Below are 70,797 nucleotides of genomic sequence, written 5' to 3'. Positions count from 1 at the left end.
TGCAAATTCAGACTATTATTACTATTAACAATACCTACCTTGGAAGAATGGTGTGAGCTTTAAAAAAAAAATGCAAAAAGGGTCCTGAACTGTTCCCAGAACAAAATCCTCATTAATGTTAATGAGATAAGATTTACAAAACGCTTTCTTCTCCAGATGCTCAAAATTCTTGTGAAAAGAGTATCCATGGAAGGATTCTGAACATCTGTTTGCTTTGAGGAACCGTATTGAGGGGAAAAATAAGACATCAGCCCCATTTTTATGAATGACTTTTATAAATAACATGGGCAATTCCATCAAACCAATCCCTTTCACATCCTCTGAAACTACCTAGATTTTATTGTTAAATGTTTACAGTATTTACTAAAATGCTCATTTTGCAGATCAAATATGTGAGATCTAATTATAAGTGTTTATAAAGCAATTCCCGCATAATTTTAAAAGAATTTGAGATAGTTTACAGTATAAGCCCCTTTTACAATTCCAATTAATGATACAACAAGGCTGGATTTTAACATGGCATTAATGTTTTTAAAAGTGCATGCAGCCCTCTTATGCAATTAATACACATATAAAGCATTCATAACTAGCATTGTAGTGAGCTGCAGTGTGAAAAAGGATTTTCCTGCAAGACAGTAAACCAGATCTAGTCTTCTCTGTGCTTCTAAGTAACTGTGTGATTTCAGGCAAGCCTTAATGCTCTGATCTTAACCATCATTGTAAATCTAGGTATATGAAGGAGTTCTGTGATGCCAATTAGGCTCCAAAATACTATAAAAATAAAAATCACCAGTACACATTAGTTCAAGGATTTCAAGTTGCTGTATTCACTATTTTCTTGTCTTGAGACTTGTTATTTTTCATCTCTATGATATATACATACACAGAAGTGTGCATGTATAATTTTATGAAATAATTTGATCAGGAGTACAATTCCAGGGTACCCCGGTGCGCATATCTCTGGATTTCCTTTATTAAAAAGTCTTATTCTCCATTACTGGTTACATGACCTTAACCAAGCGATTTAGCCTTCCTGAGTCCGTAACGCAAATGGTCTGAATCCACCCTTCTGCACGTCTCTGCTCCATTCCAGACTTGCTGTTTCTCTAAGACCAGGGAACCAAAGATTGTGCATTTTGATCTTTGCCATAGTTGAACAAGGCCAGCACAAGCCATACTCATTTTTTGGTGAAGTAGAATTTCACTTTCCTTTTTTGGGGGGAGGGGCAATATTTTTCCCACCGATTGGTGTGCTTGTCCGGCTTTTCTTCTTCATCCCACCAACAGGGCAGATCACACTGATGACTTTTTACTGTTAAGCAGGCCATGCATACCGGGAATAAATCCCACTTAGTGGTGGTTTGTAACCTATTTTATGCATTGCTGGATTTGCTTTGCTAATGTTTTGTTGAGGGTTTTGTATCAAAATTCACGGGAGATGTGAATTTGTAGTTTCCTAATTGCTTTGTTCTCTCCTCGGTTTTGTTTCGAGGTAAGAAAATGAGTTCTATTTTCTGGAAGATGTTGTGTAAAACTGACGTTAGTTACTCTTTAAATGTTTCATAGAATTCTTCAGGGAGTCTTTCTGAGTCTGGAGATTTCTTTGTTGGGAGCTTTTATGAATTCAGTTTCTTCCACAAGTTATAGGACTGTTTGGGTTGTATATTTTTTACTCATTAAGTTTTGCTAGCTTGTGGTTTTTGAGGACTGGACCCATTTCTTCTAAGTTATTGAATTCATGATAGTAAAATTGTTCAAAGTATTTCTCTCTTACCCTTTTAATGGTTTCAAAGTCTGTCGTGACATCCTCTGTTTCATAACCGATATTGATGATTTGTGTTTTTTTCTGTTAGCCGTGCGAGAGGTTTAGCAATTTTTAAATTTTTTTTGAAGAACCAGTTGTTTGTTTCATTGATTATCTTTAATATATTTTCCTATTTTAAAGTCTGTAAATTTCTGTTCTTTTTTATTTTCTTTTTTCTGTTTGTTTGAGGTTTATTTTTCCTTTTCCCCCCAGTTACTTGAGGTAGGAGTTTAAATTATTGGTTTGAGAACTTTTCTCTTTTATAAGCAAAAATTTAAGACTATAAGCTTCTCTCTAAGCACTGCAATAACTCCACCTCACATAGTTAAATGTGCTAATTTTTGTTTTGATGAGTTCTATGTACTTTTTGTATCTTTTGATATTTTTCTTTGCCCCATGAGTTATTAACAACTGTGCTAATTTCTAAGTTGGAGATTTTCTGTTGTCGTTTTTTTTTCTTATTTATTTCTAGTTGGATTTCCATGGTAGTCAGAAAACATACTTTGTATGAGTCCAATTCTTTTAAATTTATTGGAATTTGTTTATGACTCAGGATTCGGATTTGTCTTAGTGAACGTTCCATAAGTGCTTGAACAGAACGTGTATTCTGCTGTTCTGAGTGGACGCTTGTCAGTCACATCTTGCTTGCTGACGGTTGTTTTTGTACTTCTAAGTCTTTGCTGATTCTCTTACAGTCCTATCCGTTGCTGAGAATGGGGGTTGCTGATTTTCTGTCTTTTAGTCTACCAGTTGCTGAGAATGCGCTGTTGGGGTCTCCAGCTGGAGCTGTGGACTCGCCTGTTCACCTTTCAGCTCCATCAGTCTTGGCTTCACTAGTTGATGCTCTGCTGTTTGGTGTGAGCACATTTAAGGTCGTCACTGTCTTGGTGGGATATATTTTTTAGTCATTATGCAATATCCCTTTTTGTTTCAATTTTTTCCTCTGCAGTCTACTTTATCTGATATTAATAGTAGCCACTCCTGATTTCTTTTTTAAACTAACCTTTTCTTTAGCCGTCTTTCTACTTGCGCCTCCCTAGGTCCTTGCATCTGATGCTTGTATGCACTGCATTTTTGTGTGTCTTGTGGACAGTGTATCTTGGATTATACTGTTGAGCCCACTCTGTCCACTTCTGACTTTTGATTGGCATTTAGATCACTTTCTCTTGAGGCAATTATTGTTATTATAGGCCTTTAGGCTGCCATTCTGTGGTTTCCTACTGTTTTCTTCTAGTTCTCATTCTTTTGTTTCCCTCTTCCTGTCTTCCTTTGAGTTACTTGAACCCTATTTTAGGATCCCATCTTGATTTACTTGCAGTGACTCTTTTTGACTTGAGAGTAGCTGCCATCTAGCTGTCATGAGCTTTTTCTGTGGGAAAAGCTTATTTCGGGCACTGCATGTGGCTGAGGCAAAAGCCTCAGCACCCACGGCGCAGGTCTCTTTGGGGTGGGGCACCCGTAACTGAGCGCAGGGCTTCTCTTCCCCTTCAGCGTGAGGAGCACCCATGGCGCAGGTCTCTTTGGGGTGGGGCACCCCTAACTGAGTGCAGGGCTTCTCTTCCCCTTCAGCGTGAGGAATCTTTGACAGAACTTGGTGTCTGCAGCAATGGAGCCTCTGGATGACAATAATCACCAAGGCTGATCTTCCAGAGCTGAGAATAGATTTCTCAGATTTATGATGGGAGGGAGATGTCAGAGGGGGGAGAGAGACTTTCCCACAGCTTGCAGGATGGGTGCTCCAAATTTAATCCTGTAAAGCTGTATTGGCCTCAGTTTGTACCCTGAGCCAATGAAAACTATTCCAGAAATGCCAATGCTATCTCTTCCTTCTCCAGAAATAGCATCTAACTGCAACCTTCCATGTAGTAACACTTGACATCCAGATTGTCTGCCTTAGATGGTAGAGAAGAGAGGAAACAACTTCTGCCAGCCTACACACCCCACACGAGGTGAGAGTACGTGGTCACCGCCCGGTAGCAAGCATTTTCCCTCAAGATGCTCAGAGCACTCACATAACCTCATTAGTCCTCGAGTTAAAGATCAAAGTCTCTATCTCTCCTGTATTAGTGAGACGATTAAAGAAGAACTGATGCTTGTTTGAAGTCACATGCTAAGCCAGTAGTCAACTAAGAGTTAAACTCCCTCCTTGGATATATGAGATAATTGGCTACACCAGCTGATGTCTGCAATGCTAATTATTTCTGATGCTTAATTTATAAACCAACCTGAGAACTCTGCCTTCTCAGAAAGCAGCAGGTAGTCAGATTCAGGGAGAACTGACTGCATCATGGTTTATTTAGCGTGCTACATGATAATGTGCAGGATGTACACTGATCAGAGTTCACCTCATCCCAAAGGTTTGGAGACTTTTGCTTAGGTTTCCTTGGATTTATACATTCATTATGTTCTTCACTCATTAAACAATCCCTGTCAAATGCCACGAGAGCCTCAGAATACTCTTGAGTAAAGGAGCTATAAAGGTGAAAGGTGAGGCAGGCAGCCAGGTAGCAAACAGTTAGAGACTTAAGGACGTAAGCTATCAAAAACGGAGCTATAAAAAGCTGAGAGAGAGAACAGGGAGATGAAGGAAACTTTGCAGACGTGGCTTCCCTTTATTCAGAAATGTGGCAGGCGGCCAGGAGGGCTGAAGCTATTCTAAGCAGAGTGTGTTCCAGATCGAAGGGACAGCAAGTGCAAAGACGGCGACTTGAGATGCGCATCCGTGAAAGGCGAGGAATTCGTGTGACTGGAGACCAGGAGGCAAGTGTGGATTTATGGAAGAACAGACCAAGGGGACAAGCTGAGCCCGGGCTGCTTCCCGAGCAGTGCACTGGGTGGAAAGATCACAGGCAGGGGAGTAACAACTAGTTTAATACCAATGCTGCCTTGTTTATGGGATTCCTTGCTTCCCCTCCTCCCAGCCACCCAAAGAGTTGTCCAAGGTGTCTAAGGCATTAGACAAAGAACGGATTTACAAAGTCATAAAAATACCAATGCAATGTCATCTAATAGTTTGTGTGTGTGTGCCTGGATTTAAAATCAGACAAGTGGGGCTTGAAGCCACTTTGCTCTGGTTATAGGATCTGGTGAAGCTTAAGAAATTGGCTGGGGACCAGGCCGTGCAGAGTAATTGTTTGCCAGCATCTGCTTCAAAGGTACCTGGAGGCCCTGTCTTCAGTGGTCAGGTTTTCCCCTGCTCCCTCGCCTCCCTCTTATCCTGGGAGTGTGTTCCCCACTGCACAGCACCGTGTTAGCAGTGCTGACATTCAGATCCAGGACCGGTTAATCGTGTCCAGTGATGGCGCTCGCATTCACACACTCTTCCTAAACTCCTCCCTAGGAGACAAGCTCTGGGGATCATCATCAGTCAAGATTGATGCCTTTTCTCTTTTCTTTCTTCTTTTTTATTCCTTTGTAATTCCTCCAGAGAAGATGATTTATTGAGTACAGTAGCCAAAAGTGGAAAACATCTACTACTGTGTCTATTAAAGCAAAACCAATGGACTTACCATTCCGTTTAGAAAGCTGTCTACACCTACGCTGCGTAACAGCTGTGTTGACAGTCCTGGGATAAATGAGGAAAACGTTAACAGAGATTTAAAATGTGTGACCAAGTGACTCAATTCTTAGATGCTCCACTCTCAGAGGAGGGCTTCTTGGAAAACTTGGATTTTTCTAGAGCTGAGAAGCAACAATTTCAGGTGGTCACAGATTTCCAGGTTTATTTAAGAATAGCCATTCGATGGACACACGCTACTTCGTACACATCTCACACCTAAGAATACATATAACACAGAGACACCATAAAATGTGTACACGCACCTTCCAAATTCAAAGGGCCATTGTAAGTATGACCTTCAGGCACCTCCCACTTGAGAAGGGCAGGTGGATCAACAGCATAGCCCTGTGACCACATGCAGGATAGGCTTTAGCATGCACGCTCAGACATGTCCCACTCCTTGTGGCCCATCAGGTTCCTCCATCCATGGAATTTTCCAGGCAAGAATTCTGGAGCGGTTGCCGCTTCTTACTCCAGGGGATCTTTCCAGCCCAGGGATCAAACCTACGTCCCTTTCGTCTCTGGCATTGGCAGGTGGATTCTTTACCACCTGCTCCACCAGGGAAGCCCTATGGTAGGCTAGGCACTCATATGACCAGTCCTCTCAGCAACCCTCTGAGGCAAGCACTGTCATCTTTACTCACAGATAAGGAAAGAAAGGCTCACTGAGGCTAAGTTATTGGCTCAAAGTCACACAGAAAGTGACTCCAAGTTTGATTTCAAGCCCATTCTCTACCACTTCAGCAAACCAGACCATCCTTTACAGATGACTGAATCAAAGGAAAATATGAAGAAGCCTGACTTCCACAAAGAAGTAGAATGATCTCTTCTACCTCCCATGGCCATCACTCATAAGTCAATCCATCCATTCGCAAATATGAATACGTAGAGTCTACTGCATGCCAGACACTTGAGAACCTTATCCCAGCCAGAACCAAACGTGCTGAGAAGCGACCTCAGACCTAGGATTTGCTTCATTTGCATTTCACATGCCAGGAAGCAGAGACAATTTCTCACGTCTGGTCATCAAACGAATAGGAAATTAGAGGTCTCTGCAAATGTCGCCTCAGCTGCTTCAACAGGGATGTCCCTTCTCACTCCTGAGTAGGTGTATTAGTGTCCTGGGGCTATCATCACAAATTATCGCAAATCAGGCAGCTTAACACACCAGAAATTTCTTTTCTCACAGTTCAGAAAGACATAGGCAGAGATGAAGGTGTCAGCAGAGCCGCACTCCCTCCAACGGGAAGGGCCTTTCTTGTCTGTCAGCTTCTGTCGGTTGAAGTTGACCCTGGCGTCCCTTGGTCCTTGGTTCCCCCGGCTCGTGGCAGCATCGCGTCTGCCTCCGGCTTCACGTGGCCTTCTTACCCACATGCATTTCTGCACGCCGACTCCCATTCTTACAAGGACACCAGTCATATATAGGGCTCACCCTGATCCAGGATGACGTCATCTTAACTATTACTTCTGCAAATATCTCATCTCTAAATAAGGTCATAGTCTGAGATTCTGGATGGACATGAATTTGGGACCTGGGGAACACTGGTAAACCCACTGCAGTAGGAAAAAAGCGGGGAAAACCTAGCTTGGCTTCTTTTCTACTCCCTTGCTACCAACATGGCCATCTATTGCTTCCCCAAATTTGCATCTTGATGCTCCTTTTTCTGACCCCTGTACCTCTTGACCTAAGAAAAATCTTTGTTAGGGAGTCCTTGGAATCACCTTGTTGCAGCATGAATCTAAGCCCTCTGGCAAGTAATCTTCCTTCAGACCTGGACACCCATGAAAGTGGACCCAGTGCTCCAAGACTCTAACTTAGCTGTGGAGAGTATAAACCAGCAGACAAGGTGAGGTCTGGACTAGACTAGCATCAATTGTCAACTCTATCATCAACTAATGAGGTTGTAGGGAAGTCATTTGGGTTCCATAAATGTCAGTTTCCTCATCTGTGAAAGGGGGAATGTATAACTCCCAGGGTTACTGAAAGGAATAAATTAGGTAATAGAATGTTACTAAATAGTAGCTTTTAGTAGCAGCAGTAAAGAGAAAGAAGCACAAGACCCATGGGAAGGCCACAGTGAGTCTGCTACTTCTTTCACTGGGAGGAGTGAATCTGGTGTGAAAGGAAATCAGAATTCCCTCCCAAGTTCAGATGTCTCCAGAAGGAGTAGGGTCTTCTGCCCACTGAACCAGAGAGACTTATTTTACCTTAAGTAAGTGGAATTGGGGAGAGAGATCTGAAGAGCTCAAAATGTTTAACTCTATACTCGGGGCCTCTCTGGGGGCTCAGCGGTAAAGACTCCACCTGCAATGCAGGAGCTGCAGGACCTGGGTTCAAAGATCCCCCTGGAGGGGGAAGTGGCAGCCCACTTCAGTATTCCTGCCTGGAGAATCCCACGGGCGGCAAAGAACAGGACACAACCGACGTTTCTTAGCACATGCATGCTTGGCAGAGAACCATGAATACTGCTTCCCTGGCACTTCATGGGGATTTTGCTTCCAACTTTAGGCCCACTCATGTTGCTGCAAATGGCATATATATATATAGAACACAGGGGTACATTATCATTTTAAATTATATAATATTTATAATATAAATTTATGAGTTTATACATATGATATTTATAAACCTGTGTATATGCCTAGGAGTAGGATTACTGTGATCTGTCAATTCTTGACACATCAGGGGCCTCAAGTGAGACTCTTAAAACCAGATTCTTGAATAAATCCCAGGTTTTGAGAAATCAGCATTTCTACAAGAGGTGAAAGGAACCATGCGAGGAAAAGACTTTCTAGGGGCAGAGATCTGTCCCAGCAAGTCAGGCAGGAGAAATTTGATGGGGTGGTGGGTGGCATGGTTGGATCACAGAGAGATTTCTCTCTTAGTTGGAGTCTGAAATTTGGGCAAATGAGTAGGTAGAAAACAAGATCTGAAAGATAAGCCAGGGTCCTTTTTTGGAGGTCTGAGAAACTGGCACTTCTATCTGTTGAGAACACAAACCATAATCCTTTTCTGAGCCAAGTAGAAGAATCACTGGGACTCGTTTTAATGTCAATGCTATTGAGCTACCAAGGCTACGAGGAAATAGGCACACTTCTACCACCTTACAGAGCCACTTGAGCATAGGAAAGTGACCACGCGCCTCCGTGGGAGGATCTGCTTGTCCACACCTTGGGAAGACCTAGATGCCGACAAGGACTTCACTGTCCTTAAGCCGGACTTCCGATGTGTGCACTTTGCCTCTCTCCTCTCTCATATCCCATGCCTTTACTTCACCTTCCTTTATTTATTTGTATTTGTAATGACTCACAGACACAGATTGCCAAGTACCCAGGGAGCCTGACACTCCTGGAGTGTTTTCAAGCTCCAGAGAAGCGAGCAAGTCGCAGAGACCCACCCACAGCGTCCTCAGGGCAGCCTGCGGTGTGTGTGCACAGGGCCGTGAAACCACTCACTGCCTTTCTAGGAATGACGCCAAAGAAACCTCCTGAGCACCCACAGTGGTCTGTGCAAGGTGTTGTTCATAGAAGCAGTATTTACAGAAGAGATGGTTAGATAAATTACGGCCCGTCTTGTGATGAAACGATGAGCATGCTCTAAGATGCCATTTGTTTGTTGTTGTTGTTTTTTTTTTTTAAGGAACTTGAATAATTTAGGGGCAAAAGGGACTTCCCTGGTTGTCCATGGTTAGGGTTCCATGCTTCCACTATAGGAGGCATGGTTGCATCCCTGGTTAGGGAACTAAGATCTCACGTGCTGTGATGTGGCAAAAAAAAAAAAAAAAATACAAAAAACTGTGGGAAATTTGTTTCTGTTGAAATAATAAGTGAAAATCATATATATATACATATATATATATATAACTATATATAAACAATATGGGAAATAAAATATTATATTTATTTATATATATAAAACTTTATATAAATGATGACCCCCAGATTTGTTAACTATGTATATAAACATGTGCATCTATAAAAGACCAGAAGAAGATATATTTAGATGCTAACATGTGTTTATCCAAGTTGTAGGAATTTAGAGTTTTCATCTTCCCCTTTACACTTATCTATACTTTCAAGGGCTCCTACAGTTAAACTCGTATTAATTCCATAACCAGTCACAAAAGGTGTTATTTAAAAAGAAGACTAAAGTACTCTACTTAACAGCTGTTTCTTGAATACTTAATACATGCCTGGCTTGGTCTGTTCTCAGTGAAGAAATAGAGAAAGAGAAAGGGGAAGAAAAGGAAAAGAAAGCCTGATGCTCTTCAGAAACGGGAAAAAAGACGTTCTCTCATGCCCTCCACTGTGCAGGAGGGTCACAGAATGGGCCGGAGAGAGACGCGCCTCCTGTGGCAGAAGCTGAGCTCAGATGCTCGAAGCCGGGAAGCATTTCAAAGTGAGGGGCCCTTCTGGTCTGCAGGGTCCTGGCAGGCACTCACCAGCCGGGAGGCTGGCCTCTGGTCTCAGGCTCAGCCCTGCTCCTGCATCTGGGTGTCAGGGAGCCTTTTCCTAATCCTCCAAGACCCCTCTCTCCCTTCCAGTCCCCACTGAAGGAGACACTGAGAGGCTCTCTCGCTGTCTCCAGCTGTGAGATTCTCCTGGATAACAGAGGCTTGCCTCCTTCCTTGACGCAGGATGCCTTTCTCCCAGATCCAGCTGTCAAGTCCAGATGTCCCACAGCCTGGTTTACGGTCCAGGTCCAGGTCCGGACGTCGTGGAAGCAAAGAGGCCAAAGTTCAGGAAAGGTGGGTTTGCTTTCTTCTTCTTGCTCAGCTATAAACGATGCTGTTCTGAATAACAAACCAGGGATAATTACTTTCAAACTCCCTTAGATCCCCAGCATCACCACCTGCTTGATTTCCCAGGGGTGTAAGGTGATCCCCCAACAGCTCCAATCACTTCCACGTGCCCACTGAGCAAGGCCGCCTCCTTTCTGCACTTTTTTCCTTTTTTTCTTCTTCCTCTCAGCCTCTTTACGGATTCTTTTGCGTAGACCACGTTCTGCGCCTTGTGCAATGACGCATATTGGGAGCCAAGTGTCTGTCGCATCTGTGTGGTCTCTAAAAATGCGCAGTCAGCCGCAATCTCAGATTCCACAGGCTCCGCCCCACCCTGAAGCCGGCATCAGGTTTCAAGCACAGGGTGAAGAAGCCACCCACTCCGTCCTTTCCTGGGCCCCCGGATGACCTAGAAGAGCAGAGTCAGCACCGCCACCTGCTTTCCTGATGAAGCCTTGAGAAGGATCCACTGGACTTGTCCCAGGGTGAAAGAGCTCTTGTGCAGGGGTAGCCAAAGGTATTATTAGCCACTAAATGATTGTGACTCACAGGATACAATTAAGGACTGACTGCCCATGAATCCGTGGCCCTGACCGCTGCTGTGGTTAAAAAATAAAGCAGACTACGGTGAGGCCACTGTGACTGTGGAGTAGAGGGACAATGCAGGGACGAGAGGAGGGTGGACGGGGAGCGAAGGCCAAGGGGAAGAATGAAGGTGGCCCGTGCCTGTGCGGCAGCTCCCAGCCTGACACACGAAGTGCCCGCTGATGCTGCACAGGCCCACGGTGCTCCGTCCTGCAGGGGTGTGTCTGTGTGTAAACTGCCAGTTTGAGTGTTTCTGTTTAAATTTCAGTTGAGAGTGGACCACAAACTTTAAGAGTGAAACTTTGGCTGTGAGGGGGCTGGAGCGTGTGAGTTTCAGTGGGTCATGCCTGTCCTGTGTCCTCGAGGAGGCCACCTGCCTCCCAGTGCCTCGGTCTGCTCATCTGCAGTAGGCCAGCATCAGGGGGTTCTGGTTCAGAAATTTCCCTCAAGAACAAGGGGGTGCTGGGAGGCGAGGTGGGGCCTGAGACACCCGAGCAGTGTGGAGTTTTCTCTGCCGGGTGGAATGGGAGGTGAGCAGGCTCAGAGCTCCAGCAGGGAGACCCAGTGCCGCTGACGGAGCTGCTCAGAACCCTGCTGTTCAGTTTCACCTTCATCTCTCACTGACACTTGTCTTCACCGTGTTCCTCCTGGCCACAGCCTTCAGTTTCCCCAAAAGTAAACAACAGTGGAATCCACAGGGTGTCGCCCCCACCACCCACCACCCTGGCAGGATCCTTCCAGGGAGTTCACTGTACAGAATTGGAAGACAGGACCTCAGGGGTCATCCTTTCTATCAGACACTCCTCCTCCTCCTCCTCCTCCTCCTAAAGAGATGCTGGGGAGGGTGAGTGGTTCCAGTCCCGTCTCCACTCCTCGCCTGATTGCAGATGAGAGAGGCCACAGCCAGCACACACGCACACACACACGCTGGGTGGAGCCACAGCTGATGGGTCACATAGGCAGACACAGGCCCCTGGCAGGGCAGACACCATCACAGATGCAGACAGAAAGGGAGGTGGAGGTCAGCTCTCCAGCCGCTCTGGGCCCCGCCTGGAAGCTGAGTGTACTCAGAGGACACTTGCTAATGGAGAAAGTTCTCTGACCTTCATTCTTGACTTGAAATAGAAATCTTGTTGAAACAGGTGGGGAAAACGATAGCTTTAGGAAGGTTCAGACAGAGGAAGAGCAGAGATGTTACCTAAGATATGTCCAGGCCAGAATTTTCCAGGTGGTGCTAAATCCCACCCTGGTGCTGGGGGCTGGAGACCAGTTCCCCTGCCTTCGCTTCTGTGGCCTCTGCTGAGACACCGGTCAGTGCTCACAGCTGTGGGCTCAAGTCAGAAGCCGGTGCCTGTCGGAGACAAGGCTGATCACAGTGTGTTGAAGACCAGGCTCGGCTCCATGTGCTCATGAGTGGCTGAAACTCCACGTGGCAGGATCTTTCTGGGCCTCAACAAGTCCTCTAAAACTAGCCAACCACTCACTGATGGGTGCCTGGACCATTCAGCCCTGGAGGGCTAATTCAGTGGATTAAATTTAAAACATTTAATGTTTCAAATCTGCAAACTTGGCAGATTTACCAAAATATTTATTAACGTCTCCAATAACATATTTGACAGATTGTCAGGCCTAAGAGAGCTGTTAGAGGAGTTAGGGCTCCAGGGCCTCCATATTCCATATTCTCCGAGTACCCCCATCTCCTTTCTCTCTGAGTCAGGCAGTTGGGGCTGGGGCGGGCGGTGGTAGTCTATGTGCTGACTACCTTTGCCTGTCCTCCATCAGAGAATTCCTCTTGGTCCTGGTGCCCTCCAGAACTCAGAGCAGCACAAACGAAACGCTCCTTAAAACATTAATAAGCTGATAAAATCATCACATCCAGTAAGAGTGCCAAATTCTCAATAAAGAGTCAAAAGGAACAAGTTGTTGGCAAATCTATTTGACATAGTCACTGAATTAGTCATTTGACCAAACAATTTGTGACTTAATTGACTTTCATTGAATTGGAAGGATGGCTGGGGGCAGCCCAGAGAAGGAGACAATGAAATCTGTACCACTCCAGTGGGGAACACAAGAGAGAGGGAGGCACCCAGAAGGGATGCTCTCAGGGAGTAGAGGGGGCTGGCGGGAATGGGCAAGGAAGGAGTGAGAAGCATTGGTTCTGCAGCACCTCTCTGAGGGTTCATGGCCTTGACCATGGTCAAACAGTAAAGAACCATCTTCCCATCTTTTTTCTCATTTTATCCTTACACAGACTTGTGAAACAAGACAAGTCTTTTAATTTCATTTGCAGAGATGAATAAAGAGGCCTAGAGCTGTGGTCTTCCAAGATTAAAGTTAAGACTTTATAAAACTTAGAGCTCAAATCCAATTCTTTAGCATCTAAGATCCACATTCTTGTCCATCTTACCAATGAGCTCTCAGCAAAGGAGAGACAGACCCAGAGAATGGGTCTGTCTCATTCTCAGTGCTTTGCACACTATGGCTGCACAGCAAATATGTCTTTGATAAATGAATAATGATGATGACAACAAGAAAAATGATAATTAAAATATCTAATATATATTGAGTTTGCTGGAATTACTTAATTTTCAACTGTGTGCGGTAGGTCATGTTTCAAGCCCATTCTGCAACAGCTTGGTGGAGCCAATAGAATTGTAATGAAGCACGAAGAAGAAAACGCTGGACCAGGCCGCGCTTTCCCCCAGGCAACCTGCAGAGAGTAGCTTGGCTGTGTAACAGGAAACTGCGTCTGTAACCCAACCCCTGGGTCCTCAGTTTATATCCAAATTCCTGGGCCATGTGATTCAAATATGTAGAGAAATTCTTGATAGCCCAACAAGCCTATTTGTCCTTAGAGGGGATGCTGTGAAGAAGGGCTCACAGTCTCATCGATTTCCAAGCAGTTTTGCCCGCCCCAGTGCCTCTCCCATCACTTCTGCCCCATCCTCCCCCCTCCCGCACTTGTCCCATCGCGCATGATCTCTTTCACAGAGACACGTGTCTCACGGAGACATGTGTCTGCTCTCTCGTTTCCGTCTGCCCAACACACCACAACCAGGGTCCTCTGCTTTAAGACGATCTCAGCTCACAGCACTCTCTGAGGGATTCCCCAACACCTGGGAGCCGCGGGTCTCCTGTCAGAACCTGCTTTTGAGGCTGTTGGTCCCCCTCCCCAGGGTTCCTCATTTATTGGGTCTGGGGTGGGACTGAGAACTTGCATTTCTGGTTCCCAGCTGATGCTGGTGCCGACCGTGCTTCTGATTCAGGGATCTCGGGTTGAGAAGCTTTCAACCCAGTTTGAAAGTTTCAAACCCAGTTTGCCTCATCAGGTGGCATTTCTCACGTCCTGCATCTTCCTCCATGAAATGCCTTATGCACATTCAGCTGTTAATAGTTAGAGCGGCCATATGTGTTCCTGCCTGTGCATATCTGCTCAGTCTGTGTCTCAGCCAGGACAGTGTGTGCCCCTCCACCTCCCGCCTCTCCCCCAGCTTCTCTGCACATTGGTGTCTTACACAGATCCTTCCCCTCTGCTCCAAGCCACCTGCTTCAGGAAGCCTTTCCTTACCTCTCTGAGCAGAATACTTCATTCCTTCTTCACTCTTAGAATAATTTATCAGTTCCTTTCCTCTAGTGCTTCTCAGCGTCTGTCCTGTACCTCTGTCTTGCGTGTGCCCTGCTGGAACACGGGCCACACAGAGGTAGAGTACAGCACAGGCTTTGGAGTCTGGCTGAGCTGGTTTTAGGTCTCCTCTCTGCTACTTACTAGCTGTGTGAACCTCCTAGCTCAACTTAGCCTCTTCAGATCGCAGTTTCCTCATCTGTAAAAGAAGGGGAGGAAAGGCTGCCTGCGATGGTTTTTAGCCATGTGTGAAAGTGCTTTGATGCTCCTCATCCTGAATATGGTCTGACCTCGGTAACGCTCATAACAGAGGGAATGCAGCAGAAGTATGCTATGTGACTCTATGGTCTTGTCAAGCTAACACATAAAAGTAGCCATCACAGGCCCTTCCACTTGGAATCTACAGCCAAGAAAGGCAACACGCAAAGGCAAGGCCTTTGTGCCGCGGTCAGCGGTCACAGTGGAGCCTAAGCAGCAGATCCTCTAGCCTGCTGCCTGGTATTCAGAGAAGCTACCTCCAGAGGACCCCGGTTCAGCCCTCAGCTACAAGCAGCACTCCTGGCCATTCCATTTTTTTTCTAGCTGAGGTCCCCAAGTGCATGAAGCAGAGATAAATCACCCCTTTCTTTCCTGTTCACACCCATGACCCACAGACTCTGGGCACAGCCACACGGCGGTGAAGTGGCTTCACATCACCGTGTCTGGCTTGGTTTGATAGACAGCAGTACTGGGTTGGCCAAAACATTCGTTCATGTTTTTCCATAACATTTTACAGAAAAACCCAATCTAACTTTTTTGCCAACTGAATGCATAACTGAACTACTGACATCTTGAGGAGAAGTATTCCTACATAGCCCTCTCATGTTGCTGAGGGGGATTTTTGCTGGCTTGGCTGAAAACCTGTAACTCCCCAAACAGTGCTCATTGTACCAAATCCTAAGATTTCTCACCTCTTCCTGTCTCATCTTTCTTTATTTTCCTTCCCCAGAAGTACAGCCTTCCCTGAACCAACCCAAGAAGTCTCAATTTTAAAGCGTTAACTCCCCAGTCTCCCTCATTTCATCTTCTCATGTTCCCCTGAACCCTCAACAAATCAGGTCTTATAGGATGGATCCATTTAAAGCTTAAGAAGGAATCCAATTATGTATAGGCTCTGGAATTTATATTTGATAAATTACTTAGCTGACGATACATTGGAGGGTTAATCTATTAATAAAAAGAAAAAACATAATTACTGGAGTTAGTGAGTGATTCTTTCCATCTACAAGGGCTCTCTTGTGAATTTCACAGTTTGCCTTGAGCTGGCTGCCAGCCACCTGTAATGAAGGACACCGGGAACATACACAAATTATAAGATTGCTTTGGAGGGAAATGCGTTTTTTAGGAAGGGAAGAGAAAGGAACAGGCTATTTGTTTCCTGGTCTCCACCGCCCAGACTGGTGTGAAGAGCCATGACCACGTGTGTGGAGGGCAGGGAGCAAGGGGATGGAAAATCTGACTCTCCATATCTCGACTTCAGGAGGACTCTAGGCCCATCCCTTCTCTTTCAATTTTTTCTGAGAAAGAATGTTTGGAAAAGTGCCATTATAATCTTTTGTTGCTGTTTAGTAGCTCAGTCATGTCAGACTCTTTGCAACCCATGAACTGCAGCACGCCAGGCTTCCCTGTCCTTCACCATCTCCTTGAGTTTGCTTAAACTCATGTCCATTGAATTGATGATGCCATCCAACTATCTCATTCTCTGTTGCCCCCTTCTCCTCTTGCCCTCAGTCTTTTCCAGCATCACGGTCTTTTCCAATGTATTGACTCTTTGCATTAGGTGGCCAAAGTATTGGAGCTTCAGCTTCAGCCTCAGTCCTTCCAATGAATATTCAGGACTGATCTCCTTTAGAATGGACTGGTTGGATCTCCTTGCAGTCCAAGGGACTCTCAAGAGTCTTCTCCAACACCACAGTTTAAAAGCATCAATTCTTCGATACTCAGCCTTCATTATGGTCCAACTCTCACATCTGTACATGACCACTGGAAAAACCATAGCTTTGACTACATGGACCTTTATCAGCAAAGTGGTGTCTCTGCTTCTTAATACACTGTCTGGATTTGTCATCACTTTGCTTCCAAGGGGCAAGCATCTTTTAATTTCACGACTGTAGTCACTGTCCTCAGTGATTTTGGAGCCCAGGAGAATAAAGTCTGTCACTTCGGTGTATTTCTAACATATGAAAATGGGGTTGCAGTGGGCAACACAGGGCATCCTTTCCACATTGAGCGTAAATGAGCCACAAGCCAGCTGAAAGAGCCAAGGATGAGTGTCAAATGGGTTAGAAAGGAGAACCCCTGAGTGTACCTTTTCCCCTGGGAGAGGGAAGCATCATAGTCCTGCTTTCCAGTCCAAACTCAATTCTGGTGCCATTTTTAAAAGGCGCCTAAAAACGTGTACAGCATGGAAGAAATCCATGGTAATAGCGGAGGAATTAAAAGACAGGTCCTAAAGTCAGTGATGACCTCCAACCATGACACGCTGTTCATGACTCAATAGACATGAGTTTGATTTGGACACAACTTAGTGACTGAACTGCAACAATAAAAGAAAAGAGGTTTCAAAATGCAGTTAGTCCTCAACAAGACCTGTTTCCCAGGCCTCCCTTATCACCTGCAGATGGGGGAAGAAGGGCAAGCTGCCAGAAGGGCATTTAAGACATTGGTCCACTGTAGAACTCTGATCAAGACTTTGTATACAGCTTGAAGGAATTTCAGATGCCTTGGGTGAGAGAACCAAGATCCAAAGTTAACTGACCAACCCAGAGATATGTATACAACCTAGCAGAATGAACGTTCAAAAGAATTTTTGGTTTTGAGCGTGCCTCCCACCCCTACTGCAGAGAAGAAGACCGGTGAGAACTCGAAAACTGTGAACATCCAGCCACCATGCCTCTTAGGGCTGCCTTGAAGGTCACTGAGACCTTGGGGTGTGTAGTTCAGCCGCAGCCCTCAGAATGCATGCAGGCTTCTCCTCTACACGGTTCAGGGACCAGCCCTTTCAGCCCATATTTTGCTGAAAGGGCAGAGACCCAGGAGCAGAGAACAGGGCAGCCCTGGGTGCATGGGCAGCTAAGAGTGTCTCCATGTAGGGGGACCAACCACACAAAGTTGAAGCCTCCCAGATCTAGCTTCCCAACCCAATCTGCCACCTCTCGTTTCTTAGTTAAACTAGCATAGCTTCAGGTCCTAAATTTTCTTGCATTTAACTTTCTGTACTTTCCTCCAAGGTGGGGCTTAGGAGCATCAGACGAACACAGATTCCTCTGAATTTCCTGCACTTATTAAGTTGTCCCTAGGGCTCTTTTTCCTGAGGGGGTGGGGGTACTCTCACAGGTTAAAAATGTACATGTCCAGTACTTTTAAGGTTTTATCAACTTGTTCTTATAGCTTCATACCAACTACTTATCTCATCTAAAAACAGAGTCACCCGGAACTTGACTAAACGTAGGATGTATGTTTGAATTTCAATAAACTGGCGAAAGGGAGAACCTGGATTTCAGGAGCTAAAGGACATGACAGGAATCAGCTGGTGAACTCTTAATTAGTGTGTTGCATGTTGAAACTCACAGTTATTTTTAATGACCTGGAGTAATGAATCCAAAGTTTAAAAATCCACAAATTACTTAACTGGCAATAAAGTCAGAGTGGGTATTTGAAGAGCAACTCTGTATTTCTGCTCTTGAATTTATGAAGGCTTTGGACATACTGACCTCCCTGCGTGCAGGCTGGGAGATAGAGTTCCCCAGAGACAATATCTCTTTAAGGAATGCTCGTAGTGAGCTCTGAGGAATAACTTCCCTCTTAGTCTGGATTCTGGGGAGAAGACAGCAGGGATAGTTGGGAGATATCCTGCAGTTTGACCACTAGAGGGTGGGCATTCCTTCGGCCCCCGGGGCCTGGGAGAGGCACCGTGGTGCTGCCAGGACAACCTGTTCGGGATGTTGGGGTGGCGTAGGAGGGCTAGATACTGGGTACACAGGAAAACGACATGGAAATACCTCCAAAAGGAGATGTCTTATATTTATATGATCTTGGCCCTCAACAAGGGATAGGCTTTGAATAGGTTGAGAAATGACCCTTCAGGCAAGAGAAAGAGCAAAGGCAGGCATGTGGCAGGAGCTCACAGGAGCCAAACCGGAAGGAGAAAGAGCAAAGGTAGGCATGTGGGGAGGAGCTCACAGGAGCCAAACTGGAAGATCTCCAGGGGACGGCAGCCTGGAAAGGGGCAAGGCACAGACTGGAAAATTCCTGGAATGTCCAAGGGAAGGACTTACTATTATGTTCTCCAGTTTTGAGGAGCAATGTTTAAGTAAGAGCCCAAGAGAGCAATGCAGTGATCAGCTGTGAAGTCACCACACGCTTCCTGCCTCACCCTGGTGAGCTGCACCACCTCTAAGCTCGATTTTCCTCTGACTTACTTGCTATTAAATTTTTTAAATTGAGATAAAGTAGATGTACAATATTTTATTAGTTTCAGATGTGCTGTACAACAATTTGACATTTGCATACATTATGAAATGATCCCCAGCATAAGTTTAGCGACCATCTGTCCCCATAAGAAGTTGCAATATCATGGACCTTATTTCTTCTGCTGTGTACTACATCCCAGTGATGTATTTGTTATGCGATTGAAGGTTTGTACCTCTTAATCCCCTTCACCTATTTATCTCCCCCTCCCCTCTGACAACCACGCCTTGGCCTCTGTATCTATGAATGTGTTCTTGTTTTTTCCCATTTGTTAGTTTCGTCTTTCAGATTCCACATATAAGTGAAATCCTGAGGATTTCTTTGTCTGTCTCTGTTGATATGTGTCACTTAGCTTAATATCTCCTAGGTCCATCCGTGTGGCCACAAATGGCAATATTTCATTTCTCATGAATGAATAATAATCCCAGGTGTGTGTATGTATACACTACATCTTCTCTATCCATTTGTCTGTTAATGGACAGTTAGGTTGCTTCCATATCTTGGCTATTGTAAGTAGCAATGCACCCTGGAGTTCATGTATCTTTTCAAATCAGTGTCTTTGTTGTCTTCGGGTAAATACATGGAAGCAAGACTGTTGGATCATATGGCAGTGCTATTTTTAGTCTTTTGAGGGATCTCTGTGCTGTGTTCCATAGCTGTACCAATGACAATCCCACTGATGTTGCACGAGGTTTCAGTCTTCCTCTTGTCCATAGGGATGGAGAGAGAGTGGCACCTGCCTAACATGCTGACTTTGGTGAGAATGTTCGGCCAGGCGTGTGAGATGTTCAGAACAGAGCCCGGCACACATATGCGTACATGTCAAATATTAAAGCTTCGCTTGAGAAAGATTAGCCAGCAAAATGTATTGGAGTGGAGAAGCTAAAGACGGGCACAAATGAAGATGCTACATGGCACAGTTCAAAGAAGAATACTTGAACGAGGGTAGCAGAGGAGGAACAGGCAGGATGGCGGGGGTGGGGCTCGCTGGGCTTCACCATGGAGTCATCTCCATTTAGGTGGGTTGTGATGTCTTTTACCAGTTCATTCACTCAGTGAACAGCCAATGATCTACTGCATTGAAGAACCTAGCAATGTGTGGGGCGGTGGAGGAATACTTCAGAATTACAAAATTGTTCCTCCAAGCAATTCTCTTATTTCTTATTTTAGATGTATTCTGTCTCTGTACATTACCTGATGCTCAGAGGCCAGATTTTGGTGACTTTGAGGTATCCACAGAGCACCAGGCTGGAAATGATAATAGATAATGCGAGAGTGACTTTTGGAAGGGAAATGAAGACAGAAGGGAGATTTGGGAGCGATTTACCTGGAACAGACGAGCTCTGTGATGGAGACAGCGTAGGAAGCAGGAAGAGGGCTGGAGAGGCCCATCAAGGATGGCGCTAAACTGCTGGATCTCTTCCCCCCAGAGAGCGCGCACTAAACCCGAATTTCTGAAGAGAACTGTTTCTCGAAGAAGAGTGTTCTGACTCGGTGTTTGCAAGCAGGCAGCCACAGAAGTTCTACCTGTGAAACTGCATACACTGACCCTTCAAAATACCTCTAGCTTTCTGAAGGTTCCACTTTGTTTAGCTGGTTCTACTTTAGAGAAATGATAAGATCACTCAGCTCTTCCTTTGCTTCTTCCGCGGTGTCTCACCCTCCCCCCCACCTTTCTCCTCTATGTTCTTCCCCCTTCCACCCTCTTTCTCGTGCATTCCGTGTCCCGCCCTCCCCTCTCCTCCTTTCAGGCGTCCTGGCTCCGAGCTCCCTGCCCACCCCCGTCCCTCCCGTAGTGACTGAGTCAGGAAGCAGGAAAGCATCTACACTTTGCAGTTTGTTTTCCTGCAGCGGGGCTGCGGCTTCAAACCGATAGAGAAACTGTTTGGGAGAAAGAGACCTCCGAGGACTTGAGGACTCGACACTTATCAAAGCACATCAGCATCTGGGCAGCGGCAGCGGCTTCCTGTTTATACAGTCCCCTCCTCCAGGGAGGCTCAGCTGAGCCTGGCCAGCTGTGGCCCGGGCAAGCCGCCTAGCGCAGAAGCCCAGCATCCCACAGTCGGTGTAGGGCCCAGGAGCCCTGGGAAGCCACGGTGTCCACAGCGGCGGCCTAGTGCGCCACACCCCTGGACGTGCTCGGTCTCTCAACAGCCGCGTCCCCTCCCGTCTCGGCAGCCTCTCTCCATCAGGTGCACGGCGGGGAGGGTGCGCTCTTCGCGAACCAGGCTGGGGCATCTCCTGCCTCCATTTCCCTGTAGTACAGCCCATCCACAGCTGGCAAGGGCTTCCCCTGGGCCCTCTGGCCTGGAGCCAGGACCAGGCTCTAAACCGGAAGGCACCTGGGAAATCATTATCTGTCTTCACATATTTATTAAGTCCCTACTATGTTTTCTGGAGTGTTCCAGGGCCCTGGTGATGGATGGAAACAGACAAGGCTCTCTGCTTTTATGGGGCTTCCCAGGTGGCTCAGTGGTACAGAATCCCCTTGCTAATGTAGGTGATGTGGATTTGATCCCTGGATCAGGAAGATCCCCTGCAAATGGCAACCTGCTTCTCTATTCTTGCCTGGGAGATCCCATGGACAGAGAAGCCTGGCAGGCTATAGTTCATGGAGTCACAGAAGAATCAGACATGACGTAGTGATTGAGCACAAGCCCGGCTCTGCCTTTACACACTTTTACATTCAGAAAGACAATGAGTGAGAAAATGTCAAATGATAAATGGGGTGGGATGCAGAGGCAAGACTGAGGAGGAGAGGGTGGTCTGCTTGGGGGATCAGAAGAGGCCCAGAGATGGAGAAATTTCTTTGAGGCTGAAGCGGGGACAGTATGGGAAGATATAGGGACCAGGCAAGGGGACCCTCTGTGCAAACATTCTGGTCCTGAAAATGGAGCAAGGGGGGCTTGGTCAAGGGACAGGAAGTGGTGGGGAGAATGGATCACAGGAAACAGGTGACAAGGTGTTTTTTGATGAGCACGGGAAGGTAACCAGAGGCTGAGCTTCTTGGGCCTGTGGTTTCTGGAGAAATGCTTGAATTTTATTATAACAGCACAGAAGAAAAAAAATTCAAATATTTTACTCTTGGAGAAGGATGTGAATAATTTACATTTTAAAGATCAATCTGGCAGCTGGGAGCCTTTGGGTACCCAGTGGAGGGTCTGGTACCATAGAGAACCCACTGGCAGACACATGTCCTATGATTGGAGCTGGTAACTGCATATTGGACACCAGGAACTAAGCCCTGAGCACATAGATGCTACACCTGTGATCTCCATGATTCTCTGGCAGACCCGGGCTATAGAGGAGCAGAGGGAGAGTGGCCAGGGAGGGACTGAAGAAAGAGTGTGGCACAGTCCATGGAGACCAGCGGTCCTTCCCATGCTGCCCTGAAAGCCTCTTTTGCTAGCCTTCGCTCCCAGTCCATGAAGCTGGACAAGGAACTGGCTTTGCTCTTTCACACCTGGAGACATATAGCTTGAGTGACTCTCCCACCTTCACATAAGATGGCCCCCTGGCGAACAGCATCAAATGCTTTGTGCTTTTTATGCAAAAGTGTGGATGGGCCCTCTGACTGTGGCAGAGTGGTTGGATGGTCAGGAAGGACGGGGTGCCTTTATAGGGGAATTGTCCCATTTCCTCTTGCAGGCACTGAGTGTGAATCCCATTTAGGAAAAGATTCTTACTGAAAAGCAAACATTTAAGATGGCGGCCCCAACACTGCAGTGAGTCCATTGCAAAGCCCTCCGTGACTGACAGCAAGATGCTTGTCCCAACCCACCACGCAGGCCGGCGGCCGGAGTGCGAGGAAACTGGCTGGGGTGGGGCAGGGGGGTGTTTCTTCCTCAGACATCAGGTGGTAACACGTTTGTGCATGAAGTGACCTTCTGATGGTTGCAGACCTTCTGCCAACTAGGAGGAGGGCTTGCTACCCCAAAGCAGAGCCAGCTGGGCCCCAGGTAGTTTGGGACCCACAACTTAGAAAGGACAGACTAGGGGTTGAAGACCCTGAAGGGGCTCAGGCCGGACTGGGACCAAAATGACCTTGTTTCCATCACATCTTATAGAAAACTAGAAGCAAGTAGTTTTCTATCATTGCCCCCTTACTGTGCTCACCATTGTTAAGTTATAAATGCATTTATAATAATTATATGAGAATTAGCTCTGTGTTTTGAGGACTTGCTGGGTGCTTATTTGCTAAATGTTGAAAATATATTATCTCAGTTATCCCCACAGAGAACTGCAAGGGTTAGGCCAATGACAAGGTTGTTTTTCAGAGAGGTTAAGTGACTTCTCTGAGGTCACACAGACCTGCACTGGAGCCCAGGTCTGCCTAACCCCAAAGAGATCTGTAGCCTCTGAACTTGATGCAGACCATGAAATTAGTGTAGAGTGAAGTTATAACATTCTGTTTCCAGAGTGTGAATTGAGTTGTTCCTGGCAAATCCTTTTGCACCTTCATAATTTGCTGAATTAAAATCTTCCCCTGGGTATTCTTTGCACAGATGCAGGGACCTGGGTCAGCTCTGTGTCCCCTTGGGGATGGAACCTGGGCCCAGATTGAGCCAGGTCAGGGAGCAGTTCCCTGCCCCTGCAGCACGCTGAGTGCTGCTTTCCTGATTCTTCTCTTTGCTGTTCACTTTTACTGTAGAAGTAGCATGGGCTTGTTATAAGAAATGCAAACATCATGGGAAAATATAACCTGAAAATATGAAAGTGAGTGTAGCAGTTAGGGTCCTAGGCAGAGAAGAGACGGCACACTCCAGTTAGCGTCAGCCCAGAAGAGTTTATTAAAGGAGCTAGTTACAAAGGTGCGGACAGGACGCGGAGTCACCTCCCCGGAGAGGGGGACGGGGGGAGCAGTCACCAGATACAAAGTCAGGGAGGAACCCTGGACAGAGGGTCAGAGTTCCAAACTTCATCAGCAGAAGCAGGAGCGGGGCAGAGGCAGGGGGTGTGGAATGACTTGGCTCAAGGCTCCAGGGAATAAACCTCCCGTCGTCCTCAGCTCCCGCTGCTGGTGACGCCGACAGTAGTCCTGGCCGGGTCGGTTCCCAGGGCAGAGGTCAGGCCCGAGAGAGTGGGGCTGGGTCTGCAAGGTGACAGGAGATATTCCAAACAGTCCCCCAGAACCCCATCCTATAAAGTAAACTCTGTTGGCAGTGGAGTCTCTGAAGACCATTTTAGAAACTGAGTCCTCAAGACATTCACTAAACCTGGATTATTCCTCCCGCATCTCGCTTAGCCCTTAAGCTCTGCGGGGCACTGGGCGAGTGAGGAGCGGTCTGCCGTATACACACCAAGAATCCTACTAACAGAGTGAGAGACACACAAATTAATGAGAAGAGAAGTAAGAGACACCACCCTTATGGCAGAAAGTGAGGAGGAACTAAAAAGCCTCTTGATGAAAATGAAAGAGGAGAGTGAAAAAGTTGGCTTAAAGCTCAACATTCAGAAAACTAAGATCATGGCATCTGGTCCCATCACTTCATGGCAAATAGATGGGGAAACAGGGGAAACAGTGGAAACAGTGTCAGACTTTATTTTGGGGGGCTCCAAAATCACTGCAGATGGTGATTGCAACCATGAAATTAAAAGACGCTTATTCCTTGGATGGAAAGTTATGACCAACCTAGATAGCATATTCAAAAGCAGAGACATTACTCTGCCAACAAAGGTCCATCTAGTCAAGGCTATGGCTTTTCCAGTGGTAATGTATCGATGTGAGAGTTGGACTGTAAAGAAAGCTGAGCGCCTAAGAATTGATGCTTTTGAACTGTGGTGTTGGAGAAGACTCTTGAGAGTCCCTTGGACTACAAGGAGATCCAACCAGTCCATTCTAAAGGAGATCAATCCTGGGTGTTCATTGGAAGACCTGATGCTAAAGCTGAAACTCCAATACTTTGGCCACCTTATGTGAAGAGTTGACTCATTGGAAAAGACCCTGATGCTGGGAGGGATTGGGGGCAGGAGGAGAAGGGGATGACAGAGGATGAGATGGCTGGATGGCATCACTGACTCGATGGACGTGAGTCTGAGTGAACTCCAGGAGTTGGTGATGGACAGGGAGGCCTGGCGTGCTGTGGTTCACGGGGTCACCAAGAGTCCGACACGATTGAGTGACTGAACTGAACTGAAGAGAAGCAGCCACAGGGAGGCTGGGTCCCTGCTGACAGGCTGACGTGTGGAGGAGGAGGATGTCCAGGGCTTAAGGCAGCAAATGGGCAGGGCACCTGCTTCAGTGACGCTCCTGGACCAGCCCTGCCTCCGCATCCTGACTCCCCTCCCAACTCCACGTGTGCTGAAAGCTTCCTGTGCAGCCTCGGAGCAGGTGTAATGAGCCTGGGGGTCCCAGGGGCCGCGGAAAACTATTAGAGAATCTGATTTAGCTTTCAGACAGTCCCTGCAGCTTTGTCTTTTCTCCAAGGCTGAGTATCCCAAGTCCGAGTCCAGGTCCACTGTCATCCTGTGTCCTGGGCCTGCAGCATCACAGCCTCTGATGTTAGAGATGCACCTGTTTAGGTGCCACCCAGGCCTGCTGAGTCAGAAGCCCTGCGCTGCAGCCAAGAAACGTGTCCCAAGAGGCCCTCTGCTCACCTTTCAAACTTGAGCACCTCTGGTCTAGGGCAGCGATTTCCCCACTGTGAGGGTCCCCACAGAGCAAAACATACTGCCACAAGGACCCCAGCCCCAGTCTGTGATTTTGTTGGTCAGTCTGGGAGCCCTGACGGAGCCCCTCGCCTGGGCCTTCCCCCGCGAGGCCTCTGCTGTCTCTAGACTGCCTACCTCTTTGCATTTCTGTATTACTTTTACTAAATCTTCCTCTTGGATTTCCCTTCTCTCTGTCTCTATTTTTTTTTTTTTTCATCTAATCACTGAAAATGAGTTAGGGTGATAATCTTCTTTCCAAACATTTACTGAGACAAAAAAATAAAATAAGTGCCTCAACAAGATAGATTATTGTGAGCAAAGCCTCTGTCTGGGGATTTTGCACAAGTATGTTAAAAATAGTATGTTCCATTTTTCCTAATGCTTCAGCCGATAGCCTGGGGGACTTACTGTGTTCCATATGAAACCTGCCAAATGATTTTTTTTTTTTAATGAATACTGTGGCTTATGTTAATATGGTAACATGCATTGCAAATGTAACCACATGAAAGTGTTTAGAGAAATATTAACTTGGCACATTATTCAAATTATGTCAAATTGACCAAAGCAAAGCCCTCAGACCATGTGAGCAACAGCAAAGAAAAAGTACTGCTTTGTAAATAGTTAACAGGTGACAGAGAGTTTTGCTGCCTTCCTTCCTGGGATAGTAGATCAGGCTTTGGCCAAGGAGCAGATAAACAAACTTGGACTTGGCTGCATGATGGGAGGAAACTTCCAGAGAGACAAGAATGAAGACGAGCAGCTGCCCTCAGAGGGCGTCCTAGCAGGGTCAGCTGGGGGTGGTGTGAGGAGAGAGTCTGGTGGAGCTGGCAAGCAGAGGTGGGACAGACCCCAGACAGACACACAGACAGGTGAGCCTGGGGTGAAGATGGTGCAGGAAGCTGGGTGGAGCAGAAATGGAGCTCAGGGAGGCCTCAGGTGGACGGGTCACTGCAGTTCAGTTCGGACGCTCAGTCGTGCCCGACTATTTTTGACCCACGAACTGCAGTATGCCAGACCTCCCTATACATCACCAACTCCTAGAGCTTGCTCAAACTCACGTCCATCGAATTGATGATGCCATCCAACCATCTCATTCTCTGTCATCCCCTTCTCCTGCCTTCTGTCTTTCCCAGCATTGGGGCTTTTCCAATGAGTCACTTCTTTGCATCAGATGGCTGAGTATTGGAGCTTCAGCTTCAGCATCAGTCCTTCCAATGACATTCAGGACTGATTTCCTTTAGGACTGACTAGTTGGATCTCCGTGCAGTACAAGGGACTCTCAAGAGTCTTCTCCAACACCACAGTTCAAAAGCATCAATTCTTCTGCACTCAGCTTTCTTCATAGTCCAACTCTCACATCCATACATGACTACTGGAAAAACCATAGCTTTGGCTAGACGGACCTTTGTTGGCAAAGTATTGTCTCTGCTTTTTAATATGCTATCTAGGTTGGTCATAGCTTTTCTTCCAAGGAGCAAGCGTCTTTTAGTGTCATGGCTGCAAGCCCTGTCTGCAGTGATTTTGGAGCCCAAGAAAATAAAGTCTCTCACTGTTTCCATTGTTTCCTCATCTATTTGCCATGAAGTTATGGGACCAAATGCCATGATCTTAGTGTGGAGTTTTTTTAAATGAATTAATTTATTTTAATTGGGGGCTGATTACTTTACAATACTGTACTGGTTTTTGCCATACACTGACATGAATCCGTCATGGGTGTACATGTGTCCCTCCATCCTGAACCCCTCTCCCTCCTCCCTTCCCATCTCATCCCTCTAGGTTGTCCCAATGCACCAGCTTTGAGTGCCCTGTTTCATGGTTTGAACTTGAACTGGCCATCTATTTCACGTGTGGTAATATACAAGTTTCAATACTATTCTCTCAAATCATCCCACCCTTGCCTTCTCCACAGAGTCCAAAAGTCCGTTTTTTACATCTGTGTCTCTTTTGTTGTCTCGCATACAGGGTCATCGTGACCATCTTTCTAAATTCCATATATATGCGTTAGTATACTGTATTGGTGTTTTTCTTTCTGGCTTTCTTCACTCTGTATAATAGGCTCCAGTTTCATCCACCTCATTAGAACTGATTCAAATGTATTGTTTTTAATGGCTGAGTAATCCTCCATTGTGTATATGTACCACAGCTTTCTTATCCATTCATCTGCTGATGGGCATCTAGGTTGCTTCCATGTCCTGGCTATTATAAATAGTGCTGTGATGAACACTGGGGTACACGTGTCTCTTTCAATTCTAGTTTCCTTAGTGTGTATGCCCAGCAGTGGGATTGCTGGGTTGTATGGCAGTTCTATTTCCAGTTTTTTAAGGAATCTCCACACTGTTCTCCGTAGTGGCTGTACTAGTTTGCATTCCCACCAACAGTGTAAGAAGGTTCCCTTTTCTCCACACCCTCTCCAGCATTTATTGCTTGTAGACTTTTGGATCCCAGCCATTCTGACCTGCGTGAGATAGTACCTCATTGTGGTTTTGATTTGCATGTCTCTGATAATGTGTGGTGCTGAGCATCTTTTCGTGTGTGTGTTAGCCACCTGTGTGTCTTCTTTGGAAAAACGTCTGTTCAGTCCTTTGGCCCATTTTCTGATTGGGCCTTTTACGTTTCTGGTATTGAGCTACATGAGCTGCTTGTATATTTTGAAGATCAATTCTTTGTCAGTTGTTTTGTTTGTTATTATTTTCTCCCATTCTGAAGGCTGTCTTTTCACCTTGCTTATAGTTTACTTTGCAAAAGCTTTTAAGTTTAATTAGGTCTCATTTGTTTATTTTTGCTTTTTTCCCATTACTCTGGAAGGTGGGTCATTAGAGGATCTTGCTATGATTTATGTCAGAGAGTGTTCTGCCTATGTTTTCCTCTAGGAGTTCTATAGTTTATGGTCTTACATTTAGATCTTTAATCCATTTTGAGTTTATTTTTATAGTGTTAGAAAGTGTTCTAGTTTCATTCTTTTACAGGTAGTTGACTAGTTTTCCCAGCATGAATGTGGAGTTTTAAGTCAGCTTTTTCTCTCACCTTTATCAAGAGGCTCTTTAGTTTCTCTTCACGTTCTGCTTTGAGGGTGATGTCATCTGCCTATCCGAGGTTATTGATATTTTTCCCGGCAATCTTGATTCCAGCTTGTGCTTCTTCCAGCCCAGTGTTTCTCATGATGTACTCTGCATATAAGTTAAATAAGCAGGGTGACAATACACAGCCTTGACGTACTCCTTTTCCTATTTGGAACCAGTCTGTTGTTCCACGTCCAGTTCTAACTGTTGTTTCTTGACCTGCATACAGATTTCTCAGGAGGCAGGTCAGGTGGTCTGGTATTCCCATCTCTTTAAGAATTCTCCGCAGTTCATTGTGATCCACACAGTCAAAGGCTTTAGCATAGTCAATGAAGCAGAAGTAGATGTTTTTCTAGAATTCTCTTACTTTTTCTATGATCCATGGGAGGTTGGCAATTTTACTGAGCACATAGGGAACCCCAGAGCAAGGTGAAGCTGATCTTTCTGCTCCAGCAGGTAACACGTTCCTACCTTTGAGCTACTCCTCATTCTTCTGTGAGGAAAGACAGTTGAATCCAAAACCCAAAAATGTTCAAGACCGTTGCAAAGGTTATCCTCACATTGTTTAAAACTAAATGTTTAATAATATTACTTTATAAATCATGTTTTTCTTCTATCCACTTCAATTTTTGTTTGGTTTTTCTCTTCAGGCTCATATTAAATCGCTGCATATCTTTTCTTACTATGGATGACCTCCTCAGCCCACGTCCAGGGAATCAGCGAGGCTCTTTGTTTCTCTTTCTGGATGGGAAATACAAAGTTCTGAGAACCTGCCTTCCCTTGTCCTAAGCATTAGGGACATACCCAAAGAGTCACAGATTAGGCCAGAGCTGCTCCTAGTCTGGTCCTGACTCATCCGGGTTGGGTTTGACTGGGTCCCTGAGATGTGATTTCTCATAAGTATTTTAGTTCCTGCCACAATTCCAAGCCCAAACCTGCCAAAGATGCCTTTTTCTGTCTTGTTTTGTTTCAGTTTGGTGCTAAATTGTGTGAGCATGTGAGAGAAAAACAATGGGACAGGCGCATGTCGCTGCTGGAAACTTTACACTTTGTTCCACTTTGATCTGATTCTTATAGAAAAGACCACAGCGTGTGTTGGGAGAAAAAGAGATTCAAGTCATTTTCAAGTTGCCTTGGACATCCTGCTAAGCAACCCCTGAGTGGAGACCAGGTTGTATGGTGGGGGGTTTAGGTTGAGGGAACCAGACAGAGGGCTCTATCTGTCTTATTTTACTTGGGAAACTTATTTAAATTTTTTAAAAAATCTTTTGCTCAGGAGGTCATCTGGCTGCACTGAAAGGGATCTGTCTTTGTTACACTGGCATGAGGTGGTGCCAGGGACCCCTGGCAGGACAGCTGGTAAAATAAAATTGCTGAGGCTGGAACAATGGGGATAAAGGATGAAAACTGGAAATTTGAACCCCCAAGAACACGTATTTCAAACTGTGGAGATCTGTGGTTTGTGACCTCTCAGCAAAATTAAGAAATGGTGAAATCCAGATGAAAAAATTTTCAGTTCCCAGATAAAGGAGCAAAAATGATTTTCAAACCACACCCTCATCAGCAGCCTTATAATCAGATGTGCCCCACGTGTGCTGAGATGTCACAGGCACCTTCTAGGTCCAGCCCAGACCATGACTGTCCCAACCCTTCCAGAGGTGCAAGTCAGGGAGCTGCAGCCAGTGGCAATTACATAACCTCAGGTGCTTTTGTTTAAATATTCTGTTCAACAAATAGTTAAAATTTTGTGCAATGAGTGAGTGTTGGCCCCAAGATGGAGATTGAGGAGTTGGAAATTTCCATGAAACTGGCAGTTGCTGGTGACTCTTGGTGATGAACCCAGGGGAACAGGGGCCAAAGTCCCTGTGCATAGGAAATCTTGGAGGAGAACTGAGCTAGGAGCTGGGGTCCCTGAGTATGGGTCTGAGACTGCAGACAGAGAGCAGCATGGAGATGAGGAAGGGAGAAAGGAAGCAAGGGGCTGAGCCCACGGTGGGTGGACTGTGGGCCTGTGGACCCTAAGGCCAAGGACAGAGCCTGAACATATGAATCTGGAGCAATTCCTGAACCAGGGCTGCATGAGAACACCCTGCCCTGGGTACTTTAAAGAGCCCAGCAGGAGCACACTGGAGGCAGGCCCAAGGAAAAAGCTGAAGTTGGGGGGCTTCAGCCCGTTATCCCAGCCTGGTCTTCTGCAAAGGAACAACCTCAGCACAGACAGCTGGGAGACAAATACCACCAAGAGCGCCTGGCACTTCACTAAAACACAGGTTTGTTACAAATGGAGGACAGAGGAGACATCTCTGAAAAATGAAAGAGCCTCATGATGGCGGGTTTGAGGGGTAAAGCTAGGCAAGTGAACCCCCACTCAGCGCTGCACTCTGTGGAACCCAACATATCGAGCTGCAAAACCACAACTCGAGCCTGCACACCCCTACCATGCAGAGATGGGACGGATCTGGTCCTTCTCTGCTACTGATCCTGAGAGTCCCTTCCTCCTGGGTATGTCAGGTCAAATGAGGTCCCTGATCCAGAGCATCCAGCCCTGAGTGTGGCACCTAATCAGCACATGGATAACATTAGCTGGCATCCATTCTGTCCTTATATTGATATTCTTGTTATTCTTTATCAGTCTCTGTCCTGGCTCTTGGAGGAGGAAATGGCAATGCACTCCAGTATTCTTGCCTGGAGAATCACATGGACAGAGGAGCCTGGCGGGTTATAGTCCATGGGGTCACCAAGAGTCGGACACAACTGAGCGACTAAACAACAGTAGCCCTGGCTCCCTCCGTGCCGACTGCTCAGGGCAAGGTCTATCTCTTCATTTAACGCAAGAATGCATGTTTTTCACACGCTCCTGAGCCCATGGCCACACGTGGCTGGGTGGGGGCAAGTCAGTCACAGGCTGCCGTGCAGCAGACACTTCTGCATGCCTCACGTGTGCAGCCCCCGTGAGGGTCACAGCACCCAGCCCAGTGGATGGTGGAGGAGTGTCCAGTGCCTTTTAGGCTCAGAGTGACTCCCTCCTGTCACCATAGCCCCTCCCCATCGCAACACCTCCCTTCCTTCCCTCCACGGCTGATGGTTACTTCTGAGACACGCAGGGTGAAGGACTAACTGGTGACGCGCATGTGCAGTAAAACATGTAGAGACTCAAGGTTCTGCTACACGCATGGCTTAGGAAAGTGCTGAACTTGACTTTCCTCATTTGCAAAAGAGGAACATCACGTCCCTTGCAGTGACCACCTGTTAGCGTGTATTGTGTGTTGGGCACGAGGAAGGATGCTGTGAATGGTAGGTCTGTACCCTTCCCTGCACTAAGGCACCAGCCCTGCCCACCTCCGGGGCAATCCAGGGCAGTCCCTTTACCCTACTCTGTGAGCTCCAGACAAGGAACCACAGACAAGGAGATCAGGGCTCGGGGAGGTACACAGGCTTCCCTGGGTCCCCAGTGCGGTCTGTGGCAGGCGGGCATTCACTACGGGTCCAGTGATTTTTCAAACTTCTGTGGATTCTGATCTCTCCCCTTCCTAGGCCCCCTGCCCTGTCTTGAACCTGGCCTCTGGGGAGAAAGGGGAGCCCAACACTGGGCCAGGGAGCCACTGCCCCAGAAAGCAGCTCTGGTTTGGGTGAACAGAGATGAAGGCCAGGGGAGGACATGGGACAGGGACCTGAGTCTTGTTCAGCTTTTCTGAAGGGCGAGGAGGAGACAGAGGAGAAAAGGGCTGGGAGAAGCAGGAGTGAGCTTAGCAGAGTTCACAAGCTCATTCACTCTTTGATAATGTATCATTCAAGCTGGGACATTGTGAGAGAGAAAGGACCCTGCTGGCGATTCTGTTGGGACGACAGGCCGGCGCTGGCGCTGCTTGGGCATATGAAAAGAACTCTGAAAGGGCATCTTCATAGCATCACTCATGTCCGTGATTGCCCAGGGGATGTCCCCTTTGACTTCCCTCTTTGGGAATCTTTGAATTCAGACCCTCTCCTTTCTGGGACCCAGCCTCCAGGTTCCCTCCTTGTGTCTTCCCGAGCGCGGACCAGGCTTTCGGAGGCGAGTTGGGGGCTACATGAGCCTCACTCTTTTGGAACCGGACTCCCCGGAAAGGTTTAATGACAGGATCTGGCTCCTGTCCTCCCGCCCCCTGAGAACATGGGCCACAAAAGTACCTTGCGGGTTAGGACTGATTTGCTTATAAAAGCCTACAGCTCTTTGCTGCTGCTGCCAAGTCACTTCAGTCGTGTCCGACTCTGTGTGACCCCATAGACGGCAGCCCACGAGGCTCCCCCGTCCCTGGGATTCTCCAGGCAAGAACACTGGAGTGGGTTGCCATTTCCTTCTCCAATGCATGAAAGTGAAAAGTGAAAGTGAAGTCGCTCAGTTGTGTCCGACTCTTAGCGACCCCATGGACTGCAGTCTACCAGGCTCCTCCATCCATGGGATTTTCCAAGCAAGAGTACTGGAGTGGGGTGCCACTGCCTTCTTTAAGAAAGGAAAAAAAAAGAGTAGCCATTTGATGTATACCATTACTGTCAATGTATCCTGATTTTAGAAACATAAGGGTTTTTTTTGTTTTTTTGTTTTTAACTCTTATTAAATCAAGAAACTCTACCGCTATCCTCTAACTTCTTTCCTTGTACTCAGGAAGGGTGAGACCCATTAACCACTGGGTTTTATGTACACAGGACCAGTAAGTATACTTGTGACCACCATCTACAAGAAAAATTGCATTTGACATTGTGAAACACACACAAACACACATACGTGCAAATGGTTCTTCCCTTTAGTAAGTGTGGTGTTCGCCTGCTTGTGTTTTCCAATTTATCTTTTTTTTTTCCCATTTGATGCCATTTCATTTTTAAAATTGCTATTTCTGACAGGCTGTACTGACATTACAGCCAGAGTTTGCCCACCATTTCTTCCAAATTGTTTCTCATTTGAGATCTGAAAATACCCCGGAATCACAGAGGGCAGAACTGGATCTGAAGCCCAGTAGCCTCCGCCCACCGCGTCCTGCCCGGGGCTCCTCTCTGCAGATGGCAAGGATGACTTGTCTGAAGCCAAACAACCCAGAATTGGATCAGGCCTCCCCGAGCCCCACTCTGCGACACAGAGGCCCGTGCTGGGCCCTAGTGCCTTGTGCATCAAGCGTGAGAGGGCTGGTCTCCCGCAGGATGGTTGAGAGGATAAGAAGACTGTGTCTAGAACCAATTGTGCCAGGGCCTTGCTAGCGCAGGCTGCCCTGGAAACAGCAGGATGGACAGCGCCTGAGCGAGGTGCTGCTTTGTTCCCACTGGGAGCTCTGTCCTGCCCACATGAACAAACATGTGGTGAATGCATTAACCTCCAGGTCCCCCTCGGCCTCCTGGGCAAGCGATCTCTCAGTGGGAGAACTGGAAAGAGCTGGTCTCTCGCAGGCCTTGTTCCCAGGTGCCAAGGCCCCGGCATGGCTCTGGGGGTTCCCACAGCAGCCAGAAGGACGGTCACCTCCCCCAAAAGCTCAGGAATGCCCAGAATGGTTGTTTCCTCACGGCCCTACAAGCCCCCATGACCCAGGCTGATGTTCCCACCTTCAGGAAAATACCTAAGAAGAGGCCAGGACAAGGTGAGAACCCCATGGCTGCATCTGGGGCCTATTAGACTGACCAAGACCGGTCCCTCCTTCCGGGGACTTCCACAGCTGCAGTGCAGGGCTTGGCTGGGCTCAGGGGGGCTGAACACTGGATGCCAACCTTCCCAAGCCCTCGGCCACTGGCCTCACCTCCTCCACAGAGGGTCGGCCATCCCGCCTAGATCTGGCTGCCGGCATCTGCCTTGAGGCCAAGCCAGCAGCATCCAGCTGCTGCCAGGAGAGGCACTGGGACCCCTATAGGTGGGTCAGGGAATCCCAGTGGTCATGGAGCTCAGACCTCCTCCAGCCTGTTACTCCCTGGTGTCCATCTGCAGGACACAGCCTCATTTCTCCGGAGCGGATCCCTGATGATTGTCCTTTTCTGCTCAGGATTTCGGGAATCACACTCTTCTAAGGGCCTGGCTGTGTCCTAAGGTGTGGCCAGCCACCCCCGGTCTGTGATGAAGCACCAGCAGCAGAGATCTCATCCCCGGGGGCCCGCACTGACTGTGCCACAGGGAGCGTGTGCGGGCCCCTACAGTGGGGAGGAGGAGGGACCTCTGAGGAGAGGGGTGACCCCTCAGTCTGGACTCACAGGGAATGAGCCACTGTAGTGGGTCCTGTGGTGGAGATTCCGGGGGAAGGAGGACTCCAGAGAAGAGACAGTGTGTGTGAGCGTATACAGACATTAGAGTGAGACAAATTTGGGTCCAAATCATGACTTACCAGTGTGGCCTCAGGCGCTCAAATGAATGCAGTCTTGTGAGCATTGCTGTCTTTGTTTTAGAGATGAACAAAGACAGGGTCCAAAGTGTTAGCATCTTGCTGATTTATCAGGCAGTCTAAAGGTGTTTCTTGGGTACCTTCTATGGGCCAGCCACAATGAACAAACAGTGAGTGAAAGAGGCCAGGCCCCTCTCCTCCTGTGTGGCGGTATTACTCCTCTCCTTCGGGGGCGGTCAGCAAGCAAGTGAACAGGGAAGGTGGCACAGCGGATGGGAACACGCGGGATAAGGTGGCCAGGGCACATGCAGGTGGTGGGCTGCTATGCAGGGTCGGGGGTCTGCAAAGCCATTTCTGACAAGGTGATGGCAATCAGAGATGGAAGGAAAGGAGGGTAAACCATGTGATTTCTAGGCAGAGAGCACCGAGCGCAGAAGTCCCCTACAGGGGCAGCCCTGGCCTATTCCAAGTCAAAGAGGCCAGTGCGGCTGCAGTACAGACGGCGAGTTCAGAGGGGACAGGGGTCGCAGGTGTAAACCTCTGTTGGCCACTGGAGGATCTGGGTAGGGGTGACATGGCAGGGCATGATGGTCAGCCACTTTTGCTGCTGTGAGAGGAAGCCACAGGACAGACAATGAGCCAGCTAGTGGCCTGGTGTAGGGGGTTCAGACAGGAGATGGCTGTGGCTTGGATCAAAATGGGAGCATGAGGGGTGTCTGGGCTTTGGATGTATTTTGAAGGTAACTAATTGGATTTGTTAATGTTTAGCTGAGGGCTGTGAAATAATACAATAAACCAAAGATAACTAAAAGGTTTTGGCCCGAGCCATGGGAAGACCAGGGGTTGTTATTTGCTTAAACGAGGATGGCAGGTAGGGGGAAAGTGGGAATTGGGAATTTTGTTTTGCATATGGTGCATTTCAGAGGAGGAGGTGGGAGTCTGGGAGAGAGATCCCTGGATTCCTTAGCCCTGGGCAGAATAAGCTCCCATTTCTAACTCACAGCAGGACACCACATGGGCTCACAATGGCAGTCCTCAGGGGTCAGTAGATCATCCCCTCCCTGAGAGAGGTAGAGAAATAATCTACCTCTCTCAAGTCTCGGCTTCACCAGCACTGCTTTTGGGGAATCCTTGATGGTGCTCTAAGCTTCCCTGACCCCTGGATGAATCCTGACCTACACTTACCACGCTTTACGAAAATGCCCACGTCATTGCAAGTCATTCCCCCCCACCCCTGACTGTAGGTTCCGTGAAGTCAGGGGACAAGCCGGCTTGCTCCCCACAGTATTCATACCACCTGATAATGAGCCTGACCTGGCAGTTGTTGCTGGCTAAATGAGGGCCACCAGTTGTGTAAACATGGTGGGCCGTGGACCTCTTTTTTTAATGCAACATCATTCTGAAGAGTCAATATCATTCTGCGGAATGAACCCAGGGGTTAGCTTGTGGGCCCCTCCCTGGTGGTGGAGCCTTCCGACCAGCACTGCACAGGCCCCAAGGCACCAACAACACCGCCCAAAAGGCTTTTCCCCATCAGTTGGCTAAGAGGGAGAAACTCAACTTTTAAGATCGCTTTCAACTCCAGCTGGTATGCAAGCTTTGCTCAGAGTCTAAGCAGAGGCAGGCAGGATCTCATCCCAACTCTGTAGACCCCAGGGAGCATCAGGGCGAGAGGGGGAGCAGGATGGCTTCTATGCACACCAGCCCAGTCTGATCCACGCAAGTGTGGGTGATGCTAAGCTCCAGAGTTATGTGGGGAGGCTGAGACTCAGGCAAGGGTCTCAAGTCACAGAGTGAGCAGAGAAGACCAGGATTCAAGAACTGGCCTGTCCCAGGACCCCACGGTGCCACTTGACATGGCCTCAAATCCTTCCTTCTTCCTCCAGCCCATCTGCAACTTGGTAACTATATCACAGTCACTCTATAAATGACCGGGATGTACCGAGCACAGGGTTGACAGTCACATGTGGGCCTACGGGCAGGAGAGTCTGGAGCACAGAACACTCTGGACTCAGGATTTCGGGGGCCTTTGTGCTGACATCTCCTTTCCAGCATGCTTGAGAGAAGGTGGTGGAAAGTGTGGAAGGCTGACAGCCCTCTGTGTGGACAGGACCCGGTTTATCTGTCGGGCTCTCTCCCTGTTCTCAGTGTCCAGGCCAGTGCCGGCTGAATCAGCATCTGGCATCCATCAGGAGCCCTGGAGCAGGACAGAAAGTAAGAAAGTGCTGGATGTTTGGCCCTGCCATCTGGGACAGAGGCTCTGCTGCCTTCTACTCAGCCTGAGATACACAGAGTGGAGGTTTCCCTCCCCGTCGCTGATACGCAAACACTCAAGCCCTTACACAAAACTATCCTTTGAGAGTAGAGGGCTGACTGGCCTTAAAGAAGGGCTTCTAGCAAAACCAAGTGCATTCAGGGAAGAGGGAGTGCCTTCCCCCCTGCTAAGGATGCAGACTAAAGGATGAAAGTCTGCCCCCCAATTCTTGCCTACTATGAGTGTTATTACTATGGCTTGTTTTCCACCAACTGTTGCAGCAAGGATTATATAACCCCTCCATGTGTTGGGTTTGAAGAAGAAAAACCAAGTCTGGAGAGTTCTACATGGTAACACTAATTTCAAACCGTTGGCTGCTACATTTGAGTACATGTCTTTATTACGAAAATTATAAGTGCATATACATCTTTTCATTGATATGATTTCAAAGTAGAAATTGTTTCTCAAAAGGAGTTGTTACTTGTTTTTTTTTTTTTTTAAAAAGCACACTGCATACAGGAAGCTGCCTTCTCCGGGACCATTTTCACATTTTGTGGGAGATGCCATTTAAACAATACAAAATACAGTATTTATCACATTTAACACTGAACCCATCACTGCTCAGAGGCTGAGAGTCCAGCGAGGTTGCAGGATTACAATCTATGGGATTTTTCAACTTGGCAATGTCAGTGGTCTCCTTAGGGGACATGAAGGTTTTTCTAAGGGATATTTCCAAGGGATGGGAAATTTCCCAGCGAAGATGCAGAGGGATCAGGACCCCACAGTTCTCATCCAGCTACAAAAGGGGGTACCACCGGGGGAAGGTGGTAACTCCCAGTGAGAGATCTCCTAGTGATTACACCAGGCAGCCGTCAGAAAAGGAGGTCAGACTGGGTCCAGTGACAGGGCTTACGCTCTCTGGACTTCACACGGGCAGCTACAACCTTCTGTCACTCAGGCCCTCTCCTCAAAGCTGGCCCTCCTATTTCTGGAGGACTGGCAGATAAGCAGAGGGCCCCTCCTGAGCCTCGCTGGGGTCTTAGCACCTGGCCGGAGTGGGGCAAAACAGCGCAAACAACACAAGGCACAGATTCAGATTCCAACACGCAGCACATCTGCGAGCTCAGCCGCCCCCGTCTTCCCTGCCTGGGTCCTGATGCAAAGGCTGGTGGTGGAGGACCACCCTGGAGGCTGTGCAGAGCACAAGGGAAGGTCAGGGAGGGGCAGCACTGGATCAGGAGGGACAGCTGGGTACTCCCTAATCAAAGTGATGCACAGGATTTGTGTTTTGAAAGCAAAAGGGGATCAAGAGAGCCTTTTCCTGTGCAAATGGACTATTTAAATGCATATTTGCTTTAGCTGGGCAGTCTCCACTTAGGAGCAACTGCAAGGAGAGGAATTGTCACACAAATAATTTTCCAGGCAGTTTCTCCTCTTATCTATTCCCCCCCCAATAGGGGAGAAACAAAAATTATTCTTTATTTAACTGCAGTCAAGATTTATTTAGGGCCATGTTAATTTTCTGAGAGAAAGAGACTTAATGGTTCTGGTTCATGGGTTCCAGGGGAAGATGCTTCTAAATTTTCCATGAGATTTTAAAATATCTTGAATTACTTAGAAAATGACTCTCCCACTGATAATTCGGTCATTTCATGTATAATTCAGGAGCCCTGTAGTGACAGGTTAATTTCAGAAGGGGGTTTTGAAACCGGTTCTGTATCCCTTGTAACTATTAAAGGCTCCTCCATATTCTATTTAATCAGTATAACAAAGCTGGTTTGACAATGTGAATTTTTGTTTGGTTGATGGATTTGCCATATACCGTGAAGATCTAATTTAAAGGAATACTTATGGAAATGCCTAACACATGTTACTGATAACTCAAAGATTATTAAATCTGAGAACACCTACAATTCAAGATTATTTTACAGCTATATACTTTCTGCATGTTATTTACAGTTCCTGTCAATTGATACATTTCCTGGTTTTGCCCTTCTTTTTTTTCTACTTTCTTAACTTAAAAAACCTTACTGGGAACTTTAACCAGAGAGGAAAAGTATTAGTGAGACCAAATGAAAAGCAAAACCAGCAAAAACCGTTCAAGTGCCTACCTTTCCAGAAAGTGAAAGTTTTAACTGTTTAATGCAACCCTACAAACTGCTCTCAGCAAAGGGAAACATGCTAATGTCAGGATTTGTGAGCTACTTTCCTAACCAGCAGAGGAATGCCCTGCTGGACATCCTGTAAGCGCAAAAAGACAGTGGCAGCAGAGAAGGTCCAGGGGCCACTGTGCAAGGTAACCGATGATGGAGTCACCAAATGGGGGAAAAGCTGAGGTTAGATTTTAATTGGGAAGGAATCCTCATGTTCAGCTTTGATTATTTTATGGGTCAGGCTTTCAAAACCAAAAAAAGTTGAAAAAAGTTTTTTGTTATTCCCCAGACAATGCTGACACCACAGTGAGAAAATCCTCTGTAGTTCTGAGATATCAACAATTATAGAAGCCTTGAGGGTCTGCATCCTTGGAGGTCCATACTGCTGCAAACTGAGTTCCCTTGGGCTCTGTTGATACAACCAGGGGTTTGTGATTATGGGGAAATCAAGGTCCAAATGGGTCACAGCCCTAATCAGGAACCTGGTCAAAGGCCCCAAGGGGCACCTCCTCACGCAGCCTTTGCATTCGAGGAACTGACAGCGCATGCACCAAGGACATGGGCTTTGAACAAAAACACAGGATTGGACGCTGGACAGTATTCCAAACAAGACACAGATGTGCACAGTGATTTCAGGACCAGGTAACACGAGACATTTTTGGGTTGCTTCTTGGTGCCCAGTTTAAAGTAAAGCTTTTGTCTTGAGAGAGTCCTTTTCCGGGGTCACGGAGACAGTCTTGGATACACATGATGATGGATGAGAGAGAGAATGATGAGAAGGACGTGATGGGATGCAGAGGAGAGCGCGGGATGAAGGGTGCATCTCACCCTGCCCTGGCCTCACACTCCTGCCTGCTCAGCTCAGGGAAGCCCTGTGGTGCTCACCAAAAAGGCCCACCCCTGCTCTTGCCCCAGAGAAGCGTGAGCCTCCTGCCTGGCCCCCTAGAACCTATCTCCTCCACCACTCGCACAGGGCAGCCTTCACTAGAATCTGCCCAGGCTGGTTGGTGCGAACCCCTCCTGGTGGCTCTCCACCCTGGACATGGTGATGTGGGCAAGTCTCCCTCCCTCTGGGGTTCTGGGGTTCCAGCCTGCACGGCTCAGGAACCTCTGGCCAGATAAGGGGTTCCGTGGGAAAGACACAACAAAGCAGGTAATAGAATGGTCTTAATCTAAGTTCCTATCTGTTACCAGTGACATTGGATAATCAAACTAAATGAGAAATAAACACCATATATTCTGCTACATAATCAAATGGTGAAGTAAAGGCAAACTGTGCGAGACAAGGCCCTTGGAAATGCACTCAGCCCTGCCTGGGTGCAGGGGGTGGCTACAAGCCCTTCCTAACACTGGTTTCAGACCTGGGCTCCTACTGTAAGGCTTCCTCAGGCGTCTGACCCAACCTGCGCCTTTCACATCTTGAACCTCCTGTTGACAAGAACAGAGGGAGACACCATTAAGGCGGGTTCCCGCAGTGGCGGGGCAGCACACTTGAGACGCCGAGACCGGCTCCAGCCGAGGACCCCCCTGTTGATTTCCAAATCGCTGCGGTACTTCTCCCTTCCGAGACCCTGAGCGAGGAGACTGAAGTGAGAGGGACAGATGGCAGAGGCGAGGGATGGATGGAAGGCGGGAAGAGGAGAGGGCAGGTGGGCACAGCGAGCACAGGGCGAAAGGACGAACGAGGGCATGGCACAGCGGTCACACGACAGGACGAGGCGCGCTGCCTTAACCCAGCACAGGCATCAGCCCGGGTCGCACAGCGCCCAGCCCCAGGACCTCTGGGCGCGCGCGGCGCGTTCGTCCTGGAGCTCGGAGCCCCTGCAGCCAGGCCGCGCTGGGACTGCGCATGCGCACCTGGTTGCAGAGGCCTGAGCACCGTCTAGTTACGGTTCAACCCACAATGGAATGGAGGTCCGGCTCTTCAGCTCTTCCACGGCAACCCTGTCTTCAGTGGGGCTGGGGCTGTGCCCGCTGGTCAGATACAGTGTGGCCCCAGGGCCAGTGGGGTAATCTAAGGGCAGATGGAGGCTTGCCTATGTTTCTTAATGGGGCAGGGGGCAACTCTCTCAGCTTGGGCTGCCCCCGGGATGGGTGGCAGGTGCTGTCTTCCCGAGCACTGCAGAAAGCAGTCTGCCACCTCAGGGAAGCAACAGCTTGACCCACAGTTGCTACAGGACAAACAGCTCTCCCAGAACAGACCTGTCACCCTCTTTGGCACAAAGATACCTGTTCCTGAGGTGTGAAGAAGGGAGCACGGAGACACGTGTCTGGCCCACTTTTTCAGACACTTTAGTAACAGTGGTGCTACCCTGGCCTAGGTCTCGCAAACCACTGCTGCTGGTTTCCACAGAAAGGGCCGCAACCCTAGGCAGTCCAGAGGCCTTCAGCGGCACCGAGGGCAGGACGAGGTAGATGGGCAACCCACACACCCGGAAGCAGGCCTGCCAATTCCCCCGCCCCCTGCAAGAGGGGTACAGGCCGGGGAGATTCGCCAGATACAAGGGATGCAGTGGGAGGTAAAAAGTCCTTGGCCACAGCGCCCTAAGGGGTACAATCCTCCAGTGGGGAAAGTGAAAGTGAAAGTGAAGTCGCTCAGTTGTGTCGGACTCCTCTCGACCCCATAGACTGTAGCCTACCAGGCTCCTCCGTCCATGGGATTTTCCAGGCAAGAGTACTGGAGTGGGTTGCCATTTCCTTCTCCAGAGGATCTTCCCGACCCAAGGATCGAACCCAGGTCTCCTGTATTGTAGGCAGATGCTTTACCGTCTGAGCCACGACTAATTCTTATGCCATAAAACAAGAGGAGCTCACAATGCTCCGTGACCCAGGGACAGGCAGGGACCCTGAGCTTCTTCGCTTGAAATCCATGTGCTCCATCCGTCACCCATGTCATCTTTCTGGTTCTGTGTGCTGAAATCATGATCAGGGGTCTGGGATGCAGGGTGCGTGTGTGTCCATGTGTGACGGGGGGTGGGGAAAATAGTGTATGTATTCAAGGGTTCCCTTTCCAAAGCATCACTGAAATCAGTCTTTCTCTCATCTGGGATCCCTCCTCCTCCCAGTGCAAATTAGAGACTTGGGAAGAAATCTCAGCTATAAATCTGTGTGTGTATATGTGTTGGATTGGGGGCTGGTGAATGAGGACTGAGACAGCTGTGTCCCGGAACCTAATCGCTCAAGGTCAGGCAGAAGCGGGGGAGGGGACGCACTAGGAGTCCCAGAGCTACAGGCCCTTCACACAACTCCTCTGCCTCAGGGACTCGGGACCGTTGCAAGAAAAATCTACAAAACGAATTAACTGCCCTGCAAAGAGGCTCCCTGAGAAGCATTTCCACAGCTGCTCTCTGGAAATTCAGAGCTGCCAGCCATTTTCCCCACATAGTCGGAGGAAACCCACCTGAGCTTGAAGGTAAAGCCACTCACACAGTCCCAGGCCCAGGAGAAAAGTCCCGCCTCACATGGCAGAGTGGTGGAGAACCAGGCAAGGCACTCGGGGCAAGGTTTCAGTTATCACCTGCAAATGTCATGACCGCAGCCAGCTCTCTCCTCCACAAAGGCAGGGACGCCCCAGGCAGGGGCCAAACAAGAAGGCATAAGGCACTTGCCTCTCGCTGGCTGTCTTCAGATGCCCCTGCTGGGCTAGCAGACTGCTCTGTGCAGAGTTCAGGTGGCCACATGCTGCCCTCAGACAGGAATGCAGATTGTAAGAGTGTGGAGCTGTGTCAGCTCTGAGCGATCCTGACCATGGGCCTTCCAAGAGAGGGAGTGGAGGGCTAGGTGGGAGGCTCATCAGCCCAGGGTGATGCTGGAGAGAGAAGCCGGGTCACTCTAGATGGAGCCCTGAGCCATTCTAGAGTCCAGGCTGTTCTAGATAGAGTCCTGAGCACACAGGCTCTGCATCACAGACCCCAACCCCCATCTTTGCACAACTACTTTCTTCTTAACTTAGCAGACCAGGAAGGGCCCTGAAAAGCACACAAATACAGGAGCCAGTGTGGCCACAGAGGCGGCAAAGCACTGCTCCCCCATGGAAGTCTGAAAGCCTGCCCCGGGAGGCAGGGGGGTCTGCCCTGGAGGAGGCTGAGAGCAAATTTACAAAGCGCCGGGAGCAGAGTGCACTGCGGTCCATCTCGAAGTGGCAGATAACTAGTTTTTCCTTTTCTGAGCAGCCTTTCTCTTCTTCTGTCGCTTCTTTTTTCCTATCTTTTCTTTTTTCCCCACTTTTTCTTCTCTGCTCCCCCTTAGATAAAATTAGTAGAACCATTAATAATGTTGAAATAAACAAGAGTACATGTCAGTCTGTGCAATATTTACAACTGGCCCGTGTATTTAACCCTGTCTTTACTCTCAGGCCTGGAGGCCCCTGGGCAAAGTACTGTCTGTCAGTATTTCATTAAAATAAGTCAGATATTTTCCCCAATTCCAAAAAAAACATTACACGAGCTTCCAGAGCACCGATATTTGTGAACTGGTTATAGCCATGGCCCATTGCCCGGCTTGACCCTGGTTCCCGCTATTGCCTGAGGCTTCTAACAGGGACCAGGGCTTGATATCTGTAAGGGTGGGAAGGCAGGCCCAGGGCCAGACTGTGTCACCCCAGCCTGCTCTCCTAGGGCTTCTTCACATCTCAATGCAGAGCTGAACTCCCTGCTTTATCTTAAACATCTCTGCATTTCAAATCAAATAAAGGAGGCTGGAGGACCAAGGTTTCAATGACCATCCAGGAGAAAAAAGAAGGCAGCCCGATCCCACCTTCTTTCTGGATGCCCGTGGACACCCCTGGTAATGACTGGGATTGTTCTGGAGAGCAAGGGAGAGAGCTGGTTAGCAGGATTTTATTAGAGCAACTTTATTAGAGCAATTGGCTCTTGACTGTCACATTAACATGATTCAAGCTGAATGGTATTTAATGATTTATGGGGTAAGGCCACCTGATCCTGAGAAAGCTTGATATTAACCATGGGCTGGAATTATGGGATTTTTACATGGGAAAATGTGAAAGCTGGGTATTATGAGGGTTGCGTCTCTGGAGATTACATGGGGATGTTAGGAGAACCAGGTTGGAGGAGGAAGGGGAAGAGGAATTAGTGAGTCAAATATTATTCTTCAGAAAACTAGCGCCACTGATTCCACTGTTTAAACAACAACACGAAAGCGTGAGCTGCAGACCTGACCTGCTCCTGAGCAAGGCCCCTGTACTGTCACTGGCCATGTGAACTCAGCAGAAGGGATGCAAGGCACCTGACCGGCAGGCCAGCTTATGTTTATAAATTACCAGAAACGTGTGTGAGCCCCGTGTCTGACAGTCAGTGGATTTTAGCTCAGGTAAATAAATTCCCACATACAGTAGGAGGTTTATACCATGAAACAACGAGCATTTTATTGCTAGTACATATAATGTCACATTTGATACAATTTTAGTACAAGTGAAAAAATACACTGTGGGTAACATTAAAAAGCTGCAATCACACTTATATGTCATATATACTTCTTTACAAATGGCCAGTAGTTTACGATAATAGAGAAATGTAACCTACTGACATTCATATGGCTCCACTTCAAATATAGGAACTGTTTGACTATAAATATATTTTGAAATACATTTGTCTACTAAAGGAACGTTTAAAAAAATTGTGCACGAAAATATATATATATGCCTTGCAAAAAGTTACAAATACCACCAGGCCCATCTGTGGATCCCATTTATGCATGGGAATTTCATCTTGCCAACATTTCTGATTGGAACCTGAAACTGTGCTGTGGCTTCAGGAGGAGGGGTTAGTGGTCAGAGTCTCGTTTATTCATCTATTTTTTCACTTCTGATTTCAGAAACCTCAGAATTTGTAGAGCCTCCATGGCCTAAATAGGCTTCAGAGGCAATCACAGAAACCAAATTCCTCAAAGGAAACCCTCAGATTGAAAATTGCATTTGATTCTGCAAAGACTGTCTTTCATGGGAAGGCGGAGACATGATCTCATACCCCCAGCAGAGGGCCAGCCCCATTCTGGAGAAGGCCAGAGAAGGATCTCACAGAGGGCCTGCGGACGAGGGGTGGGCAAAGGGAGGAGGGGGGCCACAGAGCTGGAGCCCGTGCGGTCACCCTCCTCCAGCTGGGAGCGTACAGAAATGAGAAGCAGAAGCAAGATGAAAGCATGCTCTGGGAAGCAGGGAGAGGCTGGGAATGATCCAGAGAGGGTCTCTGAGCACAGTTCCCAGTGATGGCAGTTCTACGTGGAGCTCTCCTCTAATCACTGAGCTTGAACGAGGAGGTGTAAGGCAGCGGCCACTGCCGAGCACCGGCCAGATCTGGGTTGTCATTCTAGTAGTGCTTCCCCTGCCGGAGCTGCCCACAGCCTTCCTCCCAGCCTCAGCGTCTGGAGGAAGAATGCTTTTCTCAGCTCCCTGCTTGGCCATCACCTGACTGTGCTCAGACTCCCCAGGGGAGAAAAGGAGAATCTCCAAAACAAACCAAATACAGAGCTTGAAGTAATTATCAATTGAAAAAAGGGTAATGAGTGATGATGACTATGATGATCACGAGGTAACAGGCTGCTGGGAAGTGCTGATGGGTGATATAATTTCTTAGAAAAACCCCAGTTATACAACAGCCAACGTGAAGAGTGTGGAGGAGTACACGCTGCAGCACTGTGCCACGTGCTGTAAATGCAGCTGTCTGCGTACCGGGCGAAGCTCACGCCCATCCCCAGGCCAATGCCCTGCCCCAGGCATACCCTTCCTCCCCCGCACCTTTGCCCTTTTATCTCATTCAGGTTTAGCTTTCCTCGGGTGGGTCTAGTGGAAAGTCCGTTTTGGTTGTTGTGCTTACTTGTTTAAAGCTTTGTCCAGGTATTCCTGAATCCACTTCAATTTCGGGTCAATGCACACTTGCCTATTGTTGTTCTTCAGCCTTGCCCTGTCAAAACAGAAGAGGCGACAGTATGCAGCTGAGCAGACGGGGGCACGGCTGTGACCCGGGCCACTGCTCACCTGATACCCAGGTGTGGACCCCACTGGAGCCTCCCAGCCGGCTCAGGCACAGAAGGAACTCTAGGTGTGCTAGGGAGACAATGCTAGCCACGCTGCAGGTTTCACCCCAGAGACACTGGGAAGAGAAGGAAGGTCTTTAAGGAGTCCAGAGAGAACTCACACATGGAACACTTGAGCTGGCTTTTGAAGGATAAGTAGGAATGGGCAAGTAAAGGGGGAGAGAAAAGTAAGCGCAAATACTCCAGGGGGGTGACAGTGCAGAGAGAATGTGGAGGGATTGGAGAGACGGGACCCTGAAGAAGCCTGCAGCCAGGTGTAAGGAGCAAAGAAGAGGGGCTTTATCTGCAATTTTGTTTGTGATGGGAACTCGTGGGGACTTTGAACCGGAGGGTGGCAGAAGCAGATTTGTATTTTGATGGATCATCTTGACAGTACATGGAAGACAGACTTAGGAGTAAGCCTGGGGCCTGGAGCCCTACAGAGAAGTATGAGCAATAGTCTGGGGGATGGGAGAGGTGAGAGTGCAGTAGGGGGAGTGACAGGTGCAGGGTGGGAGGGATGGGCAAGGGGGTGAGGGATGGGGAAGGGGCTGAGGGATGGGGAAGGGGGTGAGGATGGGGAAGGGGGTGAGGGAGAGGAAGTGTCGGCAGTTTGCCAGAAAATGGTTTCCAGAGAGATTTTACAAGTTCACTGAGTGTTCATGGTCTCATTTGTTCTCTGAAAGTTTGGTGTGCACCCTGTCACCTCCATTCATAGCCTCCCTCCCTAAAGACTCCTGGAGGAGAGCCTGGACTTCTCTCTGGATCTCCATAAAACCCTGGTACCAGGTAATGTCAAGCAGCCTGAGGACACTACCACACCCCAGCCACTCAGCATCCGTGAGGACGCCTGGGGCCAGCACAGTGGCTCGCCAACACTCACAGGAGTCTTCACACAGCCTGCCTCTTGAGCCGACGAGCTGAGCAGAAGCCTGTCTCAGAGCAAGGGGGACTGAGGTCCAGTTCCGGGGTCTGCTGTTTTTTAATGTTGTGCTTGTGCACACAGACCTGAGGACTCTGGCTTCTTCCAGCTCGAGATGCAGTCCCAGGCAGGAAAACCTGCAGAGTCTCCACTGCAGAGTGGCCCATCCTCACTGAAGTTAATATCTGATTAAATACTTCTCAAATGACAGAGTATTGTATTACAAGCAAAGAAAAAAATTCATCTCCTAGTGCCCTAAAACATAGTGTAAATGACAAACACATTCAAGGCAGAAAGGCTAGGAAAAAAAGACAAAGAAGAATCAAACCTAAAACCAGTTGCTGTTGGGTGGAACATCGTCAGGTAGCTTTTCTTCCACCTGTTGCATCCCCCGCCAAGCTCAGGGCAGTGAGCACACGGACATGGGGGCACTGGAGGTCTGGGCGATGGACACCCACGTGTGGCTTTCCTTCTGCACCCGGCCCAGCCTCCCGCACTCCAGGAGAGATCTTTGTCTTCTGCATAAGTGATTTTGGTGCGTCTCGTTCCCCACATGAATGAAATCAAATGTTAGCAGCTGCCATCAACAGCAGCAAAACAAAAACCTTGTGTGTTGGGTTTCAGAAAATGCAGTTAAGTGAGCTGGTGATTTTGAGTTTCACCAAACAGTTGAATGATGGCTTCAGCTGCATTTGGGTCTTGTGATTTTGTGCTGTGATAAAGGATTAAATGAGGGCACCAAAACCCTGAAACTGGTAGAACTATTACTAGCAAGGGGCTGGTTAATTTACTGTACTTCAGCAGAAAGAAACTTTGGTGAAGTTCATGTTCCTCCAGTCTAAGGGGCGCATCTGAATGTGCTCCCATCTCTTAAACTAAAGGGAGGAAGCATGGAAAGAGGAGGCAAGGACCTGTGGGAGCACAGCACCCAGGCTTAGGGCACCAGGGCTAAGAGCAGCTTTTGAAACTCCTTCCTGGTGGTAATATCAGCTGCCGCTAATCAGGCCGGGTTCGAGGCTGGACACTCGGCACGTGTCACTTCTCTAGCTTTAACGCGTCTGCAGGTTAGGCGTCACTATGCCCGTTTCTGGAGGATGATGTCACTATGCCCGTTTCTGGAGGACGATGTTGAGACTTACACGATCTGAAGGGAGCAGTTTGGAGTGTTGAGGATTTTGAGGTGCTTGACGTTGGCTTTGGCGACATGGCTCTCAAAGAATCGGCAAGGGCATCTGTAGCTCAGGCTGACCGGTTTCGCTGGAAAGGGAAATGAGAACAAGGCAGCTTGTTATTTTCCTGCTGGGCCTTGGGGATACAAGGGTGACTGAGTCTGCAGCCGAGGGATCAGGTGGTGGTTTGCTAGGGAGTCACGGGTGCCCCGTGGCAGAGACCTTCACCTTGGGCCACACAGGGAGCTCTGAGTGGGCTTGGGCTCAGCTTCGACAAGGCAAGAAGCCAGAAGGACCTGAGGAGGCTAGACCCTATGAGGGTAGGGAAGCTAACATAAGAAGCCTCCTGCTCCTGTGTCTCAAAATAAAGGGCATGAATTACAGGAGAGGACTGTTTCAGCCCAAGGCACTGAGGTTCCCAGTTATTCTTTGCAAAATCAACTCTTCCAGGGCCTACTGAGTAAGACTTCCCCATTCAGGGAAAAGCAAGAAGGAAGAAGGAGGCTCCAGGCTTGCTCCCTCCTCCTCCTCCCCCAGAGAAGCCACTGCAGCTTCCCTGGGAATGCTGCCCTCCCCCACCTGCAGTCTTCTCCCCCCTCACATTTACCTTAAGCTCAGGCAAACCACAAAAGAATTCCCAACTGGCTTCCTCCCTCGGAATCCCCAGAGGGCAGGCGAGGGCCCACCTTCTCCCTGCACTTGCAGGGCTGCAGCACAAGGATGCTCCAGCCTCCTGGGTTGTATTCCATCTTTGTTTGCCAATCCACTAATTTGCAAAATGCCATAATTGACACTCATTAGTGTAAATTAGCAAAAGGCTCCTGCAGAACCCACGGCTCACCCTGTAAGTCTAGAATTGCCAGCCCAGGGGCAGGGGTGGGGGGTGGAGTGGGTGCGGGTAGGGTTGGGGGGAGTGGATCCTAGGATTTGTGTGTGTGTGTCTGTGTGCGCATTTTCTGCAGATTTTATCCAAGCCCTACTTAATACCCCAAATTATTTGAATTTGTGGATCCTTTCATCAGGGATTAAATGTATGTCTGAGAATATTTAGTCCAGAGATTTTTTTTTTTAAGTTTGCCTGTTTACAGAGCTCCCAGAAGCCTCTTGGTGGTTCTGAATTTCCATGCTTTGGGGCAAGAGAGCTGGGGAAGCTTATGAGCAAGGGACTTTTTTTTTCTTCTAAAGGCTGAATTTAGTTGAGAGGCCATGGCCACCGAGTCAAGGGGTAAGCGGACCACCTGGCCCCGCCCAAGATCAAACTCGACTCCCTGAAAACCAGGAAGAAGAAGCCTGGTTTCCAGGTGCTCAGTGACTGTGGCGCTAGGGAGCCCGGAGCAGCCGTCAGGTTTACGCCTGGGCTGACTCCAGAAAGGCACTGCTGGGCCAGGCTTTTAGCAACTGCACCAGGTCCCTGCAGAAGTCTGCAGGGCTCTGTAACCAGAGCACCTGGGAAAGTGGCCTAGATCTGGGGGCTGGGCTGCCTCAGTAAAGGAAGAGTCAAAGTCCCCCTAGTCAGTGTCCTGGGACCAGGTCCCAGCTGAGCAGAACCAGACTGTGGGTCCCAGGGGTGAGGCAGCGTTGGTCCCAATCCCAGAGCATCAAGCTGGAAGGTGCACAGCGTGACAGCTGCTGGGGCGATGCTGTGGGTGGTGGGGGCTGCTCCTTGCCCCCGTCCCCCAGACGCGGCTTGGACTCCATTAACCAAGCAGTGAGATCAGGCCAGAAATCAGAGCCCATTCTGAGCTCAAAACACAAGCTTTCTCTTTTTCTCCTCTCCCCTCTCCACCCCCCTGGGATTATCCATTTCCTTCAAAGGCAATTTTTCATTCTTGCTCCCAGGACCCAGTTGCCTGCCTATCAAGTGGAGACTTTCAACAGGTTTTTTAAAGTGACAGAGCCCCAAGTGTTCTTACCAAGAGAGCTGGGTGCTGTGTCCACCTGGTTACTGACCGTCCTGCCAGCTTTTCACCAATATTACTAACTTTGCCAACTGTTTTGCATATGTACAGGCAAGAGGCCTGACTGCCCCAGATGTTACCCAGGAGTGGGGTGAACTTGGCTTCTGGTGAAGTTGGCATCTGGTGAACTGGGCTCTGCTCCACAGCAGTCCTTTCACACTAATGCAGAGACAGGAGCTCCTGAGTCAGCCCCTCCAACCAAGCCTGGGAATAGGACCCAGGGCATCCAGGGACCCAGAAGCCCAGAGCATCCAGGGACCCAGCTTTGTGGTTGAGGTCAAGCAACGGAAGGAGGGTAGAAGCCAGAGCCAGAGCCTGAACATGGGGACTCAGCGTGAGCACCCTCTCTCGGTGGTCACAAAGTGCCTCCTGACCTACGCATGCAAGGAGAGCATGACCATCCTGACCTGGCCACTCAACTGCCAAGAGGCAACTCAGATGGGCAAGCAACCAGCACTTCTCAGAGCTAGGAGGAGCCTGTGAACGAGGCCCCCACTCCTTCTGCGTTCCCCAGGGTCAGCTGAGCCCAGGACTCCAAGACCTGGGTCCCTGCATTCCAGTCATTTCTGCAGTTCCCCAGGGGAGGTGGCAGCCAGAGGAAGCACCATTTCCTCCTCCAACAGCTGGATGGTAACACCTCCACTTTAGCCAAACCACTCAATTGTTAACAGCCTCAAACCAGAGCGTTCCCCATGACCTGGGGCCAGGACTGTGTAAAGAAAAGGCTAGGTTACTTTTTCACCTTACAGAAAAACAACAACAATCTAAATTTCCTTTGGGGGCAGTACCACTGTAGCTTTGACCAGCAACTTGCTACACTTGTAGGGAACCCTTCCCAGGTGGTCAGTCACCAGCAATGGAGAATGCAGCCTGCGGTCTTCTGTGCAAACCCAGCTGACCGCTCCAGGGTCTGAGCCCCCAAACTGACCTCAGCTGCAGGGAGATCTCAGTGTTCTTCAACCCTCTCTGCAGGACTGGTTAGAAACTTCGCAGCCAAGAACTCTCAGCAGGGCCTGACCAGGCTGACTTGGTTTTGTTTTGTGTGTTCAGAGGCAATGGTTTATTTTGCTTTGCAGCAGCGGTGTCCTGTAACAGGACAGTGAGTTTTCTCTTAAGCCTCAAAAGGAAAAAACGCTCTCTCCCTCTCACAGTGAAACGGGACACCACTTTTCCCCGTGGCCTAAGGCGTTGGCGATTGAATTTTGCAGCAGCGCTCAGCTCGCTCCGAGGTGGAGAGCTCAGTCCGCTGGTGACAAAGGCGCCTGTCTGCAGGTGTGCTTGGGGGACTGGGTAGGAGCATGCATGACCCGGATGGCGCCTGGGTCTCTCTTGGGTGACCCCAGGAAGAGGCAGGGAAGGCACTGGCTGGGTGCGCGTCCAGCTTCGCCGCGTGGCTGCAGACCGCACCACGGGTACGGAAGCGCAGCCAGGCGTTTGGCTCAAACCCGACAGCTGCTCGGAACGAGACGCCCGCGGAGCCCCACTTAGGTGGGTGCAGAAAGAGGGTAGGCCTCGCGTAAATGGGACGCCTCGCGGCTGACAGGATCGCCACGACAAACAAGTCGCGGTGCCAGACAGGCTTTGCAAAGCGCTCTCTCCAACACGAACCGCAGATCGCATGTCCGGTGCGATGCGCTGCGGGGCCCCGGAGCCCACTCGCCTCTGGAAACTTAGCTGCGCTCGGAAGGCACTAATCTGGGAGCTGGGTGGTCAAGGGCCGGGGACCCGCGGCTCCCGGTTCAGCTCCACACCTCGGCGCCCTCGCTAGCCGACTCCGAAAGCGCCCGGGGCGCGCTCGCACCCAACTATCCTGCGCGACCAAGCTCTGCAGCCCGCCCGAGGTCGGCGGCTGCTCCCGCGTCCCGGAACCCAAGCCCTGCCGCGGAGTGCGAAGCCTCGGAGCGGGGTCCCTGGGGGGACTTCGAACACCGTACGCCCAGGGAGTGCGCCCCGCGAAGCGGGCTGCCTCAACCTCCGGGGTGCGGAGCGGCGCGGGCTGCGCTCGCTCGGGACAGCTCGGGCAGGGGCAGAGGAGCCGGGGCCCTCGCCGAGCCCGGCGCCCGGCGCCTGCCCACGCCCCGGTCGCTGGGCGCACTCACCGTCGCTGAGGCACAGCGCAGTCAGCACGAGGGCCAGCACGACGAAGACCTTGGCATCCATGGCACTAGCCGGCGGCGGGCAGACCGAGGCCGGGCGCGGAGGGGATGCGGCGGCGGAGAGTGAAAGTGCGGCGGCAGGAGGCGCGCGCCCGGCACTTTAGAGGCGAGAGCGGGGCGGGGCGGGCGCGCGGCGAGGGGCGGGCCTGGAGCTGAATCCGGGCTGTGGCCGGGGGCTTGGACCGGAGTCCCTCCCAGCCGGCCGCTCCCCCTGTCCCCTCCCTTCCCACCCCTGCCCCAGCGCTGGATGCTCCCGGGGCTGCGATGCGCTCCAGTTTTTGACCTCTCAGTTGCACTGGGTCCTGCTTTGGAAATCCGACCTGCAGCAGGTCGGAAGCCAGTGCCCAGGGAGGGTTGGAGACAGGGCTGGTAACTGTTCCCATTATGCAGACGGAGAGACTGAGTCCCAGAGGCTAGAACTGAATGAGAACCAAGGGAAAACAAACAGGTCGGTCCTAGAGGTAAGGGCCAGCTAGGCCAGTGGCGTACTGAGTAGGCTAATAGCGTCCTATTTGGGGAGTGTAGGACCTGGAAGTGACCACGGGCCTCGGCTTGCTGCACTGCGGCCGGCTAAACTGGAACCAAGGGAACCAAACTGGTCTTTGCATCAGAGCTTCTCTTATTCCAAGCCAAAGCTATCACTTATGTATCAACCGAGTCTCAGTTTACTCAAGTATGAAGTTGAAGCTTTAAAATAGAATAATGTGCCGTCAAAAGGAAGTAATGCCAGTTCGCCCCGGAGGCTTTTAGTAACCATGCATTTATTCAGCCCTTTGCACCTGCTCTTCAACTGAGAAATGGGTTAGTTCCCACCCTGCGAAGGGGAACTACGGGAATTGACTTGAGACCACCGCGAAGTGTTCAACACTCAGTCTGACACATAGTCAGTACTCAAGAAATGGAAGTTAGAAATAACTATTCACACTTCAGTATTTTCTCCTTCTTCCCATCGGATATTCTTACCACCCGAAACAATGAGAGAACTCTCCTCTCCTTCCCACACCCAGGACGGTGCTCCTGGAGTTGGTCTTTTTGGTTTAGAGACTATACCAATAGGGTCGTCCCTCGGCGGTGTCCAGCCCTCCCAGCAGGCTGCTGCGCCCCAACCTGGACACATGAGAAGGTCCCGAAGTGGACAGGGGTGCAAGCAGGCGGTCTGGAAGGCGCGGGGGTGAGAAAAGTGCCCTTTTGATCCTCTCTAGTGATCACAAGCCTCCCCGGCCACCTCCGTCTGTTCTTTCCCTTGTAATCTGACAGTGGAGTGGATTCTGTCCCGGCGTCCATCCAAGGGGCGCTTGCTCGGTGGGGACAAGTCTCTGGAGTCCCGAATCTCTGGCCTTGGGGGAGTGGGCAGGGCCTGCCGGCCCTGGGCTCAATTGCTCAAACTGGGGGCCAAGGAAAGGGGAAATCAGCAAGAAACAGCGAGAGCTCCAGGATTCCAGTCGTGGGGATGGTTGTCTTTTGTTTTTCCAAACTACTGTCGCACCCAATTTGATGCCTTGTGAATCCGTGTTCATTCTTTCATTCATTCCCTCCCGGCCGAGCTCACTTCTGGGTACTGGGCGTTGAGCCGGGACTCTCACCGACTTGGTCTCTGCCCTTAAAGAATTACCAATCCAATGGATAATACAGTCCTCCCCGGCCGGCCATCACCTCCTCTCGGGAAAGCTGGAGCGGATAATCTCCAAGTTGCCGAGCCCTAGCCGACTGCGAACCAGCTAGAGCGCGGCGGCCGAGCTCGGGCGCCCTCTGGTGACGACGTCTCTCATTTCCCCTCCTACCCCTCCCCCATGCCCCTGGGGTCCGAGTGGACCAAGTCTGGGGCCAGCCCCAGGTCCCTGAGCAGACTGGTAAAGCTACAAGGTTCAGTCTTACTCGGGCGGCGGGGACTTAGGGGCACATCGTGAAACCTACAGCCCGGCGAGAGATGCGCGGGTGGCGTTTTACCTGCAAGACCGGCCAAAGCCAATGCGAAAATCTCCTGCTTGTTTCCTTTTTGTCACAAAATCGATAGCTGCTCCCAGAGTTTAAGGGAGTCACTGGGAGGGATCCACGTGGACTGGTGGGAAACCAGGGCCTTCTGCTTGGCCGCTTCCCGCTATCCCAGAACAGACATCAGTGTGGACAGACATCATTGACCCTTCACTGCCTCTATTAATTCATTACAGTTCTTCCTGAGCACCTGTTATGTTCCAGACACGAATAAGTGTTTGAAATATGTTAGTAAGGGAGGCACAAACAAACAAACAACCCAAACCCCTGTCCTCCTGGAGTGTACACCCTGGGAGGTGGGGGAAAGAAAATGGGCAGTACAGGTAAGTAACTAAGCGGATTGTCAAGTGATAGAAAAATCATTGAGTGAAAAAGTGAACCAGAAGGAAGGGGAGTGAGTTAGACTTTGAGATAGGGAAGCCAAGGATCTGTAACATGTCCACAGTCTATAAGTTGGCAAGCTATTTAAATTTAAAACTCTGTGCAAGTCAACACTCTGGGGACCAGGGACATCAGACTGTCTACCCTTTTAACCTGGGCTCTGTGCTCTGTCCCAGGGAAGCCTCCCAAATTCAAGGCAGCAGGGCACACCACCCTTTCTCTGTCCTTTGCTTGTGACACTATCTCTGCATAAAAGGCTCCACCTTCTTTCTCTGCCGGGAAACTCGGTTTCCTATCAAGGCCCAAAGCAATGCCACCTTCCCTGTGAGACTTCATGCACACTCAGCACTCAGAGCTGCAGCTCCTCAAGGACACCTCAGTCAAGAGGAGTTCAGGGTCAGAAGGAGGCAGGGGTCTGGCTGTTAACAGACAGATATATTTCCAAGGCATGGGCTCTGGACCCCTGGTGGGTGTAGAGCCTCCCTGTGGCTCTCTACCCAGCCTGGGCTGTTCATACCTTCAGAATTCAGTGGCGGGGTTTTTGGAGGAGGACTTAGCACAGGGTTGAAGGTTGGCACCCAATCAGTGTTTCCCAGGGTGAAACCATCAAGGTGACTTTAGGTAGTACTCGGAAAACATTGTTTTAGAAACCATGGATTTATATATTTATTTTTTAAAGTGATAAGAAAAAAAGTATAACTAGCACCTTAAAGCAGGCATTTCAGATATTGCTCAAGACATTTCATTTTAAAATATATGACTTAAGTTTTAAAAAATAGATTTAAACTAACAAAGCAGTCAATGGTATAGGTGGTTGGGGAAAGAGCAAAACATCAGTGATACAAAAGGTCTGAAGTTTGAAAATAAATAAGGACCATTTTAAAATTACTTGATACTCCCACCCTTTTTAAAAACAAACGGTTTGGTCTTAAAGTGGTAAAACCAAATCATACAAGGGAGATATGCTGTCTTCACTCTTGCCATCCAGACGAGCCCAGAAGGTGCTCACCCAGGAGTGCTCACTCGGGTTGGCAATCTATGAGATTCCAAACTCTGGCCCTGGAGACCCACAGGCCTCCCGCTTCAGCCATGAGTCTCCTTTCACACATCTCTGAGTGTGGGCCTGAGGGGCTCAGCCAAGGACGACAGCATGTGCTACACCCTCCCTGCCCCCGCTCTCCCATCGTTGACATCTAGCATTGGGGTTCACCAGGGTGCGTCCCACTCTGCGAACCAGCAGCCAAGGAAGAACGACAAAGCTTCAGAGCCTGCTGTCATCTGTGGAATGGGTATATTAGCCCTCCCGTTGGCTTTGGGATTTGCTGGGTGTGAAAGAAAACACTTGGCACAGAGAAGGCCCTCGGAAGATATTTACACAGGACTTCAGTTTGCTTTCTCTGAATCTGTCACATTTGGTTCTTACAAAGACGACACCTGCAGAAGAAACCCTAATACCTCAGTTCTGTAGACAGGAGGCTAAAGTTCAGAGCGGTTCAAGGCCTTGGCCAACCCGGCAGAGCCGAACGAAGACAAAGGCACAGCTCTCTGGACCCATAATCTCTGGGTTCTGAAACCTCAGCGTATGTGGGGATGGAGGTCACTTTCATGACAGGTGTCTAGGGAAACCTCTTGTAGCCCTATACCCAAAGCCCACACTCAGAATCTGTCAGGCTGACTCTATCTTCCTTGATGGGATCCTAAATTGGCCTCAGGAGCCAGTTGCAGGAGCCCCAGTCCATCCCAGAGGGAAGGACCCAGGGAGGCTGAGCAGGGCTCCTGTATGGGGGGCTCGTTCAGTGCTGGGTCCTGGCAGGCTTTGGGATCCACATGGAAGCAGGGCTCACCCTACGTGAAGGCACACCTCCTGTAGGTCAGATCTCCTGTGGAAGGCCCTGGACCCAAAGACTGCCTCGATGAACACTCCTAAAGCAGGGGTGGTATTTTCTGGGACATCTTCATGCCTGCAGCCCACACACGCCAACACAACTCTGCCTGCACTCATTGCCCAAATCAGTGGAGTCGAGTCCAGATTTGCTCTGCTGATCCTAATGCTTCCCCTCGTCTTCCTGTGTCCAGGAGTAGCCTCTGGGCAGACAGGGCTCAGCATCTGGAGCTCCATGAAGTTTCTGGGACTGGAGTATACCCCAACCTTTACATAAATCCCTGGATGATGGGAAGAGTGAGCCCCGGGGGATAAACAATGCTTACACAGGAGTTCCTCAACCTCATATCTCCCTATGAGGCGGGCTCAATGTTAACCTCCATTCCCAAGATTTGGGAACTAAGATCACATAGCTACTCTTTGGCAAAGCCAGGATTCAAATCAACTCTGCCTGGCTCTGGAGGGGCTGTTCTTGGTGAAGGATAGAAGGGTGGGTTTGTCACATAAAATATAGGACACCCCATTAAATTTGCATCTCAGATAAATGTCTCTCTTTTTTAGTATAAATATGTTCCAAATATTGCATGGGACATACTTACACTAAAAAGAATTATTCCTTGTTCATCTGAAATTCAAGTTTAACTAGGTGTGCAGGATTTTTATTTGTTGAGTCTGGTAACCTGGCTCCAGAGTCTACACTCCTCTCAGTACCATGAAGCCCCTCTTGGTGGGCTCCCTGCCTGGGAATTGAGGACGTGTGGGCAGAGGGTGGGAAGAGTGTTGGGAAGGCAAGTTCTGAAATCATCCACTTTCTCAGTGAAGGGATTTCTTGAATTTTATTACAACAGAGTTTTATTATGCTGGAAAGTGGTGCATTAAAGCAATATGGGAATGATCTTTTCTGTTTTCCTTTTTGCTGTGAATAGTTTAATGACATGCTAACCCCAACCCGGACCTTCCAGAAATTGTCCTGGTCATGCCTCAGGCCTCTTCTCTCCAGCACCCCCAGTCCTCCTCTCCCTCTGGTCTGGGAAGATGTACATGAAGCACAGTTACTGACACCCTTTCTGTGTTTCGGTGGCCTGAGCTGTGTACGGGGGAGGAGGAGGAGCCGTCATCCCAGAAATGAGCATCACATGGGCAGTATCCTATTTAGAGGGATTTGCAGATGAAGGAAGAGGTCAAGAGCTGCTGCGGTTCATGGAGGAGGAGCTGGGCCTACTGCCCACACAGCTGGGCCCCTAGTCAGAGAAGCCAGGATCCCAGACCCACCGGCCCTCCCTGTTCAGAGGAGGGACTTGAACGTCTTTCTCCACCTTACATCCCTGTGGCCAGAGTCTGAAGTCTTTCTTCACAGATGTGCTGGACAAGACCTCACATGCAGGCTGCCCAGAGAGCCTTTCAAGACTGAGTGCAAAGGCAGGCTGCACAGGCAGCAGGTCCATGGGATAAGTGGGAGATGGACTTGGGTGGGGAGACTTGCCAGCACCTCTAAGGTATGTAACACCCACGCCACTGCTCAGAAACAGACTGAGGAGATTAAACAAATGGATCGTTAAGAGATTTTTGTTGTTGTTTGGGAATAATTTACCAATTAAACTTTGTAAACTAGGGATGGCAGTGTTGTTTTTAGACAAGCCAGATCCAAGATCTTGACTGGGAATTTGGGTCTCATCCATGACACCTCACTGGCTTCCAGCTTCTAGCAGCCTTTCTCTTCTTAGGTTCCAGAAATGAAGTTCCTATGTTTGCAGCCAAGTTGATTGATCCCTGGTGTGCACTTTATCTCTGTGGAGTACCCAAGTTTTGCCTCATAGCCCTAGGCTTGCCACCAAGAGGTGTTACACTTCTTCATAAATCTGCAATCCAGCCTTCCATCCATCCATCCATTCCTCCATACACCCACTCATCCACTCATCTGTTCATCATCCACCCGCCAATGCATCCACCCATTTCTCCCCTCATCCATCTATCCATCCATCCATCCATTCATCTACTCAAGCAGCCATCCACCCATCCACCCTTCCTTCTAGCTCTTCCCTTCAACCACTCCCCACTAGTTCTCTCCAGGTACTACTCTAGCCCTGAGATGCCTTTTGCACCAAGAAAAGAAAGATGCACCTCCTGCTTTCTGGACCATGGGGGAAGATGAATGAAGCATCAAAGGCCGGAAACCCAGAGGTCACCCAGTAAGTCCTCACCTTGATAGAGATCAAAACCTTTGCTCTCTCCTCGCCAAAAGAGCAACCTCTGAAAGGCAGGGAGGGCTTCCTGGCTTCCCACCCAGGCAGGAGCTAAGGAGGGACAACATCTGAGTATTCTTCACCCTTACTGCCCGTATCATGATTTTCTTCCATAAATTACAAAAAAAAAAAAAAAGCAAAGAAACAAACCTTTATTTCTCTGTTTACTCCTTTGCATTTAATGAGCAGTTGTTAACGTGACTGAAACCATCTGATGATTTTTGCCAAATGGAAAAATCTCCCTACAGGGGCAATAAAACAAATATTCAGGATAGAGAGAGGCAGTCATAAAAGGCATTACCCGGTTGTAAACAGAGGCGGGTGGTGGTGATGTATTACCCCTGCTTCGGCAGCTTTCAACAAAGTTCTGAGATTCCAGGAGGGGCTCTGACCCGAGGCAATATTTACTTCCCCGGCTTCTTCCGCAGGTCAGTGTGGGTATAATTCTGTCTACCAGTTGACTGCAGTTGAGGTTTTGAGCAGGAAGCTCTAACCGTGAGCCTTCATAGCTCAGTAGGATTCGGTCACACCCACCCAGAACACGCCAAGGAAAGCCACTGTACTGTCCTGGCCAGGTGTGGGGGTCTCTGCACACCCTGGATGGGAGTGCGGAGCTGGATGGCGTTGGTTTGTACCTGGTCCCATAGCTCTGCTTGTCCACCGCACTGAAAGCTGTACTTTGTCCCAGTGTGCTCAGAAGGCCCGTGATTTTCTGACGTTCCATCATGCAAGGATGGCAGTCTTAGCTGTATACCAACTTCATGGTTTGGTACAAAGAGCCCACTAGACTTCGCACAGATCTTCAAGTCTGAAGTCAAAGCAAAACTTAAACTTATGAGAACAGGAGTCCTACTGTGGGTTCCAAGCGCCTAGCTGCCTTGTGAGGCTGCACTTAGCCCGCAGGTCCTGTGTGGTGACAACTGCAGTGTAACCGAGAGTCGGACAGATGCTGACAATCGCAGAGACGGTCCACACCGCCATCGACAGCATCATGGCAGGGTAAGCATGCTTGGCCCCGACTTCAGGTGTAACCACGAACGCCCAGAGAGTAAAGGGACTTCCCACCACCTGCCGAGCTGGCAGTGCCGACCAGACTCTGCCAGAGCTGCTGTGATGGGCCCCGTGTTCCCATCACACTCCAGTCTGGGTGTGGAGGCCCCGTGTTCCCGTCACACTCCCGTCTGGGTGTGGAGGCCCCGTGTTCCCGTCACACTCCCGTCTGGGTGTGGAGGCCCCCGTGTTCCCATCACACTCCCGTCTGGGTGTGGAGGCCCCGTGTTCCCATCACACTCCAGTCTGGGTGTGGAGGTGCTCAGCCTTTGGTCACTTTGGACTTGGAAGATCTGCTTCACCCGGACTAAAGCCCCTTTCAGGGAGCACTGACTCGTGTGCAGTAGGGTCTGAGCCTCACAGTCAGGCTCCACCCTACAGCCAAGAGGATGTAGCTGAATAAATCTAACAATAGCTGACCTCGAAGACCGGAATGAAGTCTTTGGTCTGTGTCTGATGCCTGCTGTGGGGTCTCCAGAGCCTCAGAGGCCCAGGCTGGCTGGGAACTCCAGTGTGGGCCATGGGCTCCCCTGTTTCACACCCAACTGACTCCTTCCTGGGGGACTCAACGGGTCCTGAAGAGGCGCCCCCTCAGCCCTGCCCTAGCAGATCTGAAATCCTCATGGCTGAGGTCATGCCCAGGAGCCAGCTTCTTAGGACAGAGCAGTAGTTACTGGGGCTGGAAGAGGGGGTGGGATCTGCTCTGCCCTTCTGGTGGAGCTGGAAGCTGGGAGAGTGCCACGCTTCCATTCTGTGTATGCAGGGAGTGCCAGCACGTAATCTTATTTACACCTTCCCAGTTTCCATCTCTTGTTTTATGAGGCAGTTCTCACATGCATTTACCCCTCCCACCAAACCAGGGGTTCTCATCCCCATTTTGTTAACAAAGAATGTATCCAGGATTTAAAGACTTGGGAGAGGATGCTCAGGTGATGCGTAGAGATGCAGGGTCCCGGCGGTGCCAGGCCCTCAGCTACACACCTTTAAGGATGATTGGGAAGTGCTGTCAGGCAGGTAACTCATGCAGGGGTGAAGGTGCACCTGCTCGGCAGATTTGACCTTAGCCAGATGCTGGGAAAACAGTTCATTGTCCATAGTCCCCACCGCCCCCGCAGTCCTAACAGGAGGCTCCTCAGGAGGTGTCTGCACAAGACTGTTCCCTGGGTCAGACCTGAAAGCAGGAAAAACAGGTTTTAAGCTCCCACCCCTCATCTTTGCCCCCTTGCTGCTTTCATCCTGGTCCCTAAACATGCTCTTAAGTGGGAGCTTATTTTCTGCCAGCTCCAGCCCCTGGAATTTGGGCAATCATGGTTTCTGGGAGAACCAGCCAGCTGCAGCCTAGGAACTGATAGCAGATGGGAGTGAGGATAAATGGATCTCTTTACCCAGGGCCAGCTCCCCATCAGCATTGGGGAAGGGAAGGCGGAGGTGGAAGGAGACAGAAGGAAGGTGGGAAAAGAGAGCTGTACTGAGGTCCCAGGAGAGAGGACACTTCCCGGGAGTGGCATCCTGGTGGGAGGAAGAGGGTGTCCATGCGGACCTTCCAGTCATCCTCTCTGGAGCAAGCCTCCAGTTCCAGGAGCCTGGGAAGTGCAGTGAGTGCAGGGCCAGGCTGGGGTGGGCTGCCACCCATCTGTCCACCCTCCACCCTGAACAAGAGTAGGCATTTTCCATCCAGCCCACAGAGTTAAGACCCGCGTTTTCCCTCCTCTCATTCAGGTGTGTCCAGCCCAGATGTGTCCTTACCCCAGAGTACTTCTGGGGCCAGGAGGTGGCCTGGGCTGAGAACAGCTGGATCGATTCTGAAAATGGCCCTGGGCTAAGGGGATGGGGGTGGGAAACTTGTCTATTTAGGCAGAAATGCTTTGTGTGTGCAAAATTTGACCTCCATCTCCCCTCTCCAGGTTGCCAGATGGTAGATGTGTTTAGTTTGCAGATAAGATAAAGGCAGAAACTGGACTGGATGGAGAATTACCTGTCAGGCTTCTCTGTGGCCCGTTGCCCACTTCAGGCTCCCCTTAGTCTGTGCCCAGTGAGGAGGGGCACCAGTAGGTGGCATGACCCAGTGTGTCCCAGGAAAGATCCTAGCCTCCCTAACCTGGCCTCGTCCACCTTCCCAGCCCCACCTGCAGTGTCCACTGTAGGACCCTGTGAACTGCTCAGCCAAGGCTAAGTTCAACTCAGATTACAGCGGAGGAGGGAAGAGATGCACTCAATGCTGCAGGCAGCCGGAGTCTCCACCCAACACCCAGGCACCTTGGACAGAACCCATTTGGCTCAGGTAGCTGCAGATTGGGATGCTTTGCAGCTTCGCATGGGTGTGAGCCCCACACTTTCCACCTCTGGCAGGTCGGCTCAGGGAGGGTGAGTTCATGGTGAGAACGCTAGCCAGCAGCCACGAAGATCTGTGTTCCTGCCCAATAAGCCCCCTGCCTCCTGGGATCCATTTGGGGAAAGAATCTGGAAAGGCACCTCTCTCTACTCCTGTCCCTGGGCGCTCAACAGCCTCCTGGCCTGTCTCCCCACTCTCTGCATGGCCCGTTGCTTTTCCCAAGTGACCAACAAACTGAGTTGTCTCAGCGATGCCACACCTCCAAGCCCCACAGTCACACCTGGTCGCGAGACTCACCCTCCTGGGTACCCAGCACTGCCCGCGGATATCCTGGCTTCCAGCCTGCCCTGCAGTGGTGAGGGCGACTCCTCCCCTGGGGTCCCCTGGACTCCTTTTCCTCCCTCCCTTTCGTAGGGGGAGACTGGAGGGCCTGGTGGAGGCTGATTCCCACGGGTATGGCTTTCAGGCAGAAGCTGAGTGAGCAACCCAAACTAGCCGTAAGCCATCTGCTGCCTGGAGGAGGAGTCCTTGGGGCTCACCAGGTGCCTACATGTCATTGCTCTTCCCTCATTGCAGATGAGGAAACTGAGGTTCAGGGAGTCGGTCTCAAGTAAATGGGAAAGAAGGAATCTGAACTCACACTCAGCCACAAACCCCAGATTATCCCTTCCTGTTTGCTGCACACACCCTCTCGGGGTAGGAGGAAGAGGGTAGCTCATCAAGATGGGCCTGGGGTCTTGAGCTACAAAAGGAGGGGAGAGAGCAGAGCAGAAGCACATTGTGGGGAAAATTTGAAAAGTTGGATGAGGGAGGGGGTTTTTGAGCTAAGTGCTGAAGATTGAAAAGATCTAAAAACTAAAGATGAGGCAGGTGGAAGGAGAGGGTTAGGGAAGCAAAAAAGAGGGTGAGGATGCTGGGGGCATGCAGAGGGCACCAGGGAGTGTGATGGGGGGAGAGCGGTATCAGGTATGTGAGAGGATATCACAGGGCTAAACAGGGAGGGCAGGTTGTGACCAGGTCACAAAAACCTCGAGTGTTCTCTCACCCTTTCCAGCCCGTGGGCACAAACGGGCTTCATCTGCAGGAAAAGCCACGCTCTCCCCTTTCACTGGGGCCCCTGCCCTCACAAAGCTCCTGCTCCCAGGGCGTATGACTGCAGCCAGTTATCTCACGTCCAGCCCACACAGCTGTTCGAGAACATGCTGACACTGGCCTACTGCTGGGACTGACCTAAAGCCATGGGGGTCCACTGAGTGAGCCCGCCGGCTCCAGCTGCCGAGGTGAAGGCAGTGCTCCTTCTGTGCCGGCCGCAGCAGCCCCTGTTTATCCACTGCACCACACTCCACCCCACAGAGCTCCCATCTGCCCACAGTCCATCCTCAACCGTCTCAGACCTCCTCAGGGGGCTTGACAGGAGCCAGAATGCCCTCCTGCCCTGCCGCCTTTGGTTTCATATCGCTTTTTCTCTCCAGAAACCTTCTCGGCCATCGGAGTCCAGCCCATCCATCCCTGGCAGGACACACCCAGGATGACCTGAACCTCATGAGTGGCCTCATGGAACCATGGCTGGGATTACTGCACAGCTCTGGAGGATAAAAGGAGTCCCCAAACACATTTAAGCCTAGAACTATTGGGATCAGAGTCAATGTCTTTCTCTGTGTGCTATGTTAATACACAGTGGATTTATTCTGGAGTGCTCCCAGAGTTGACACCTGTGGAAGGGGAGGGAAGGAAGCAGGACTGAGTAGAGGAAGACGTAAGTTGTGGTGTAGCTTTAAAAGGATTCCCAGGTGGCTTGATGGTAAAGAATCCACCTGCCAATGCAGAAGACACAGGAGACATGGGCTCAATCCCTGGGTCAGGAAGATCCCCTGGAAGGGGAAATGACCACCCACTCCAGTATCCTTGCCTGGAGAATCCCATGGACAGAGGAGCCCGGTGGGTGACAGTCTGTGGTGTCACAAAAAGTCAGACACGTCCGAGCAGGCATCCACCAACATAGCCTTACAAAGTTTCCAGTAAAGAGCCCTGACTCTGAAAAAAAGTGTCCCGTGCGCTCCCACTCTGGAAGGCATGCCTGTGGGTGAAGCTGCTCCCCTCCGTAGAGGACAGTTTCTGATGGGGTGGCTGCAGGGTGGCCTTCAGCCAGTGGCATTTGGAAGAAAGAAGCGCTTCAGGCCAGAACGGGGGCGTGGGGGCCCATCACACACCACAGCGTGGACTACAGTCCACCCCTTGCCTTGCCAAGCCCTGTCTTTCAGGGGAGTTTTCTGTTAGAAGCGGACCTGGCCGGGTAAGGTGCTGGGCTTAGACAATGGGAAGAACCCACACATGCAGGAGGCTCTTGGGTGTGGGTGGTCTGTTTGGACAAGCCAGGTGGACAAGTCCTCTGAAGTCTCGGGGTGCTTGATTGGAGTTTCATTGGTCACCTTTCAGAGTAGCGGTTTGGCTTGGTTTCAGATGAAGTGTAATTTTAAGAAACTTTTATAATGGAAACAGCAGGGACATAAAAATTCCACCAGCTTGTAAGAACAGAATGTCTACAAACCTTCTGCAAGGGTTCTTGTATCAGCCAATTTTTACAGTCACAAGTGACTAAAACCCAACTGAGTAAATTCAGGCTGGGGAGGGGAAATTTACTATTTCTCATAAATAGGCAGAGGAAAGGAAGGGTGGACCTGCCTCTGGGAAGATTAGATCTCAGGTTCTCTCCCTCTTTGCACATTTAAAGTGAAGAATGAGCATTTGCTCCAGAGAAGTGGATGCAGGCCCACTCCAGGCTTTCACGCCTGAGCTTGGTCCTGAGGCTTGGGGCGGGGGTGGGGATGGGGGCGCTGTGGGCCCCTGAGCAGGGAGAGGCAGGAGCAGGGCGGAGGAGGCCTGGGAGTGCTCCCCAGAGAGCCTGGGCAGCCCAGCCCCAGAGGTTCAGCCAGGGGTGCTGTAGATCTGGGGCTTGTGGCTGCTGTTGGACCCTGGTGGAGGGTCCTTACATACTAACTCCCCTCCACTCCCTTTCCTCCCCAGCTGCTGGGGTACAGATGAGGCCAGGCCCAGAATGGGGAGCCAGCAGGAGCTAGAAGCGGGGCTTGGCAGGGCCTGGAATTCCACCGGACTCCTACAGCTGGCTTTTTCCTTCCATATTTCTTACTGCTGGATTTTTTTTTTCAAAGTCTATTAGGATACTCAGGACGTGAGGTCTGAGGCAATAATAACCCTTCCTCTGACTCTTATGGCCTGGCAAGACCCAAGTGGGTGAGGAGCAACCTTGCAGGGGTTCACAGCGGTGCTTTGAGGGGTTTGGTCCGCACAGACTCTTCATCCTGAGCTCACTGTCGATATAGTGCCAGACAAGGAGAGTGCGGAGGACACCAGCCACCAGGTGACCCAAGAGCTAGGCCTGGGCATCACCAGCATTCAAACAGATGTGGCCCCAAATGCATGAACTGACCGTTCTTTTCTGGTTACTATTAATATCTGTGCAATACCTCCAGTTCAGGAAGCACAGTAGTGAGAGAAGCGAGGAGGTGAACTTAGGTCTAGTGAGCATCTACTAAATGTTGTCCTGCTCCTGGGAAATAGACCTATGTCAGATTTTTAGTTGACACAGCAGTTCTACAAACAGGCAGTCTTATTGCCATTTGTTAACCTAGGAAAAATACAGACATAGCAGACATAAACAGCTTGCCCAACCCTAGAACTGGTGAGTGGCCAGGACTAAAATCTGGGCTGTCTGATTGAAGCCTGGGAGGGCCACACTGCCTGTCTGTACCAGGCAACACTCGCATGGGTTCTAGGGAAAGTCACTTTCATAATGCTGGGCACTTTCAGCAGTTCCACAGTGCTGAGTCTCCACGCTAGCATCCACGCGTGCAAATGGGGTTGACCAAAGCCTTTGGCTGCAGAGTGAGTTTATGTAAAAGTGCTCTGTAAATTGTGACGTGGTGTGCACATTGCACCTCAAGATGTCACAGTTCTTACCCTCCCATCTGGTCACAACACCGCTCCCTCCAGTGTACAAGGGCACGTCTGTTTATTTGCTTTCTGTTGAGTCACAAAAGCCTCCGAGGGTAACAGGAACATTGATTCCTCTTTCCACTAACGCAGCCCTTGGCCTGTGGTTTTCTGCAGTCAGGGGCTGAATGTGACGCTCAGAAGGTGCACTAGACCTCAGAATCACTGGGGTCATCAGTCTCTGCTTCTCCAGCCTTGGGACCCTGATGCCCAGTGGATGCAAAGCACCGAGGACCCTTCTGCGAGGCTGTTCCAGGAAGCGCTTGGTAAATGAACTGAGAGATTGATGGGAAGAGAGACTAGGTGTCCTAAATCAGTAAGCCTGGGGATCTGACCCCAAGTCTCCTGATGGCCCATGTGGGCAGATTTGACCAGGAGAGCTGTCAAAATAGAGGGAATTGAACCCCCAAACAGTTATCTTTTTTTTTTTTAATTAATCTTGGTGGGCCCAGCAATGGAAGGACCTGAGTTCCCTGTTACAAAGATCTCAGCAAGCCCACTCCTTCTTCCCGTTGATCTGCAAACACCAAGAGCTCAGAGACGTGGTAGGTGCCTGAAGTTCCTCCTCCTCAACGCGGCCTTGGGAGCTCTTCTCCTCCAAGGAAGGCAGAGCCCGGGCGTGCTTCAAGGTAGATATTTCTATTTGTTTCTTCTCCCAAGAAAAGCACAATGAAAGGCGCCAAGGCATTCCACACCCTCCTTTCAAGGCCTATTAATAAGGAGCCTGGGGCCAGATCATAAACATGGCAAACTCCGTAACCACCAAGGCCAGCAGAGCGACGGCTGCATTAAAAGGCGAATTTCAGCGAAATGCCGCACAGGTCCTAAATTCGTACCAGATGAGTTCCAGAAGATTAAAGTTATTATAATAAAGCCCCAGGGAATCAATCATGCTCTGCCATGTAACCTTCTCGCTTTACCTCATCATTCACACACATCACTTTCTCCGGGGCCTCGAGGAGGATGTGGAATTCGTGGAGTTAAATGTGGCAAAGGGCAGAGGGATAAGCTTCACGGGTTCAGAAGACCCTGGAGCGTTCCGAACCGGGCTGGACTTCAGACTGGAAAGCCCCAACAGTGGGGAGGGCTTGGCCTGGATGAGTGGCTGGGGCTGGCTTGTGGCTTATTTTGTGACTCGTCATAGTGGGGGGGGGGGGGGGCGGGGGTAGGGCACAGTAGGGGAGAGATATTCTTCCTAACTTCTCAGCCTGCCTTGGAATGATCATTGCCCAAACCTTGATAAGCAACAGGCTAAAAGCTGCAAAGAGGCTTGGTAAGTTGTGAAACAGCTCAGTTCTTTTTGTCTTTTGATGCTACTTTGATGGTTTCACTGTTTACACTTTAATTCTTCTCAAAGTTCCTCCCTGCCCTCTGAGATTAGGAACTATGCGTCCCCTGGCTCTGGAATCCAGGTTCCGGTCTTGCAGAAGACCCTGTTTCCACCTGGAGGAGAGTTCTGTCTCCCAGAATCCCCCTGGGGCATGCCACACTCCTGCACCTCTGTCCTGGAGTGGAAACCCAGCACTCATTCCCCACCGAACCTCTGAGACCAGGTGTCAGTACTCACTGCGACTTTCCAGCAGAGTCCTAGAACAATTCACAGAGAAGGTGCAACCTCTCAGACTCAGACCCACCTAGTCTCTGCCTGGCACTTGCATCTTGCTCCAGCCTGGTCCTCTACAAACATCCCTAGCTTGGCCACACACCGAAGGACCCGGGTCCAAGCGCTCTGTTCCATGTTCATTCCTGCTGCATGACTCTGAGTGGGACCTTCCATTTCCTTTAGATAAGATGCAGCTTTCAGCCTCAGAAACATATTTGGATCCCAGTGACCAAGCAAAGTACTCACAAATTGACTGCCCTTGCCACGTGGCCCCACTTCTCATTTATGCATCCTTCCTTAAGCTAATATTTAACAGGATTTGTGCATCAGTATCTGGGAGAGTTTTCTGTCCTTTTCTTTTTTCTGTGCTATGTCTTCTAGTTTATGTGTCAGGATGGTGTTAGCTTTCCAAACAAGCACTGAGAGACTTTCCCATCTGCCATTTCTGAACTCTGCACCAGCTTAAATTCGGTGTTTGAAAACTGCTCATCTAGAAAAACGCTCTGATCAGATGTTTTACAGGGTGTAGTTCTTTGAAAACTGTTTGTGTTTTCTCTTTAGGCTTTCCTATCTCTTCTTGAGTCTATTTTGATCATTTGTATTTTCCTAGAAAAGAGGACACTTTAGTCAGGCTTTCAGGGTCATTAATATGTTTGCATAATTCTCTTTCTTCTTTTTAATACTCAAGTTTGGATATTTGTATTTTCTCTTACTCTATTTTCCCCACATTTTCCTTTCTTCTTTTTTTTTTCTCTTTTATTAGTTTATTTTTGCTTTTTTTGACTAGACTAACAAAGCTAGTGGAGGTGATGGAATTCCAGTTGAGCTGTTTCAAATCCTGAAAGATGATGCTGTGAAAGTGCTGCACTCAATATGCCAGCAAATTTGGAAAACTCAGCAGTGGCCACAGGACTGGAAAAGACCAGTTTTCATTCCAATCCCAAAGAAAGGCAATGCCAAAGAGTGCTCAAACTACTGCACAATTGCACTCATCTCACACTCTAGTAAAGTAATGCTCAAAATTCTCCAAGCCAGGCTTCACCAATACGTGAACCGTGAATTTCCAGAAGTTCAAGCTGGTTTTAGAAAAGGCAGAGGAACCAGAGATCAAATTGCCAACATCCTCTGGATCATGGAAAAAACAAGAGAGTTCCAGAAAAACATCTATTTCTGCTTTATTGACTATGCCAAAGCCTTTGACTGTGTGGATCACAATCAACTGTGGGAAATTCTGAAAGAGATGGGAATACCAGACCACATGACCTGCCTCTTGATAAATCTGTATGCAGGCCAGGAAGCAACAGTTAGAACTGGACATGGAACAACAGACTGGTTCCAAATAGGAAAAGGAGTACGTCAAGGCTGTATATTGTCACCCTGCTTATTTAACTTCTATGCAGAGTACATCATGAGAAATGCTGGACTGGAAGAAACACAAGCTGAAATCAAGATTGCCAGGAGAAATATCAATAATCTCAGATATGCAGATGATACCACCATTATGGCAGAAAGTGAAGAGGAACTAAAAAGCCTCTTGATGAAAGTGAAAGTGGAGAGTGAAAAAGTTGGCTTAAAGCTCAACATTCAGAAAACAAAGATTATGGCATCCGGTCCCACCACTTCATGGGAAATAGATGGGGAAACAGTGGAAACAGTGTCAGACTTTATTTTGGGGGGCTCCAAAATCACTGCAGATTGTGACTTCAGCCATGAAATTAAAAGACGCTTACCCCTTGGAAGGAAAGTTATGACCAACCTAGATAGCATATTCAAAAGCAGAGACATTATTTTGCCAACAAAGGTCCGTCTAGTCAAGGCTATGGTTTTTCCTGTGGTCATGTATGGATGTGAGAGTTGGACTGTGAAGAAGGCTGAGCACCGAAGAATTGATGCTTTTGAACTGTGGTGTTGGAGAAGACTCTTGAGAGTCCCTTGGACTGCAAGGAGATCCAACCAGTCCATTCTGAAGGAGATCAGCCCTGGGATTTCTTTGGAAGGAATGATGCTAAAGCTGAAACTCCAGTCCTTTGGCCACCTCATGCGAAGAGTTGACTGATTGGAAAAGACTCTGATGGTGGGAGGGATTGGGGGCAAGAGGAGAAGGGGACGACAGAGGATGAGATGGCTGGATGGCATCACCGACTCGATGGACGTGAGTCTGAGTGAACTCCGGGAGTTGGTGATGGACAGGGAGGCCTGGCATGCTGCAATTCATGGGGTCGCCAAGAGCCGGACACAACTGAGTGACTGAACTGAACTGAACTGAATAAATATTCCATTCTAGTCTGTTCTATTCTCCTTCCTCTACCAAAGAAACACCTTTTGTATCATGATTAGCTAATTGTGTGCTACTTTCTGTGTTAACTTCTTAATTTGCTTACACTTTAATATCTTTTTTAGCAAATTTAATTTTTTTTAATTTATTGAATAGAATTCTCAATTCACTTGTTTTTTTTTTTTTTGGTCACATTTATTACTAAAATATTAATGGCTGTCCATTTTCTCAAGATTACAGTTATAAACAAAATCCCAAAAATTTTATAAGGAGTTTTGTTTTGAGAAACTTCTGTGAGCTATCTTAAGTTTTCTTGACCAAAGTATTGTTTGGGAAAGGGTTTATGAAATTGCAAAATTGTTCCTTGTTATTATTGGCAATGACTAACCTTTGTTATGTATTTCTAGTTTGATTCTATTGATGTTATACAAAATAATTTCTGCTATTTTTTCATTTTATTTTTTAATCTGAGATCTCCATGAAAT

General features: G+C 49.2%; 1 protein-coding gene across 4 annotated transcripts; it reads right to left on the bottom strand.

Annotated features, from left to right (window-relative positions):
- Nucleotides 1-23,626: 23,626 nt before the first annotated feature.
- On the bottom strand, nt 23,627-52,647 carry CXCL12 (C-X-C motif chemokine ligand 12). 4 transcript variants are annotated; one of them, XM_027531087.1, is made up of 4 exons: nt 52,487-52,647; nt 48,400-48,517; nt 46,140-46,226; nt 23,627-23,952 (listed from the first exon to the last, which is right to left on the bottom strand). In XM_027531087.1, the coding sequence occupies exons 1-4, from the start codon at nt 52,545-52,547 to the stop codon at nt 23,865-23,867; spliced, it is 354 nt and encodes a 117-aa protein (XP_027386888.1). In that variant the 5' UTR covers nt 52,548-52,647; the 3' UTR covers nt 23,627-23,864. The 4 variants fall into 4 exon arrangements, with proteins under 4 accessions (XP_027386888.1, XP_027386887.1, XP_027386889.1 ...); XM_027531086.1 differs by lacking the exon at nt 23,627-23,952 and adding an exon at nt 37,535-43,552; XM_027531088.1 differs by lacking the exon at nt 23,627-23,952 and adding an exon at nt 37,535-40,737.
- Nucleotides 52,648-70,797: the final 18,150 nt, after the last annotated feature.

Source organism: Bos indicus x Bos taurus, chromosome 28 (genome assembly GCF_003369695.1).
Source record: "Bos indicus x Bos taurus breed Angus x Brahman F1 hybrid chromosome 28, Bos_hybrid_MaternalHap_v2.0, whole genome shotgun sequence".
Lineage (NCBI taxonomy): Eukaryota > Metazoa > Chordata > Mammalia > Artiodactyla > Bovidae > Bos > Bos indicus x Bos taurus.
This window is presented reverse-complemented; position numbering and strand designations above follow the sequence as displayed.

Excerpts from the sequence above, each read along its gene's own strand:
- CXCL12 (XM_027531086.1), bottom strand. The coding sequence starts at position 52,547 with ATGGATGCCAAGGTCTTCGTCGTGCTGGCCCTCGTGCTGACTGCGCTG. Across the intron at positions 46,227-48,399 it reads AACTGCTCCCTTCAGATCGT|GGCAAGGCTGAAGAACAACA; the intron begins GTAAGTCTCAAC and ends CTGTTTTGACAG. Across the intron at positions 43,553-46,139 it reads CTGGACAAAGCTTTAAACAA|GGGGAGCAGAGAAGAAAAAG; the intron begins GTAAGCACAACA and ends ATTTTATCTAAG.